The sequence below is a fragment of the Mus caroli genome, unplaced genomic scaffold (assembly GCF_978045245.1).
Source record: "Mus caroli unplaced genomic scaffold, Mus_caroli_1 scaffold_4, whole genome shotgun sequence".
NCBI lineage: Eukaryota > Metazoa > Chordata > Mammalia > Rodentia > Muridae > Mus > Mus caroli.
In genome coordinates, this window is record NW_028227259.1 from 147,732,376 (window position 1) to 147,786,320 (window position 53,945).

General features: G+C 47.1%; 3 protein-coding genes across 5 annotated transcripts; 1 reads left to right on the plus strand and 2 right to left on the minus strand.

Moving 5' to 3' along the window:
• Window positions 1–1,436: 1,436 nt before the first annotated feature.
• On the minus strand, window positions 1,437–12,364 carry Rbak (RB associated KRAB zinc finger). 3 transcript variants are annotated; one of them, XM_021161720.3, is made up of 5 exons: window positions 12,125–12,364; window positions 11,055–11,113; window positions 5,949–6,075; window positions 5,518–5,613; window positions 1,437–4,307 (listed from the first exon to the last, which is right to left on the minus strand). In XM_021161720.3, exons 2-5 carry the CDS (start codon window positions 11,067–11,069, stop codon window positions 2,410–2,412), a joined length of 2,136 nt encoding a protein of 711 aa, XP_021017379.1. In that variant the 5' UTR covers window positions 11,070–11,113; window positions 12,125–12,364; the 3' UTR covers window positions 1,437–2,409. The 3 variants fall into 3 exon arrangements, with proteins under 3 accessions (XP_021017379.1, XP_021017377.1, XP_029333685.1); XM_021161718.3 differs by having other exon boundaries at window positions 11,055–11,110; window positions 12,125–12,229; XM_029477825.2 differs by lacking the exon at window positions 11,055–11,113 and having other exon boundaries at window positions 12,125–12,229.
• A 180-nt stretch (window positions 12,365–12,544) lies between these two features.
• On the plus strand, window positions 12,545–32,084 carry LOC110293875 (speedy protein E4A-like). Its single transcript, XM_021161728.1, has 8 exons — window positions 12,545–13,128; window positions 22,211–22,283; window positions 24,815–25,033; window positions 25,647–25,705; window positions 26,291–26,376; window positions 29,626–29,794; window positions 29,955–30,057; window positions 31,683–32,084. The coding sequence occupies exons 2-7, from the start codon at window positions 22,223–22,225 to the stop codon at window positions 30,012–30,014; spliced, it is 654 nt and encodes a 217-aa protein (XP_021017387.1). The 5' UTR covers window positions 12,545–13,128; window positions 22,211–22,222; the 3' UTR covers window positions 30,015–30,057; window positions 31,683–32,084.
• Window positions 32,085–42,018: 9,934 nt separating this feature from the next.
• LOC110293874 (speedy protein E4A) lies at window positions 42,019–50,116 on the minus strand. The gene is made up of 7 exons (XM_021161724.2): window positions 49,870–50,116; window positions 49,215–49,433; window positions 46,524–46,582; window positions 45,863–45,948; window positions 43,479–43,647; window positions 43,181–43,283; window positions 42,019–42,417 (listed from the first exon to the last, which is right to left on the minus strand). Exons 1-6 carry the CDS (start codon window positions 50,081–50,083, stop codon window positions 43,224–43,226), a joined length of 807 nt encoding a protein of 268 aa, XP_021017383.1. The 5' UTR covers window positions 50,084–50,116; the 3' UTR covers window positions 42,019–42,417; window positions 43,181–43,223.
• Window positions 50,117–53,945: the final 3,829 nt, after the last annotated feature.

The window sequence follows — 53,945 nt, forward strand, 5'->3', positions numbered from 1 at the left end:
AATAATTTATGCTTTTTATTTTCTTGAAACCTTCAGTGTTATAAAAATGGCCTTGTATGCAAGGCCCTTGTTCAGCTTCCTCATTATTTCTAACTGTGATCTGAATATCCCCTGGACTGGCCAGGGCTTCCTGTCCAGCGTCACGTAAGAGCACTGGTGGTAGGCCATGTTTTAGTAAGTGTCAATATTACACTGTTCTGGCGCCCAGAGTAGCTTGGTTAGACCTTTTGTCTAACCAAGGGGGTTCTTCTCCATGCTCTGCTAAGTTTTCCACATGGATTTTCTTCCTGACTGTTAAGATATTCAGCTCTCTCTGTATTCCTGGAGTAGGTTGGGTCTGGTCGACCACTATTTACGGAACAAGCATCTGCATCTGGTTCATCTGGGGTCGGCCCCATAACCTCTATAATCAAGTTATGGTAGGGTCTCCTCCTAACCTCAAGCCTGACTTTCTGTAGTCTTAGTTATCTGTGGGACGGGCTGCTAATCACAGTGCAAACATACTAAGCGGACACGGATTAACAATACCTGGGGAGAGGAGTATTGGAAATTAAACACGGCCTCATGCATGCCATCTGGGCAAGGGCCTTCCCACGGAACCTATCCTCAGCCCTCAACTCCTGAGGTGTCAGTCGACATCTATGAAATCTCACCCGAGTGTCAGGAATTCCACATTGCATTCACGACTTGTCCACCGCTAAGCAGCCGTCTCAGCGACAACCTTAAAGTGCTGCAGAACCATGGTACTCATGGTTTGGGACTATTTCGCTTCAGGTATTGAACAGGGGGTCCTGGGACGCATCTACTGTGGGCAATGAGAGGCGACTGGACTGGCAATCAGAAGAGGATCGTGATTATTGATTTAAACTCCTTGCTCGGGATTCTCACATGGAGAAACGGTAGGTAGCCAAACTCTTTTTAGCAAGGGATTATGCCAAAAAGTATCAACCAGAAAATGTCTGGTAGATGAATACTGTGTTCTAAAGCCCTGGAAATAGGAGGCAAGAAACAGAAATGACGACATATTTATAGTAATACACTCTTCTAGTGAAATGGCCACAAGCAACCCCGAGTTATGTATGCATGTGTGGTTTGGGTAGGGATGGCCACCATAGGCTCATAGATTTGGACCTTGGGTCATTAGGAAGTGGCACCAGGTATGACCTTGCTGGAATAGGTGTTGCCTTGCTAGAGGAAGTGTGTCACTAGGGGGTAGGTTTGGGTTTTCAAACACTCAAGTCAGGCCCAGTCTCTCTCTCCCTGCTGCCTGTGGATCCAGATGTGGCACTCGGCTACCTCTCCAGCATCGTGTCTGCCTGCATGCCGCCATGATGCTCCCCACCATCACAGTGCAGCCCCAATGAAATGTTTTCCTTTCCAAGAATTCCCATGGCCATAGGGCCTCTTCACAGCAACACAACACTGGACAGCATGGCTTATCAAAATAGTATTTTAAAAATTTTTTTTGCTCAATTCCAGTTGAAAATATTTTACAAAAACCACTCTACTGGTAAGCACCGACGTAGAAAGCTATGAACCCCGCTCTCGGCTAGCACATCCCACCCACGTACCCACTGTAACAGCCATTTTAATCCTTCTCACCAACGAGTCAAAGCCGAGAGTGGCAAACATTGCATAGAGACTGCTCAGTGGCGTGTCCAGAGCAGCAGAAGTGCCGCGTTTCCAGTCGCCCTCATGCTCAACTGCTGGCTTCATGACTTCACTTTATAAGTTTATTCGGAACTCATAGCTTCTTGCATCTTTTCCACAAACACCCGTTGTAACATCAGAAATATGGCTTTTAGTGTGCGTTTCCAAGGCGAGTTAGACTCAGGAGCTGACAGCTCACAGCAGAACTCCCTGATATGTAAATACGATTTAAATAAAAATAAATATTAAATACTTTCAAAGGTTCACTCCTGTAAAGGGGACCTAGCGTCCCATGAATCATACGGTCACGGGTGGTTTCTTTACAGATTCCTCTCTGAAAACTCATGTTAAAATGGACTTTGTTTTAGGACTCCGCACTCCAGAGCGTGGATGTTCAGCTCGTGAATGGCTGCCATACAGCTCAGTGCAGAATGTCTATAGCATGCAAAAGGCCCATAATCCCAGCACCACATATATTGAAAACTGGGAGGGGGGGGACTGGGGAGTGTCCACCCTTGACTACCTATTGGACTTCCAATGTTCACTATAACCAAATGCTTTTCTTAAGAATTGAGATGTCACTGGGCAGTGGTGGCGCACACCTTTAATCCCAGCGCTTGGGAGGCAGAGGCAGGCGGATTTTTGAGTTTGAGGCCAGCCTGGTCTACAGAATGAGTTCTAGGACAGCCAGGGCTACACAGAGAAACCCTGTCTCAAAAAAACCAAAACCAAAACCAAAACCAAAAAATCCTTGGCATGTCAGAGCTTTTCTACATTGAGTACATTTACAGTGCCTCTTTTATGAATTCTCTGATGGCTATTGAAGGCTGATCTGTGGTGGAATTTTTTCCCACATTCGTTACATTCATAAGGTTTCTCTCCTGAATGAGTCCGGTAATGCACGGTGAGGTACGACTTCTGAGAAAAGACTTTCCCACACTCGTTGCACTCATACGGCTTCTCTCCTGAATGGCTTCGGTAGTGTACGGTGAGGTTCGACATCCGCGAGAACACTTTCCCACACTTGCTGCACTCATAGGGCTTCTCTCCCGAATGGATCCGGTGATGGATAGTGAGATACGACTTCTGAGAGAAGAACTTTCCACATTCGTAACACTCGTAGGGCTTCTCGCCCGTGTGGACCCTTTGATGTCTAAAGAGGGATGAGTTATGAGAGAAGGTTTTCCCACATTCGCTGCAGCCGAAGGGCTTCTCTTCGGAATGCCCTCTGTAGTGCACAGTGTAGCATGACAAATCCGAGAAGGACCTCCCGCATATATTACACTCATAAGTTTTCTCCCCTTCGGGGACGGACTGGTGCCTATGGAAGGCCGAGCTGTCAAGGAAGGTCTTTCCACACTCATTACACTTGTAGCGCTTCTCTCCTAGGTCGCCTGTGTGATCAGGGGCACACTGCAGCAGGGATGGCTTCCCACACTCGCCACACTCCTGGACTCTCTCTTCTGCATGGACCTTCCGGTGCCTAATGAAAGCAGAGTTTAGATTGAAGGTTTTCCCACATTCTGTACACTCGTAAGGTTTCTCTTCTAAGTGGCTCCGATAGTGTATGGTGAGGTACGACACCCGAGAGAAGAACTTCCCACACTCACTACACTGATAGGGCTTCTCCCCTGTGTGTGTCCTCTGGTGTGTAATGAGGGTGGACTTCCGGTAGTAGGACTTCCCACACTCGTTACACTTATAGAGCTTCTCTCCTGTGTGTGTCCTCTGATGGTCATTGAGGGCAGACTTCCGGGAGAAGGATTTCCCACATTCATGACATGGGTAGGGCCTCTCGCCCGAGTGGTTCCTCTGGTGGAGAGTGAGGTGCGTCTTCTGGCAGAAGGACTTCCCGCACTCGCTACATTCATAGGGCTTCTCTCCTGAGTGAGTTCTCTGGTGCTGTGTGAGGTGTAACTTCTGACAGAAGGACTTCCCACACTCATCACACTTATAGGGCTTCTCCTCCAAGTGTGATCTCCGATGGACAGTGAGCGTTCCCTTCTGACTGAAGGACTTCCCACACACACTGCAAGCGTACGGCTTCTCTCCTGTGTGAGCTCTCTGATGGATGATGAATTTGGACTTCTTACAGAAGGACTTCCCACACTCTGTACATTCGAAGGGCTTCAGTTCCATTTGTGATCTCGGATATGTACTGAAGTCCGACATCTGGATGAAGTCTGGTCCAGAGTCACCCCAGTCATAGGGCTTCTCCCCCATGTAAGCTCTCTCAGGAGCCATGAAAACACTTTCACTGTCTAAGGCTTCCATGCACTCATAAGCAAAGGGTTTCTCCAAAATGGTGACTTTCTGCAAAATATTTTCATCGTGTTGAGAGGAGTTACCCTCATCTTGGTTAAAGTCTTCAAGGCTTTCTCCGAATGCTTTCCCACACTCAAAACACATGCTGGCCTTCTCCAGTGCATAGCGTCCGTCACTGCTAATTAGTTCTGAAACCGACTCCAGGGTCTCCCCACAGGACACACAGCTATGAGCACCTGAGCTGGGGGAAATGAGGGCTGGTTCGAGGGTGTAGGCTTCATCAAAAGCAGCCCCCTTCTCAGCTCTCCAGCAGTGCGGGTCATCACCGCACTGCAGATGTTTCTCGCCAATTTCCTCAATTCCTTCTCTGGGGTCATAAACTTTACTGATTTCTGAAAAGGAGTGAGATGGAACAAATGCTGTCAGCATGAGTATACAAGCTACCTAAACGTCGGATTTTCTGACAATCTGTGAGTAAAAGCAATTAGGAATGCACAGGTCTCCCTCTCCTTTCATTTATAATCTGTAATCTGTGTGTGTATATGCAGGGTGGGTAAGAAATGGGAAGAGAATCAATTTACAATGGAAACAAGCACCTTACGTTACAAATATTATCTTTACAACTTTGACCTAAGAAATGCCTGAGCAGGAAGCACAGTTTCTGAGAGGGCACCAGACAGACAGACAGACACAGGAGTACGCACGGCGGGAGGACTCGCAGCAAAGGGGAGCAGGGGAAATAGTTATTGGGCATATGAAAAGGAAATGCTTTAGTAGGGCCTGTGTTTGGGAGGCCCAGACTGCTATTTCTATCAAACAGTAACACATCACTTGGGAGATTACACAGGCCCAGACTGCTATTTCTATCAAACAGTAACACATCACTTGGGAGATTACACCTTAGCCACTTCTGCACTTACAACAATGGGCCTACGTCTCATGGGAGACCACACCTTAGTCATTTCTGAAATCTTCGCTTTTGTTTTTGTTTGAAACAGTGTGGTTTTTTTTTTTTTTTTTTTTTTGGTTTTTCGAGACAGGGTTTCTCTGTGTAGTCCTGGCTGTCCTGGAGCTCACTTTGTAGACCAGGCTGGCCTCGGACTCAGAAATCCGCCTGCCTCTGCCTCCCGAGTGCTGGGATTAAAAGCGTGCGCCACCACGCCCGGCTGAAACAGTGTGTTTTTATTTAGCCCAGGTTGGCCTTAAACTGTCAGCAATCTGCCTGCCTTACCGGGAGTTTTGGAACTACAGACCTGAGCCACCACATTCAGTGAAACCTTTGCCTTTTGACCCCACGCATCAGTATAAACATTATGAAAGTTTCTTGCCCCTCCACCGTGGCTTAGACATTTGTGATATAAAGTGAATGCTCACTACAGTCAGTCTTTAATCTCCTTTCTGTCCACTCTTTCTGTTGGAAAGACTTACATTCCCTAACCTACTGTCTTCTTCCCTCATAGGTGTTTTCCTTAATTCTAAATACAAATAAACCCGCGTGCTTCTGATCTCCTTGGCTGTAAAGCACTAGGTTCAGCAGCTTCCCCTTCCCCTGCAAGATTAATGTAAAAAGGAAGACTTTAAAATTTCACTCTATTCACTCACCCAAATGCCTCTGAGCATGGCGGTCGCCTTCCACTGTCCAGGGCTCTTCTCCCTGCTCCAACTTAATAATCATGTTTGGCTTGGTAACGTCATACCCTGTTAGCAGGAAAAGGAGAAGGGTTTGGACTCACTGGCTGCAGAACCGCTGTGGTATAGGGAGCTGCACCACAAGTTACATAGCACCTTGCCTGTGTTTACCAAGTAAAACCAGAGCCTTTTGTGTATCGGGCCGTAGCTAACACCGCTCACATGCAGGAGGCTCTGGGTTCTATCTCCAGTACCACAAGGGGGAAAGATGTGGGGTCTTTCAGTGGAGCAGTAAAGATACACCTGATAGCTGCCCGAAAGGACGGAGGGTCAGCACTTGTTCCTTCAAACTCCAAGACAAACCATTTTAAATTCACAGTGTTTAGGAAGCAAGTGGTCCTCACCCAAGGAGACGAGGTTGCTGTAGGTCTCCAGCATCACATCCCTGTATGTCGTCCTCTCCTCAGGGTCCAGCTGCTGCCACTCCTCCTGGGAGAAGGCCACGGCCACATCCTTGAATGACAGTGGGCCCTGCAACGACACGATCAGAATCAGATAGATCACACAGAGCGGGCACCCGAGCTCGCTGGTCCAGTTAACCGTGAACACTGCATGCCTTACTTTATGTTACAGAGCCTGGAAGGGAAACAAACCGCATTGTTGCAGTAAATCTCAGCATCGTATTGTAAACACGTTGTCTTGGCAAACAAAAGCAAAAGCAAAGCTCTGATGTGACAGGTAACTGTCAACTTGACATAACCTAGGGTCATCTGGGAACGGGGGGGCGCAATCGGGACTGTCTAACCAGGTTAGCCTGTGGCACAGTGTTTCTTATGCTAACTGAGGTGGGAAGACCCACCCACTGTGGGTGGCATCATTCCCTGGACAGAGGTCCTGCATTCTGTAAGAGTAGAGAAAGCAAGCTGAGCGCTACCAAGCACACATTAGTTCAGTGCCCTTTGCTCTTCACCGTGGCTGTAACATGAGAAGCTGCTTAATATCTTTGCTGACTTGACATCCAGAGTTGGGGATCATAACCTGGAACTGTGCGCTAAGCAAACCCTTCTCCCTCAGGTTGCCTCTCAGGATATTTTATCACAGCTACATGAAATGAAACGGAGTTGAGTTCCCAGTTTTCAACTGGACTTTGGAAGTTGGAAGGGTTGTAAGATATGCAAAACAGCATTTCTGCTCTCAAGAGCCTGAGAGCCCGAGGAGGAGACACGCACACACGTAACAGACACATGCATCTGTTGCACTGTCACCGTCTTTTGTCCCCTTTGTGGCAGTCCTTCTGGGTCCCTTTATGGTGGAACACTCCCAACTCAGGCCTTGCTTCTTTTCCTGCCACTGTCACACTGTTTTTGCCCTGTTTTGGATTTTAGGAAATTTATTTTAGCAAGTTGTGGCACCAAATGTGGGGCTCAGAGGAAAACTGGCAGGCGGTTCGGTTCTCTCATTCCACCGTGTGGGTTTAGGGGATTAAACTCAAGTTGTCAGGTGTGGTGGCAGTGGGCCTTTACTCGCTGAGTCATCTGCTGGCCCAGATTTCAGCTCCTTGAGCTCTGCATATTTCGTCTGAAAGCCAACTGCATTTGTAGACTTTATTTCAGCTTTCAATGCAAACATGTAATAACATGTAACATTAAAAAAAGAGAATAGAATCAAGCCCAAAGGTGTTACTAGAGTAAGACACACAAGGAAAGGTAGGGGCTCAGAAAAGGGACAGACTGACAAGCACCAGGACGTAGAGGTCAGGCAGAAAGGGAGGTGGAAAGACACCAAGGCGGCACTTTCCTGCAGGCAGCTTCTGACAGTGACAGGGAGGGCCAACTTTAAATTAGGAGTTACTAACTACACATGATTATCTTCCCAATTCAAAAACCAAAGTCCTGGGGTTAGCATGATGGCTCACCCATGTTAGAGTGCTTCTTGCTCTTGCAGAGGACCTGAGTTCGGTTCCCAGCCTGGGCCCATGTTTGGCAGCTTACAACTGCCTGGTAACTCCAGTTATAGAGCTCTGGCGCCCTCTTCTGGCCTCTGTGAGCTCCTACATGCACACGGGGCACAGAAACTCAAAAAGGCACACAAATTATCAACACAAAAATAATAAATACATATTTAAAAAAAGAAGCAGAAAACCCCATTCCATTCTTCTAAGAGCAGTGGAAGGCAGATTCCAGTCATAGGAATTTCTCAGTGCTACCTTTTAGGTACAGAGGAGAGTTACGGAGAAGAGAAACCACAGCCTTGAATCATATAACTTTATAGAGGGGATACTGGTCTGCAGCCAAAACAAACAGCAGACTCTCCAGCAGAGTCCTTGCAGAGCTATCTCATGGGGCTCATGGTTAAAGCACAGGACTCCCTGGACAGCTGTGTGATAAGATCACAGATGCACTGTTTAAAAGAAAATCTCTGTATGAGATAAAAGACCATCTACATGGAATTATTAGGAATATAGATCCAATCCAAGACTGCATCAGACAAACCAGGACATCCATTCAACGCTATCCACACTGGACAGGCTTTTTGTTTCCCTAAGTTGAGCAAACTACTCTCCTCTGTGGACTCACCACCTCTACTGATGGTTCATCTCAGTGGTCAATACGATGAGACCCTGAATTGCTGGAGAAATAGACCAAGGGCTAGTCATTCTTGTGGGGGAGTCTCTTGATGAGGTAAACTGGGGCAGGACAGCCTGCCCACCATGTGCGGCTTCATTCCCTTGGCTTAGATCTTGGACCATACAAAGACAAGGTGGGCTGAGCACTCACTGTATGAAACCCTGTGATTTGTTTATGCATAAGACTATGATTCTATGTATGAGACTTTATAATTGTATGTATGACTCCATAGTTCTATGGACCTGTATGGAGGGAGAGAACGGACTCCCACAAGTTGTGCTCTGACCTTCATGTGCATACTGGACCACACACATGCACACATGTAGGCACATACAAAACAAATTTTTTAAAAACTGTTTAAAAAAATGCAACTTTAGAGCAAACGGAACGAAAGATTTCTTTGTATAATTCTTTTGTTTCTCTGTAACTTTTCTATGAATCTATGTTCCAGAGTACTGTCCATCATGGTGGGCATGCCTTCCTCTTTCCTTCCTGACTTCAGAAAATATATAAATTTTCAGCTTCCTCAAAGTAAGCGTGTGCTGCCCTTCCCACCATGGTGGACTGCACCTTGCCGCTGTGAGCAGAAGAAACCCTTTCTCCTTCAAGCTGCTCTCGTCAAGGTCAGTTTTCAAAACGCAAACTGGAAAGCAGCTAAGGCGACAGCAGCAGCCTTGCCGAAGATACGGACAAGCCAGGTACGGTGGTGTGCGCCTGTGATCCCAGCACTGAAGACGCAGAGGCAGCAGGAGCTCATCAGAATGGAGACCATCCTTAGGCTACGAAAGCATTCTGGAGGCCAGCCTAAGCTGCATGAGGTCCAGTCTCAAAAAACCACCACAAAAATGAACGGACACAATCTAATTAATCTTTCTGTAAAAACCACCAATTTCACAAAGCATGCAAGGAGTTCTAAAAACTACTTCAAAGATAAAACAAGGGGGACAGACTCCAAACTTTGAAACAACGAATAAACAGCCCAGTTTCTAAAAGTAAAAAAAAGAAAGAAAGAAAGGAAGGAAGAGAGAAAGAAAGAAAAAGCAGGAAAAAAAAAAAACCCAAACAAACAAACCATAGGAGGCATACCAGGGGACCCTGCCAGGAGCTAAAAGCTCTCAGGTCGCCTTCCTGGGACAGTTCCCCCGTGCAGTACAATCTATGATGGATTTGCTCCTTTAGGCAACACCAAGGAGAAATTCATCTTAGGAGAGATTCCTGATATTAATATGCTTTTCCTGTTATTATTAAACATATATAACTATCAGTAGGTATTGGCCCACACTTCTGAGCAGATTTCTGCAGAACAACAAAGATGTACTATCTTATAATGATGCCAGACAGTCAAATAGATGTTTCCCTAATTCTTCATGATGATCCTATAAGAATTCCTAAAATTATATTAGTAATTACTAAGCTCCTTTATAATAGGACTGCTGTTAAGTCCTTTCTGGTGTCAAAACTGCAATGGAAACTCTGCCAGTCTTCAAGTGTCGCCAGTTAACTGCTTCTGAGATAGCAAGCAGGCATCTACAACTTAAGAGCACATTTCAAGAGGTGGCAAAACAATTAACCAAAGGTCATGGAAAGGGAACTGAGGATAGACTATAGTGCAAGGACAGAAGATAAAATGTTGACTGCGGTTATCTATACAAAACTTCAATGATAACTTAGTTATGGTCTCCAAATCTCCACGAACCTGTAGAACTGTTGATAGATGACCAATGTTTAGCCATCTTAATGTATATGCATGTAAACATTCTCTGTTGTAAACTTCTTATTCAATTTATGATTTGAATTCATGTTTGAACTTCTGTGAACTTTTTTTTTTTTTTAAGGATACTTGGAAAAACCATGTATCTATTCTCCTAGGAAAAGTACAAATGATTGGGAAAGATTACACTGCGGATGTAACACTGGAGAGAAAGCTTTGGGAGAGAGGCATGGAGAACAAGAGCATTGTGACATTAGAGCAGGAGGACAGAGCAAGATTAGAAGGAGAATGCAGAGTGGAATACTTTAGAAATTATAAGGTAACATAAAAAATTAAGAGAGCAATACACAGAATGCAGAAGTAAAGAGTTCTGCAGAGAGGCAGAAGGGGCAGGCAGGCTTCTCCTTACCAGGGGGCAGAACAGGCCTTTTCTTAACGGCAAGGCAGGCTTAGTCTTTCTAAAAAGAACAAAGCTTTCTCCTTACAGACTTGGGTTTAATTTATTTAGCAATAAACAGGTAGAAGCTTTTTCTTTCTCTATGCAATCAAGATTGAAGCTTTTTTTCATCCAGAATGAGTGAGTTTTTTCTGCACTGGTCATACATATTTATGTGTGTCTAAGTATGTAATTATGAGATAGTATGTAAGCTGGGTCCAACTGGTTCAAATAGAGAATTATGAATATGTGTGCATGAATCTGTATATGAATTTATGTGCGTTTAATCCATATTTGCTTGTGTAAAAGTTTTTCTTTCTGCACGCATGAGTCTCTTCTTCTAGTTAGATAGAAGTTTATTGCTCCAAGCATCCTTCTAGCCTGAGAAGCAAGAGGCATCTGGACAAGAGGGAGGAGGCTGTAGCAACTAGTCTTTTACTGAGTCCCCTGCTGTTTTACAATGAGGTGCTAAGTGCCAGAGACTACAGGATCTGACCCAAGAGGAACTCAAAGGACAGGCCAGCTACAGAAGCAAAGGACTTAAGATTTAAGATATATGTATGGATGCTCTGCTGCAAGTACACCTGCATGCCAGAAGAGGGCGTCAGATCCCTTTAGAGAGGGTCGTGAACCGCCACTCCACTACCAGTCAAGAACAGACCTTCCTGTAAGTCTCCCAAAATATATTACAAAGGAGCCAGAAAAAAAAAAAAATTTACAAACGGGAAAAACTTACCTTTGATCTGCTCATGTTCTCCTCCTCTTGAGGAACTGTAGACACTGCTGACTGACCTGCTGGAGGAAAAGCTCACTGAAATCGGAGGTTAACTGGTCTACACAGGGACATGTCTCTCGCCTGGGAACCACCAAGCGAAATCGCAGCTTACACACACTGCAGAGGTGATAGGAAGGAAATCACAAACCTAACTCCAACAGGTGGCATTGGGGGTGGGGGCGGGCGGGTACAGTTCTATGATGAACACTACCGCTGCCTTCTTTTTATCCACGGGCATTTGGTGTAAAGGTAGAGGGGGGGCGGGCGGAAAGGGTTACTTATTTCCTATTCAAACTGTTGCAAAATGTCACAGTGAATGAGGATTCTGGGCACTATATATCTGGGATCCATGTTCCATGAGGTGACATACATGCTGCCATCCCAACTCTCTGGAGGCGGAGACGGGGGGGGGGGGGGGCGGGGAGGAGAGATCACCCACTACCAGAACAATATGTGCCACACGGAATCCACGCCTCAAAAAAATTAAAACACAAAAAGGAAAAATGGTCCAGATGGACAGACGTTCGACAAACAGGGATATAAAGCCTGGTTTGTTTTCAAACTATCCAACTAAACTTGGTTACTGCTGCATATCTTAAAAAGGGACTAAGGGAAGAAACTAGAAGACAATGGCACTCATTTCAACACAACCTTGATTAAGTCTCACACCTGTCGCAGACTCAGTCTTCCTTCATGAGCAAAAAGAAGTAAAAGCAGATTTTGAGCACTAGACCATTACGACGCCTCAAGGGCAGACTCGGGGGGACCCACAGACAGAGCAAGGGTGCTGATGGACGCTGAGTGACACCGTGGGAATCTGGAGCCCTTGAGTTCTTCAGTGCCTGCACACTGTCCTCGGGACTGACCATGCAGCCCAAAGCGATGCAGCTGCCCGCTGCAAGCCCGATCACCTCGACCCTCCCAGGCGCCGCAAGCTGGGGACAGCGGGGTGCCCGGGTGAACTGACTGGGCACCATCTGTGCCCAGCATCCCTCCCGCAGCCCCGATCGCTCTGCGCCTTCGGGCCTCACCGAGCAGGCGTCCCCGCTGCCCCTGTCGGCCTCCGCGCCGAGCTCCCGCTAGGCCTCCCCGGCCCGCACAGCCGAGTGTGTTCGCTGCCGCCCCGGAAGCTCCAGCCTCGGCACCGCAGGCTCGACGACTCCAGCTTAGCGAACGCAAAGGCTGCGGGAGGGAAGGTAGCCTCGACACACCAGACCTGCAGGAAGTCACCACGGCGCAGTGGCCCAGCGCAAGCGCGGGCACGCGCACAGGCCGCGACGCGCATGTGCAGCATCTTCCCGGAAGTCCGAGTTCCAAGGTTCTCCTTTCTCCCCAAGAATTGCACAGAAACTCTGTGTCCCAGACGCCTTCGCGTGCCACTGCATCTAGGGATCCTCGCGCAAGAACTTACCTCCTCCCAGCAGTTTGGGGGAGGTGCTCTGAGAGCAATGGCTGCCTCCAGCCATGCTCTTACCTTCTTGTTTGTCCTCACTCCCTTTGAGCCTGGAGAAACCGCCTGCTGCGTGAAGTCCCAAGTCTTGTCCCTGGCCAGGGACTCCTAAAATAAGAGGAAGATTGTGTTAGAAGGAAAGGAAACTGAGTGTCATTCTCGATTAACCAAACTTCCTTGAAGTACTAGATACAAGAAATAACCAGCTGTGCTTTACAAAGAAGGAGGCACAAACACTTAATGGTGGGTTTCTAGAACATACGCCTAATGCCCAGAAACTCTAAAAACAGAACCAGAAAGAGAACACAGAAAGAAGAAAACACCTACCTGTAATGTAATCTCTGAAAGGTGATATTTAGGGCCAGGCGACAATGACAGTTTTCAACGATGGTTACATTATGATGAACGGCTCATCGAATTCTTACTGAATTAATGCAACGATGTTCTTGGCCTAGCTCTTCATAAAGACGTTGGCGTCAAAATTATTAACAAAGCCTGTCAATCGAAAAAGTTCTCTGCGCTGATGCAGAGAGTAACGTTTTCATCCTAGAAGAAGCACCAAGCACCTTGGAGCGCCAACCCTAGGTAAACTGCTGAGCAACCAGCAGGAGACAGAAACATCACAAATCCCTCTCAGATGCTGCAGGGCACACTTGATCTCAGGAGAAAGGGTGAGCCCTCCTCCTCGGAAGGCCTGTACTGCCATGGGGCACCTTATCCCAGGTTCTCACCTCACCTGGTAACTGAGGTGCCCACCTGAGCTGGAATCTCATGAACCAAAAGCTCCCCTTCCCCGTGGCAAGCAGGGAATTACATCTCTGAATGAGGGGCCTGGGCTAAACTCCCCAGCTGATAGGGAGATAGGAACACTTTTCTCAAAGTTTACATTGCACAGATGGGACTCAGGCCTTTCAGAAAAGGAATTCCTTGTTTGCAGTGAGGACATTCAAGCTCATATAATTTTTGTATTGAGAGAAGATATCAGTTTGTACAAACATTCAGAACAAGGGTTTGCCAGTCAACAGACTGAGATCCTTCTGCTCTGTGCAGATAGGAGATGCTCAACCTGTGTGGGCCATCCTAGGTCTACTGGCTGGACCAGCAGGCCTAGAGGCTTTCAGCTCCAAGTCCTGACCTAGGGCTCTATTGCCTCGGGCTTTAGAAACTAGACACTTAATGTCCTCGCCTTTAACCCACCAGTGACCCTGGCACCTGGCAGTTGTTGTAATATATGGCCTCCAGCAGAAGCAGCAGGCAGCAAGTGTCCCTGCTAGTGATATTGATCCTAGATGGACATCAGGTATAGTGACCTCTCGACTACGACGGACAGGAGTGGTACAGCTCTTGAGTCCAAGGTAGATTCATAAGTTCCCCAGGTGACAGGGTTGTTCTCTTCCTTGAGGTTTGCAATGCATAGGAGGGGCTCTTGGGTCTTTCAGAAAAAAGTTCTTGCTTGAAACAAGGGCAGAAAGCATATGTAACTAAAAAGGAGAGAGAGAGAGAGAGAGAGAGAGAGAGAGAGAGAGAGAGAGAGAGAGAGGTCAAAGAGACAATACAAATCTCTACTGTGAATGTTCTCAAGCAAACACTCTTTAAAGTGAGAAGGGTAGAACAGAGAAGCTGTCTTTACAAGCAAAATTTAATCTTTTATTTATACCTCCTTGCCTGAGGATGGAACTTAGGCCCTTCTGTAAGCTAGGCAGGGGCTCTACCACTGAGCCACACCCCAGCCCCTCACTGGGGAATTTCAGGCAGGGGCTCTACCACTGAGCCACGCCCCCAGCCCCTCACTGGGGGATTCTAGGCAGGGGCTCTACTATTGAACTGCATTCCTCAAACCAATCTTTTCTCAAACCATATAATGCAAACACAATATCCAAGAAGATGATAGAAATACTGAGTTAGAAGTAGTAATGTTGAAGGACTAATGGTCATAATATACTTACTGTAAGTATGTATTCTTGAGGCTGAAGCAATGGCTCGGTGGTTAAGAGCACTGGCTGCTCACCCAGGAAAACCCAAATTGGTTTGCCAGCACCCACATAGAGGCTCACAACTGACTGTGACTCCAGTCCTAGGGGATCTGGCACCCCCTTCTGGCATCCATGAGCACTGTATGCTCATGTTGCACAGTCAAACATGCAGACAAAATTTCAATATATATAATATGTTTTAAAAGATTTATTTATTTTCTTTATATGAGTACTCTGTAGCTGTCTTCACACACACCAGTAGAGGGCATCGGATCAGATCCCATTGCAGATGGTTGTGAGCCACCGTGTGGTTGCTGGGACTTGAACTCAGGACCTCCAGGAGAGCATCAGTGCTCTAAACCCGAGCCATCTCTCCAGCCCCCACATAATATGTTTTAAATGGGAAAAGAAACAATGTACTCTTGCAAGAGTACATGGATTATAAATACTATTATATAAACATTTCACACCAATTTTAAAGGAAAATTATGAAATTAAATAAAATACGAATCACCTCAGGTGCTCTTAAAGATACGGTCAACATCAAACTCCTCTTAGGCTAACAGCACGGTTTCCATGAAGATAGATGTAAAATTAAGCACGTATATTCTGAAAGCATGGGTGATGTTGGGCAAGTTAGATAAACTTTCTGCATGTCAGTTCCCTTGCTTGATATTAAAGGGTCATAATTCACCATCCTCTTTTTAGGTGGGTCAGACATCTGACCCCACTCCAGGGCCTCCCTGAGACAATAGAACATTCCATAGCTCTCCTACCCCAGGAATTCAGTATGAGCAGACTTTCATGTTGCTTGCTGCATAAACATACGATGTTGTCCAGAAACTGGCAAAAGAACCTGAATGGAATAATGAGCCATGAACCAAGACAGCATCACAGACCAGAAGCTGGAACTCAGAATGAAGGGTTCCAGGGTGTACCCTCACCTTGGAGGGAGTGGAGGAAGGAGGCTGCTTAGAAGGGATGCTTCCTAGCCAGTGACACGGTGGTGCATCAGGAGAGCCAGGTTTCAGCTGCAGCCGCCAATTATTACAGTGTGTTTGGGGCCATATTCTGGTGTTTAGTTTCTTTAACTAAAGGAGGGGCTCAGGGAGTAATTAGTCCCCTTGTCTCACACAGCAACTCCTCCTTACAAGGACTGACATTGCCATGACTGTAAAATGTGATTTAAAACAATCAACTCTATGGCCATGAAGCAAGCCAAGAGGGTGCACTTTGAGCTCTGTGTGTGCACCTGATGTGCGTATATAACGTATATATCAACATTTCATTCATTTTAGATTGTTCTCATTTGTGTATGAGTGTGCAGGCACATGCCATGATGCCCGTGTGGTCAAGAGAACAACCTTTGAGTAGTAGTAATGGAGTAGTTTCCCTTGCTCCACTTGTGTCTGAGGTGTGTCTTGTATTGTTCCAGTGCTGGGGCGCTCTGGGCTAGCTGGCCTGCATGCTTCCTGAAGGCAGACTCTTGGCCCACAAGCTTCTGGCAGCCTCTCCTCCTCCAGTCTTGCTGTAGGATGGCCAGGATTCCAGATAAGCCACCACATCTGGTTTGGGTTTTTTGTTTTGTTATGGGTTTCGTTTGTTTGTTTTGTTTTTACTTCAGTTCTGGGGATGTGACTCTCTCAGGCAATCTGGCTTTCATTGTAAAAGCTTTTATCCACAGAGCCACCTCCCTGGCCCTTCAGCTCATCTTAAAATTCAGTAATTGCGTGGATAAATCACATTTCGCTTATGCACGAATATGCTGGCAGACACTCCCTGATCTCCTGATAGACACTCCAAGTGTTCTCAACTTTTGCCTATAGTGAACAAGGTTATGGACATCCATGTCCAAGTTCCCGGGTACGTTCCTCTGTAGCGATCTACTGGGTGCTATCCAGGAGCAAAATGGCTGGTAATCCTGTGTTCCACTTTTTAAGGAGCCACCAACTCATTTTCCACAGTGGCTGTACAATTCCACAGTCCCAACCGCAATACAGTGTGCTCACCACACACTTGCCAACACTTGTTATTCTCCAATTTATTTATTTCAGCCATCCACGTTGGGTGTGAACCGGTATCTCCTGGTGATTTTCATAGGCATCCTACTTGTGAAGAACATGTCCTCTGGGGGATGGAGAGATGGGTCAATGATTAGGAGCACTGGCTGCTCTTCCAGAGGTCCAGGGTTCAGTTTCCAGCAACCACATGGTATCTCATAAATAGATAACTGTAGTCCCATGGTATCTGATAACCTCTTCTGGTGTGCAGATAAGACACCCATATACATAAACAAACAAACAAACAAACAAACAAACAAACAAACAAACAAACAAACATATCCATTTCACAACTGCCTATCAATTTATTACAAACTTTTCCTCATTTTTATCTATGTGTATGTGTGCCATGAACATGTTTTTGCATGTGCATGGATGCATGTGTGTTTACTCATGCTCATTCACATGTGTGTGCTTGCTTATGCATATGGAGGCCCATGTCAGAAATCACCCTAAATCATTCTTCTATCTCAGTGGTTCTCAACCTACGAGTATGTAGTGGCTATTCCTGGTTGTCAGCTTGACTATATTTGGAATGAACTACAATCCAGAATTGGAAGGCCCACCAGTGACCCTTATCTGGAGGCTGGGAGATAGAAGTTTCTGATCTGGATCTTGGTGTGGAGATCTTGAGCCATAGTGGCTATGGATTCCAGAAGATTAAATCTCTGACTTCAAGGTCATCTGGGATTAAATGTGTGGTGGAACACACCTTTAATCTGGGATACACCTTTCATCTGGGATTAAAGATGTGGTGGAACACACCTTTAATCCGGGCTACACCTCCTGCTGGTGACAATATAAGGAAGGACATTGGAAGAAGGCAGTCTTGCTCTTGCTCTTCGCCTGCTTGCTGTGTGAAACTGAGTAACTGCTAGATCCTTGGACTTCCATTCACAGCTGCGACTGAACCATTGTTGGGAATTGGACTGCAGATAGTAAGTCATCAATAAATTCCTTTACTATATAGAGACTATCCATAAGTCCTGTGACTCTAGAGAAACCTGACTAATACAGAAGTTGGTACCAGAAGTGGGGTGCTCAATTAGATGAATTAAATTCACTGGGTTTAGTCGGATTCCGAGGTAACAAGGGCCAGGTGGCAGCATTGAATCCCTGGAGACAAGGTGATCCTAGTTATTATAATGGACAGCATAGACAAAACAGTGTTTATAATAACATACCCAGTAATGGTCAGCACAGGAGAGGTGAGATTTATAATGGCATGACTCACTTGGACCTTTGGTACTGGCTAAACAATCGTGGTGTTTCCAGGAATGAAATACATAGGAAGCCTACTGCATATTTGTTTGATCTGTATAAGCAGAAAAATTCTCAAACAAATGAAAGAAAGGCTACATTAGATCGTGATAAACCGCAATCTCGGCCAGTGAATCAATTTCCAGATTTGAGCCAGTTTGCAGATCCGGAACCCCTTGAATGAAGGGGTGGCCAGGTTCCACTGAGGAAGGATCTTGATAAGACACCCAAAGGCTTTGCTGTTACCCTTTCTCCAGTTCTTCCCCAGAGGGACCTACAGCCTTTTACAAGGGTAACTGTGCAATGGGGAAAAGGAAATAATCAGACTTTTCGGGGTCTGCTGGATACTGGTTCTGAGTTGACACTGATCCCAGGAGATCCCAAGAAACATTGCGGCCCTCCAGTTAAAGTAGAGGCTTATGGAGGGCAGGTGATTAATGGAGTTTTGACTGATGTCCAACTCACAGTAGGTCCAGTAGGTCCCCGGACACATCCTGTGGTCATTTCCACAGTTTCAGAATGTATAATTGGGATAGATATACTCAGAAATTGGCAAAATTCTCATATTGGTTCCCTGAACTGTAGAGTGAGGGCTATTATGGTTGGAAAGGCTAAACAGAAGCCTTTAGAGTTGCCTCTGCCAAAGAAAATAGTGAATTAAAAACCGTATCATATTCCTGGAGGCATTGCAGAAATAACTGCCACTATCAAGGACTTGAAAGATGCAGGGGTGGTGGTTCCCACCACATCTCCCTTTAACTCTCCTATCTGGCCAGTGCAGAAGACAGATGGATCATGGAGAATGACAGTTGATTATCGAAAACTAAATCAGGTAGTAACTCCAATTGCAGCTGCTGTACCAGATGTAGTTTCGTTGCTTGAGCAAATTAACACATCTCCTGGCACCTGGTATGCGGCTATTGATCTGGCAAATGCCTTCTTCTCAGTACCTGTCCAAAAGGACCACCAGAAGCAATTTGCTTTCAGTTGGCAAGGCCAACAGTATACCTTCACAGTTTTGCCTCAAGGATATATTAACTCTCCTGCTCCGTGTCATAATTTAGTTAGAAGGGATCTTGATCGTTTGGCTCTTCCACAAGATATCACATTGGTGCACTATATTGATGACACTATGCTGATTGGACCAAGTGAGCAGGAAGTAGCAACCACTTTGGACTCATTGGTAACACATATGCGTATCAGAGGATGGGAAATAAATCCAACCAAAATTCAAGGACCATCTACCTCAGTGAAATTCTTAGGAGTCCAGTGGTGTGGGGCATGCAGAGATATTCCTTCTAAGGTGAAAGATAAGTTATTGCACCTGGCCCCTCCTACAACCAAGAAAGAAGCACAACATTTAGTGGGTCTATTTGGATTCTGGAGACAGCACATCCCTCACTTGGGTGTGTTACTCAGGCCTATTTACCAAGTGACTCGGAAAGCTGCTAGCTTTGTGCCTGGAACAGGAGAAGGCCCTTCAACAGGTCCAGGCTGCTGTGCAGGCTGCTCTACCACTTGGACCATATGACCCAGCAGACCCGATGGTACTTGAGGTGTCTGTGGCTGATAGAGATGCTGTTTGGAGCCTCTGGCAGGTCCCTGTAGGTGGATTACAGAAAAGACCTTTGGGATTTTGGAGCAAAGCTCTACTACCATCATCTGCAGACAACTATTCTCCCTTTGAAAAACAGCTCTTGGCCTGCTATTGGGCCTTAGTGGAAACTGAAGGCTGGGGCAGAGTTCTCCAGAAGGCAGTATATGCTTTGAATCAGCGTTCGATATATGGTACAGTTTCGCCCATAGCCAGGATTCATGGGTCCAGGAATCAAGGGGTGGAAAAGGGAATCGTTCCACTTACTATCACTCCTGGTGGCCCTCTAGGAAAAATTTTGCTTCCTGTCCCCATAACTCTAGGCTCTGCTGGCCTAGAAGTTTTGGCTCCAGAGGGGGGAGTGCTCCTACCAGGAGCTACAACAAACATTCCATTGAGCTGGAAGCTCAGACTTCCCCCTGGTCATTTTGGGCTTTTAATGCCCTAAACCAACAGGCTAAAAAAGGAATAACCCTGTTAGGAGGGGTGATAGATCCAGATTACCATGGGGAAATTGGATTACCTCTTCACAATTGAGGTAAACAAGATTATGTCTGGAATGTAGGAGATCCTTTAGGGTGTCTCTTAGTACTACCATGTCCTGTGATTAAAGTCAATGGGAAACTACAACAGCCTAATCCAAGCAGGATGACAAAGTACTCAGACCCATCAGGAATGAAGGTATGGGTCAATCCTCCAGGAAAAGAGCCAAGACCTGCTGAGGTGCTGGCTGAAGGTGAAGGGAATACAGAATGGGTAGTAGAGGAAGGTAGTTATAAATACCAATTAAGGCCACGTAACCAGTTGCAGAAATGAGGATTATAAAGTAATATGAATGCCCCTGTCTTACTTTGCTAACAAATATATTTGTCTTTCTTCCAATTTCTTTAACATCAATTTGTATTTAAGTTGAGACACTAAAAGGATGTTCCCAAGGGATATTGCCCCATTGTAAATTTACAAATGCGTTTGCGATTGTATGAGGGATAATTATATCATGTTAGGTGTATTCACAACCTTGTTATTGTTTCATGTGAACATGAGATATTATTTGTGTCAAGTTGACAAGGGGTGGATTGTAGTGGCTATTCCTGGTTGTCAACTTGACTATATTTGGAATGAACTACAATCCAGAATTGGGAGGTTCACCAGTGACCCTTATCTGGAGGCTGGGAGATAGAAGTTTCTGATCTGGATCTTGGTATGGAGATCTTGAGGCATAGTGGCTATGGATTCAAGAAGATTAAATCTCTGACTTCAAGGTCATCTGGGATTAAATGTGTGGTGGAACACACCTTTAATCCGGGCTACACCTCCTGCTGGTGACAATATAAGGAAGGACATTGAAAAGAAGGGAGTCTTGCTCTTGCTCCTTTGCCTGCTTGCTGTGTGAGACTGCTAGATCCTTGGACTTCCATTCACAGCTACTACTGAACCATTGTTGGGAACTGGGCTGCAGACTGTAAGTCATCAATAAATTCCTTTACTATATAGAGACTATCCATAAGTTCTGTGACTCTAGAGAACCCTGACTAATACAGAGTACAAACCCCTTTGAGGGCTGAGTGTCCATTTCACAGAGGTAGCCTAAGGCCATCTGCATATTTACATTACAATTCATAACAGTAACAAAATTATAGTTATGAAGTAGCAACGAAAATAATTTTATGGCTGAGGGTCCCCACAGTGTGAAGAACTGTATGGCCGCAGCATAGGGAAGGTTGAGAACTGCTGCTCCATCTTACTCAGTGACACTCAGTCTCTCCATCACGGTTTCTCAAATCAAGACCATGTCAGCGTGCGCAGTCTCACTCCACTTTGCTCTGGAGATCCCTTGTCTCTGCTGTCAGGGGCTGCAATTAGAGATGGGCCACCACACCCACCCAGATCCAAGCCACACCTGCTCATTGGTGATCTTAACTCTGGTCTTCACGCTTGCTTGTGCAGCACTTTAACTTCATGGTGGTCTCTCCAGCCTCTCATTTTACATCCATTCTCTCTCTCTCTCTCTCTCTCTCTCTCTCTCTCTCTCTCTCTCTCTCTCTGTGTGTGTGTGTGTGTAGACCAGAGGTCAATGTTATATGTCTTTCTCAATTACTCTCCATCTATTTTTGTTTTGTTTTGTTTTTCCAGACAGCAGGGTTTCTTTGTGTAGCCCTGGCTGTTCTGGAACTCACTCTGTAGACCAGGTTGTCCTTGAACTCTGAGATTCACCTGCCTTTGCCTCCTGAGTGCTGAGATTAAAGGCCTGCGCCACCACTTCCCTGCTCCATCTAAATTTTAAATAAAGGGCCTCTCATTGAACCTGGAGCTTGCTGATTCTGCTAGACTTGCCAGCCGGTGAGCCCCAGGAATCTTCCTGCCTCTGCCTCCCCAGCACAGGACTGTGGGTTAATGTAGTATACCTACTTGCCTTTTTCATTTTATAATGTGGGTGTTGAAGTCTGAACTCAGGTTCAGTGCAGCAAACACTTTAGCAACTAAGCAATCCATCTAGCGCCCCATACGTTTGTTTGTTTTTGAAACAGGCCTGAGCACTTAGCACAGGCTACCCTGGAGTCTGGAGTAATTCTCCTGTTTCAGTCTCTCCAATGTTGGGATTACAGGTGGATTCTCAGGTGGCTTGCTTAGGTTGGGCATGTGGGGACTTCTCTCCTACATTAGCAGGCCTGCGTGGAAAGGTCTTCATATCAGTCCCTGCCCTAGCTCTACCAGCCCCCCCTCACTGCTCTACTCTAGAGTAACAACTAGGACAGGAACTAATGGTTAACCCTTTGCAGGTAAGCTCGTGGATGGTCATGCCCTGGAGCTCGCCTCTGTGCACCATGCCGTCTAAATCTGCTTTCTTCAGTCGTAAGTACTGGGTCTTTCCACTTGTGAGAGTACAACCTCTCCACTCCCCTCCCCAGCCCCCTCAATCTCTCTGCTGTGGGAATTCATCCTGCTCATAACGGGAGCTTCTCTCTGTGGCTTCTGGGACGTGCCTGCTCCTGTATTTTTCCAGTTGAGGAAAAATTACAGCCAGGGGCTCTGAAGACAGTGCCATGATTCCAGGCTCCATGGGAGACCGGGCCTCAAAAAATGCAAGGTAGAGGGAAGACTGATGAAATTGCTCAATGGGTAAAAGCACCTGTTGCCAAACCTGACCATTTCAGATTGATCCTTGTGGCCCACGTGATCCAATGGGAGAGACGAGTCCTGCAGGCTGTCCTATGACTTCCATACCTGCTAACCCTACCCCCCCCAATAAAATTAAAATGTTTAATAAGATGGAGAGTGCCTGAGGAAGACCAGAAGTTTATCTCTGAATGCACATACATGCATATCCACACACACATGAATGCACACACATGCAAAGCAAAATATAATTTATTTGTGTATGTGTGTGTGTGCGCGCGCGCGCATGTGTGTTGCCTGCATGCCTGACTGCACACCACATGTGTGCAGTACCATTGCAGACCAGAAGAAGGCATCAGATCCTTGTGGTACTACAGTTACAGATGCTTGAGAACCACTGCATGGATGCTGGTAACCCCAGGCCCTCGGGAGGAGCAGTCAGTGCTCTCTCCTCCACTGAGCCATCTTTCCATCCCCATTAGTTTAAGTGGCAATGAGAAGAAACACAACCATGTCTCCATGACAACCTGTGTATGGAAGTGAGGAGGGAAGCCAGGCCCTGGCCATTTCCTTACTGGACATGGAATGTTCTCACTGAAGGGCTTTGTGTCCAGTGCATACTGTTCCTCCCTAATCTGGCCCATAGCATCTAGTTGCTGAGACCCAACTCAGTGACTTCCACTTAACAGCACTACTGGCTTCTCTAGACTGAGCCTTGTCTCTTCTTGTTTAGTGAATTGTAACGTCTGGATCTGGACTGTGAACTAGGACTTTCCAGGCTTGTGTGTGTGTGTGTGTCTGTGTGTGTCTGTGTGTCTCTGTGTCTGTATGTATGTATCTCTTTCTCTCAGGGTCTGATTTCCTAAAAACGTTATTTCCTAAATTTAAGAAAAAAATTTAAATATTAGCATGTGTGTGTGGTATGCATCCATGTCTATGCATGTGTGTGTGTGTGTAAGAATGCACACACACACACATGTATGAGTCAATGCATATGGAGACCAGAGGTTGACATCAGATGCCTGCCTTACTTACCCACCACATTTTCAGAGTCCCCTGAAATCAGAGCTCACCTGCTGGCCTAGCTAGCCAGATTGCCTGTAGGATTTCCCTGTCTCCATTTCTGAGCACTGGTATCACAGCAGGCAGCCATACCCACTGGCTTTCTGTGCAGGTGCTGGGGGTTTCAACTCCAGTCCTCATGCCCATGTGACAAGTGCTATCTGTGATGAGCCACACTGCAGTTTCTTGCATCTACCCCATTTGGTGAATGTGATGATCTGGGACAGAAAACCCAGACCCTGAAATTCCATCATGGGCAGACGGCCAGTTGTGCATTCCCTGCCCACCGTGCTCCAAGGGTGTCTCTAGGTAACAGCGGCACAAAAGGATGTGCTTCCCAGAGTAGTCAAAGGCAGCTGCTTACCACAGAGCAAGGGGTATAGACCCGACACGGAAAAAATGAGGGTGGGATACCCCAGCTGAGCCTCCCTCTGAAAAGCTGATGATACCACAGGCTTCTGCCGCACCATGAATGATGCGCCACTCTCCATGGGACAAGGCAGCCCAGTGGAACATGGTGTATTCACAGAGCTCCACTCTTGAGATCTCCTCAGACTTGGGCAAGGGACGCCAGGCGTGGATTCAGCCAGAGTCCAGGAGGAGGGCGGGAGAGATCAGAGTCCGGGATTTGTGGAAGAGGGAATACAGGTTGGGAGAATCGTGACTGCTGGCCAACTGTCATTGTGTTCTGAGGAACAGAGCCCTCAGCCTGGCATCACCAGGCCCTCACCTGGGGTGGTGGTGGATGGGGAGAGCTCAGGACTGGCAGGTGAGGGGACAGATGGAGAAGAGATGGGAGAGGGAGACAGTAGGGAGGAGGACAAAGAAGGAAGGAAGGGAAGAGGGTCTAGGATGAAGGCAGGGAGGACAGGGTGGTAGACTCAGGTGTCACATGGACTAAGACTCTGTAGAATGAGAAAAGAGGTTAGGCACTAAGAGACAAAGACAGGACAGAGAAGAGGAGACCCAAAAGGAGACTTCCTTTTTATGGGACAGTATCTCTCTAATGAGGAAGAATCTTGAGGGACATGGAGTGGGGACAGTGATAAAGTGAGGGAGTAGGTGGCTATCCACCCAGGGGGGAACTGCACAGTGGTTTGGGGGAAAGGCAGCAGCTGAAGAGGTTTGGAGTGTTTGGAGTACAGTGGGCAGGGTGGAGATCTTCAAAGCCTGAGCTTCACACTGGGCGGGCTTTCTTCACATAGAACCAAGGGTGGAAGCCACCCTCCAGCCTCCATCCAGCATCCAAAAGAGGAAGAGGGACGAGTCATCAGATTCTGAGGATGACCTGGCAGAGCTATTTGAACCTGATCCCCAGCCGGCGTGGTCAGTGGAGACGCCGTGCGTGCTTAGGATGATGCTGCAGAGGCGACGTGTGTCTACAGTGCGTCCTGAACACCACAAGGTCTTCACCAAATTGCTCGGTAAGAGACACCTTCACAGCTTGCCCCTTAAGCAAACGAGGGTCCTTGTAGTCAACACTCTTCCCTGTGGGAAAGCTGCCCTCACAGCCCCACGCTCTGTCAGTCCGAATAACTCGATGCTCAATCGATTCTCAGGGTCACACAGGTGAACTGGGCTTAGGCTAGCATTGGCACAGATCCACACGAGGACGAGAAGGTTGGTGCTCGCTGCCCCTGCTGTAACTTAGCTCTGACATTACTGAGCTGGGATGTTTCACCCACACAAGCACAACACACCCAGGATCATAATCTCATAGGACATCAGTTGGGAAGATCAGCTGTTGAGACATCTTGGTCCTTGGCTCTGGATGTAGCTCAGTGGCGGAGTCTTTTCCAGCATATGCCAGACCTTGGAATGATCCCAGAACTACATATATATGAAAGGCCTCTAAGCATATATACATACCACTGTATTCCAAGCCTCCTACCAAGAGGCTCCTTGCCATACCTATCTGCTCTATCCTTTGCTCCTATGTCTAGTCTGACCTGAACCCTCCCCCAGGGAGGTGGTTCTCCTGGCTCCAGCTCCCAGCCTGTTCCTGTTCACACTATAACAAGTGTGCTTCCTTCACAGAGGATCCCGTGGTGAAAAAATTCCTGACCTGGGACAAGATGCTGAGGGTGTCAGACAAGGTGAGGAGTCCTGCTCTGAGCTTGGCCTCCTGCTCCTGTCCTGAGCTGGCCGCCTACTCCTGTTCTGCATGGGGAGGGACCCCGCTGACCCACACTCCTCTGCCCCTCAGTGGTTTCATCTGAAGCCACACGGTCCTGGCCCTTGATCTCCTGCCAGTGTCTCTCTGCCAGGACTTGCAGCATCTTACAGAGTGGACAGGGGGCTCCTGCCTCACTGGAATCCTTGAGATCTGAGCCCAAGACCACCATCTTACCTTGGGAACTGCTTCTTCTCTCCCCACAGCTCTCTGGGTCCTTTGCTCCAGCTGGACAAGCTTCTTCTTGTTCCTGCTGGCCTAAACCCTCCCTCAGAACTGACCTAGAGCCAGCCATGCTCATACAGGCTGCAGCAAGCCATGCAGCCATGCAGCAGCAGCAGCAGGGGCACCTGCTCGTGCCCTTCCACCCTCCCCTGCCCACACTGCAGGCACCCAAACTCTAGGCTCCTCTCTGAACCTCAGGCCTGCCTCAGCCACCCTTCCTCTGTCCCCACATTCCTCATCTCCAGGGTGTAACCACTCTTCTCTTGTCTCCTCTCTCCATCAGTACCTCCTGTCTATGGTCATAGCTTATTTCAGCCGCGCTGGGCTCTTCTCCTGGCAGTACAGGCCAATCCACTTCTTCCTGGCTCTGTGAGTATTTTGCCTCCTCCCGCTGGTCAGTGTTTCCTGTCTTAGGTATAGGGTCTGGGGAAGTGAGGCTCTGACCCTTTATCTCTCATCCACACGGTTTTGTGGCTTTATGAGGAAAACCATGCGAATGTGCATTTTAAACCCGAGCAAGGTCCTGGAGAGATGGCTCGCATGGTGAAGCACTTGCTGCACATTCTCAAGGACCTGAGTTCAGATCCTCGGGACCCAAATGAAAAGGGATGGGTAGTCCCATGGGCTTGTCATCTGAAGGCTGGTGAAGAGACAGCAGGATCCCTGGGACTCACTCAGCAGCCAGCCTGACTCATTGGCAAGGCATGTGGCCTAGGGCAGATCCTATTTCAAAAAACAAGGTAGAGGGCTCTAGAGGATCAATACCTGATTTCACTTCTGGCCTCCGCACATACATGCTTGCACAAGCTACACTCACATATGCACACACACACACACACACCCCTCACTGAACAAGAGGCTGGACAGAGGTGGCTCAGCAGTTAAGAGGGCTTTTCCAGAGGGCTTGGATTTGATTCCAAGCATTCCCGGGGTGGCTCACAATTGTATGTAAACCTGGTTCCAAGGGCTCTGAGACCCTCTTCTGGCCTCCTTGGACACCAGGCGTGCACATGGTGCACTGACATACTTGCAGGGATGTGGTGGTTGGAATATGCTTGGCCCAGGGAGTAGCATTATTAGGAGATGTGGCCTTATTGGAGTAGGTGTGGCCTTGTTGGAGGACGTGTGTCACCGTGGGGGTGGGCTTTGAGACCCTCCTCCTAGTTGCCTGGAAGCCAGTCCTCTCTTGATTGCCTTCAGAACAAAATGTAGAACTCTCAGCTCCTCCAGGTCCATGTCTGCTTGGATACTATGATCATAGTGGTGAACCTGTAAGTCAGCCCCAGTTAAATATAGTCCTTTATAAAAGGTGGTCTGGCCACAGTGTCTGTTCACAGCAATAGAAACACAAAGACAAGGGAAAACACTCATGCACAAAAAAAGTAATAAAGTAAAATAAAATAAAATGATGAGAGGAGACGTTGTGAAAGGTCTGGGATTTGGGGTTCAAGAGAGACATTGAGGCAGATTTTCTCTTTTGAGTAAAAAATTTGTTAGAAGATCTATTGAATCCATGAGGAGGCTGATAGCTGTGGTGCCAGAATGGGGGTGGGGGTTCTGAGGATTTCAGGATCTGGAAGTGGCAATGGCTTCTCAGTGGTTGTTTTTTGTTGTTGTTGTTTTTGTTTTTGTTTTTGTTTTTGTTTTTGTTGTTGTTGTTGTTGTTGTACTTCTTCTCTTCCTCCTCCTCCTCCTTCTTCCTCTTCTCTTCCTTCTCCTTTTTCTTATTCTTCCCCTTCCTCCTCTTCCTCTCCTTTTTGTTCTTTTTCCTCTTCCCCTTCTTCTTCTTCTTCTTGTTCCTTGTCTTCTTCCCCATCTTCCTCTTCTTGTTCCCTGTTTTCTTCCTCCTTTTTCTCCTCCTTATTCTTGTCATTGTTTATGTTCGTCCTCCTTTTCTCCTGTTTTCCTCCCTCCAGGCCCCCCCAATCCTCCCTCCAGGCCCCCCATCCTCCCTCCAGGCCCCCCCATTCTCCCTCCAGCCCCCCCCCAATCCTCCATCTAGGCTGTTTCTGATTCCACAGTGAGAAGCGTGGAGGCGGAGCAGATGGAGGAAGAGAGGCATATTCGCCAGTGGTGGTGGTTGTGGGGTCTCTAAACTTGGAGAACTAAGAAACCTGGGTCCTTGAAAGCTAGAGCTTCAAGACAGGTTCTCAGAGGGCTGCTTGCTGGTGTTTTGTGTGAGTGGGAAGAGAGTGCATGGCTCTACGTGGCTGCATTCTGACACATAGGGCTGTCCCGATAGGAGAAGATGGAATTAACAACCCCATCCCCAAGTGCTGAGGTGCAGTGCTGGACACACACATGTCAGCCCATCTTCTCCCCTGGGTCCCATGACAAGTGTCCATCTCAGACCTCCTGACCCAGCACCAATCCCAGATAGAATGTTCCCTCCTGGTTTGCTTTGCTAGCCTGTCCCCAGTCCAGTGAGTCTGCTTTGTATGAAAACACAGGCAACTCACCCAGAGGCTTCCAAAGGACTGAATTAGGAATCCCTCTCCATCCCACACTGGAGGGCCCTGTGTGAACTCTACCCTCAGTCCTGGTGTTCTCCAGCCTGGTTCACCTAATGCCCTGACACTCTCCCTTCCTTCCTGGCTCCTTCCCAATGCCCTGTCCTCGATTTTATCTTGTGTTTTCTGTGCACGTGTCTCACACTTGTGTGCCTAAAGACCGTCATCTCCCTAAAAGTCAGCCCAAACAACCAGCAGGAGATGGTGCCTCCTGCAGCCTGTCAGTCACTCAGGAGGCTGCTGTTGAGAGATCTCGAGCTTAGGTATATGGGGAAGCTTGGGTAACATAGTGGGACATTTCAAATCAGACAAGCAAAAATGGGCAAATGCCCTCAGTTGCCTTCTTTGCTCTGGCTTTGCTCCAGCAGTAGTGCAATGGATCTCCCAGTATGGTATGATACATAGGACTGTAGTCTCTGCTCTGACCTCCCTTTCCTGAGTTCTATCACAGTGCACACAGTGAAGGCGAGGTCTTGGCATATATCCAATCATTCTGGGGACACCTTCATTCTGTTTATTTTGGGAATGTTTAGGCTGTGATCCTCAGTCAATGAAGGCATTTTGCCTTATCTATCACTTTCTTTCATTCATTCACTCACTCACTCATTCATTCGTTCACTCATTCATTCATTTGTTCATTCAGTCATCTGTTCACCAATTCATCCCACAAACCCCACAAAGTGCATTGTGCTTAACAGAACTCAGAAATGTTGGTTGAATTGATGTCCCATACTAACCAAGACCCCTATCAGCCACTGAAAGGAGAGGGTGACCAGGAAAGGAAACCAGGGTCGACCTGTTTTTAGGTGCTGAGCCTGACCTGACACCCACGTGTGCACACAACATGAGCCCAGGGAAGAGGGAAAGGATGGAGAAGGGAACCCGTGGATCATCTCGTGTTGAATGGGACAAGGACAGCGTTGCGATTTGAAGGCACTTTGTCTTCATCAGCTCCATGTGACAGGTGCCTTCAGATGGCCTCTATCCTCAATGGGGTGATCCATCATGCTGGAAAGGATTGATGGCATCCCATGATGAAATGCCCCCCCCCCCCAGCATCTTCTGTCTCCTCCTACATTGAGCCTTTTGTAACTGATTCCTTCCACAGCTACCTGGCCAATGACATGGAGGAGGACAACCAGGCCCCCAAGCAAGACATTTTTTACTTCCTCTATGGGAAGAGCTATGCCCAGCGCCCCATGTTCCACAAACTGCGCTTCCAGTTCATTCGGTCCATGGGCTGGAGGATCTGGGTGTCCCAGGAGGAGTGTGAAGAGGTGTGGGGAGTGAAGGGAAATGTGGGTGCAGGGAGAGAGGAATGGGGTTGAATGCGGGATGTGGGACTGGGGAATGGAAGAACTGGAAGGTGGGTCCAGGGGATGTAGGGTCTTCCAGGAGGGCCAGCATCTATTCTTCAAATTGTTCTGTTTGCTCCAGATCCAGGCTTATGACCCAGAGCTCTGGGTATGGACACGAGATCGTACTAAACTGACCTAGAACCCTAGGGTCATGGATACTCGAGGCCATCAGCCTGCCATAGGTATGTTCTTGCCTTGTTTAAAGCACGAGGACCTGATGCTCAGAACCCATGTCAAAAAACAGCCTGGCACTGTGGTGTGTACCTGTGGTCCCAGCCCTGGAGAGAAGGAGGTGGGCAGATCCCTGGGCCTGGCTGGATAACCAACCAAGATGAATTGGTGAGGACCAGGACAGTGAGAAGCAGTCTCAAAAAATCAGGCTGGGGCTGGAGAGATGAGAACTGTTCTTCCAGAGAACACAGGTTTGACTCCCAACACACACATGATGGCTCACAACCACCATGTAACTCCAGTTCTAGGGGACCTGACACCCCTTTATGGTCTCCAAGGGCATTGCAGGCACATGGTGCCTAGACATACACACACTCACACACAGACTCACACACTCACACCAGACACACACACACTCATATACACACTCACACAATACATATTCACACACTTACACACACACATTCACACACTCACATACACACACACTCACACAAGACACACACACTCATACACACACACTCATATATACACACTCACACACTTACATACACACACTAACACACATACCCACACACTCATACACACAGACTCCCACAGACTCATGCACCCTCACACACACATACACAAACTAAATTAAGGGGCAACGGGACAGCTCAGCAGGCAAAGGCACATGCTGAAATGTAAGTTTCAGCCCTGGGACCCTATGTTGGAGGGAAAGAACCAATTCCCACAGATTAGCCTCTGACCTCCACATCTGCCCCCTCCTAAGTAAATGGCAATAAAAATCTAAAACAAGCGACTGAAATTGGCCAAGTGTGGGTTGGTTCAAAGCCACAATCTGAGGTTCAACTCCACACCACAAGCAGAGGTTCCTTTGGTCCTTGCTGCCAAGCGGGTGCTGGGCCCACATGAGGCAGCCTAGGTGATTCTGGGGCTCTAGGTTAACTAGTCTGGAAACCGTACTTGTAACCAGGTTTAGAGGTAAAGAACCAAAGATCTGCTAGGCATGGTTTTGAAAGCCGCGAGTCCAGTACTCAAGAGGTAGAGGCCCACTAAATGTTCATGGTCCATCTGCATGGAATACTGCATCTTAGACCAGCCAGGGCTACATATAAGTCCCTGACTTAAAACAACAGGGGTCAGAGAGAACTCTGCTGGTAAGAGCTCTAGCTGTGCTTGCCAAAGACCCAATGGCTCGCTCACAATGGCTCCAGCTCCAGGAAGCTGATGCCTTCTTCTGACCCCCCCCCCACCGACATCTGTCTGTGTGTCTGTTTCTCTGTCTCTCTCATGTGTGTGTGCATGAACATGCGTGCGCGCGCGCGCACACACACACACACACACACACACACACACACACATTTTTAAAAATCTCACAGTGACAACAACCAAGAATGAAGAAGGGTCACAAGCCAAGGGTAGCTCTGTGGTATATATCACTTGTCTGCCACACAGGAGCCTGAGGATCTGAGCCCAGCACCACAGAACAAATAGACAAAAGAAAGAAGGATTAGAGATAAGGTCACACTTGCCAAGTGTTCCAGCCTCTAGTTAGGACTAACTACGGACATAATCATTCCTGCTTAGAGAATCACATGTACAAAGTCTGACATGGCTGCCCTCTACCTTCCAGATCCCTGTGCCCGAAGGAGATGCTCTATGCCAACATTAGGACTGCTGAGGGAAAGGAGAGAGGACTGACTATCTTCCATGGGAAACCTAGAAGAACCCAGACTCTTCCAGAAGGAGTGGGATGGAATCACCTCACTGCGCTCCTGGGAGCTGGGACCCCTGTAGGAGTCCCTGGAGGGGCCATGAGAAACCAGGATTCCTCCAGGCTCCATGCTTTCCAGAGGCACCATCTAAATGTTATCCCGAATGTCCTCGGTCCCCACCTCCCAACCGTAGCAGCTGAAGGCCCGTGGTTTCCTGTAATTGGTCTCCACTGCTCAGGCCATTTGAAGGAGGCACCTCAGGGCTCAGATGTGGAGGGAACTACCTTCAAAGTATAGCATTTGAGCTATATGTTTGTAATAGAAAGATTTAATATATTTCATAAAGTTTATTGTAGACTTCGAAAGTTTCCCATAGAATTATTTATTATGAACAGTTTTGAAATATTGTGGATTTGAAAACAGGCAGTTCTCCTGATTTTGTGATGGATAACATTCATATATGTAAATATTTTCACTGGAGGAGAAGATTTGGGGTTTTTAATCCTTTTGTTTGGGGATTTTGTTTGTTTGTTTTTGTTTTGGGGCAGAGCCTCACTATGAAGCCCAGATTGGCCCCGAACTTACAGAGATTCACCTTCCTCTGACTCCTCAGTGCTGGGATTAAGGGTGGTGTGTGCCCCTATGCCTTGTGAGTTTTTAAAAAAAATCTATTATAATTGAACATAGATTCTACTTAAAGATATATGCTTCATGTAAGTGAGAATTGTTTAAAGTTTATTCTTTATTATTGAGATGTGAAGAAGCAACACTTGTATCCGTTGATTTAAAGGTGAGATGTATTTTGAAAGAGCACATGTTTTAATAAATACTTTGTCAACACCTATTCTCTCATCTTTGCCTCTTATTTATTTGCTTATTTTCTTTTGTTTATTTTTTTTTCTGTTTTATGCGTATGGCTGTTTTGCCTGCATGGATGCTTGTGCAGCAGATGCATGCAGTGCCCACATAGGCCAGAAGAAGGCACTGGATCCTCTGGGACCAGAGTTACAGACAGTTGTGAGCCACGAAGTAAATGCTGGGAATTGAACCCAGGTCCTCTGGAAGAGCAGCCAGTGCTATGACCTGTGCCAAGCCATCTCTCCAGCCCCTTGTTTATTTATTTTAACCATATCTTCTTCACTGCCTCCTCATATTGTATGTTTTTAATTTTTACACATATGCATGTGCACATGTGCCATGTGTGAAGGTCAGAGGACAATTGGGGTCTCAGGAGTTGGTTTCCTCCCCCTGTATGAGGCCTGCGGACGAACTCAGGACATCAGGCTTGGTGGACAGTGCTCTGGCCCATTGAGTCTTTCCATGTTATATTTTTTTTAAAAAAGAACCCAGGCAGCATTTCCTGCAGGTGAATATGGTAAAGGTGGCCTGCACCCTGCTCTTGAGCCTCTGATCCTGGCAATCTTAACTGTTTGTTGCTCAGTGTTGTTTAACAGAATTCTGCTCATCTGACCAAATTTTTAACTCCTAAGAATCCTGATGTCATTTACATATGTGTTTCTCTCTGTTTTTGTTTTGTTTTGTTTGAGATGGGGCCTCATCTATATCCTCAGCTGGCCTCAAATGAGACATGTAACTGAGAAGGACCTTGAACTTCCAATGCCTCTGCCTCTGCCCCTGGTGCCCTGATCTTGCAGGTATACATCTTCACTCTCAGTATCTGCTCGGCTGGGGGGTGACACCCTGGTGACCCTGGTGTGGTGGTTTGAATAAGGACGGCCCCCATGTATTTGAATAGTTGGCCCATAGCGAGTGACACTATTAGGAGGGTGGCCTTGTTGGAGGAGGTGTGTCACTGTGGGGGTGGGGTTTGAGGTCCTATGCTCAAGCTCATCAAGAAGATGAGAGTCTTCTTCTGGGTGCCTTCATAGCAAGGTGTAGAGCTCTCGGCTCCTCCAATATCCTGCCTGCTTGGATGCTGCCGTGCTTCTTGCCATGATGATAATGGACCAAACCTCTGAACCTGTAAGCCAGCCCCAATTAACTGTTGTCCTTTATAAGAGTTGTCTTGGTTACGGTGTCTCTTCACAGCAATGGAAACCATAAGACACAGGGGCTTCCTGCATACAAGGAAAACACTCTACCAACGAAGCCACATCCCCAGCCCCTGAGTTAGAATTATTTTTCATGGACAAACGTACTGGTTGGGCGGAGGTGGCACATGCCTTTAATCCCAGCACTTGGGAGGCAGAGGCAGTTGGATTTCTGAGTTCGAGGCCAGCCTGGTCTACAAAGTGAGTTCCAGGGCAGCCAGGACTACACAGAGAAACCCTCTCTCGAAAAACCAAAAATAAAAGAAAGAAAAAGGTACTGAAAAAAGGCGAGTAGTACTCTTCCTACGAGGACTGAGTTCAAGTACTAACACCCCACAGAAGGAAGGGTGTGGTCATGCATGCCTTGTAACTTCAGTGCAGAGCGGCAGGGAGGGTGTGGAGACAGGAGACAAACTTCAGGTTCACTGGGGGAACCTGTCTCATGGGAATAAGGCAGATATCAAGGGAAAACACTAGTGCCATCCTCGGTACATGGCTGTACATACACCCACACACGTGAGTGCATGCTTACACACACACATTCACAAATCCTATATGTATGCACATATATGCAAATGCCATAAAGGCAAGTGTCACATGCACAAGCATACACACATGCACACACACACAAACACAAATAATAAATTTTTAAAAGATTTATTTTTTTAATGTTTATTTATTTTATGTATGTGAGTACACTGTATCTGTACAGATGGTTGTGAGCCTTCCTGTGGTTGTTGGAAACTGAATTTTTAGGACCTCTGCTCCCTCAGTCTCTGCTTGCTCCAGCCCGAAGCTTTATTTACATAAATACATATCTAAGTCTACTGTAGCTGACTTCAGAGGCACCAGAAGAGGGCGTCAAATCTTATTAGGGGTGGTTGTGAGCCACCATGTGGTTGCTGGGATTTGAACTCAGGACCTACAGAAGAGCAGTCAGTGCTCTTACCCGCTGAGCCATCTCTCCAGCCCCAGTCATTTTTAAAAAGAAGAAAAATCGGAGAGGTTCTGCAAAAGACTGTAGTCTGAACCCGAACATAACGAGACGTGATTGAGGGAGGAGATTCAGGGATGCAAAAACAAAGCCAAGCACAGAGTGGGCATTAAATACTGAGAGGAAAGAAAAGAAAGAACAGGAAGAAGAAAAGAAATCCATCGGTTCCTGGAAAATAATCCTACTTCCTACACAAAGGGAAATGGGAGGCTGGAGAGATGGCTCAGTGGGTAAGAGCTCTGGATGCCCTTGTAGAGGACCTAGATTCTATTCCTAGTATGCACATGGCAGCTCACAACTGTCTGTAGCTTCAGGTCAGGTGATCTAATGTCCTCTTCTGGAATTCAAGGGTACCTGCACTCACAGGCAGGTACACACGCGCACACGCGCGCGCGCGCACACACACACACATACACACACACACATACACACGCGCGCGCACACATGCACACGCATACACACAGGCACATGTGCATGCGCGCGCGCGCGCACACACACACACACTTTAATGAATAAAATACGAAGATTTTAAGAGGAAAAGTGAGTCATCAGAGGGACCTCCCTGGAAATACCTCTGGGTAACTGCCAACATCTCCTATCAGTCATCAGAGCCTCTCATCCTAGCTTTATTTGCAGAAGGTTGCTGGAAGTTGTAGTGTTGTTTTTGTTTGTTTGTTTGTTTGTTTCATTGGTTGGTTTGTTTTGTTTTTCTGAAACAGGGTTCAGGTTCAATCTATAGTGAAGGCTGGCCTAAAAGTCCACATGTCGCTTAGGATAGTATAGAACTCACAATGCTCTTGTCTCTACCACCTAAGCTATGGGGTCCAGGCACAAGAAACTATACTTGCCTTCCTTCCAAGCATATAGGAAAAGCTAGAGGCCACAATGAAATTGAAACTATCGAAAGTAACAGAGGCCAGAGCAGTTTTTGAGGCAATGAGTTAGAATGAGCCAACATATTACATAGATGAGCAAGTAAAGGGAATTATTAATAGTGGGGATGCTGGACAACTAGGGAAAAGCATCTTGGAGGTGGGCGTGTCAGAGAACACAGGAGCCAGCAGAGAAGGGAGCAGCTGGGAGCATTATGTCAGTCATAAGCAAACAAAACTAAAGAGACGCAGTGAGATGCTCATCAGGGAAACTGAGGTGAAAAGACCCACCTACTGTGGGCGGCACCATTCCCCATGCTGGGAGCCTGCCCACTGTGGGTGGTACCATTCTCTAGATCGGGACCCGGGACTGTGTAAAAAGGAGAAAAGGAGCCAAGCAATAGCCTTCACCCATCATTCTCTGCTTCCAGGCTGTGGATGTGATGTGACCAGCTGCTTGAAGCTCCTGCTGCCTTGACTTTCCTACCGTGATGGACCACACATCTGAGCTGTGAGCCAGAAGAAGCCCTCCCTTCCTTTTAAGTTCTTTTTGTCAGGTCATAACTAAAACATATAAACAAAAAGTTGTATACATATACAATTATAAAAGGGATTTTTTTCTACACTGGCTAACACAGTTGGAGGATGCACAGTCCAGCACTGATCATCTGCATGCTGGAGAGTCAGAAAACCTACTAACAGCTCAGTAGAAAAGTTTGGAAACCTCAGGGCAAAAAGAATCCATGATGTAGCCCAGTGTAAGGCTGCAGACCTGGGGATTCACTGGAGAGTTGTGAGACAGCCTTGAAAGCTTGAAAAGATTGGCATCTCTGTCTGGAGAGATGGCTCAGTGTGTAAAAGCATTTCTCATCTAAGCATGAATCTCCAGAAACCATGCAAAAGCCATACATGTAACTCAAGCAAATGTGATCCAAACACTCCTAAAAAGCAATGGAAAGCTGACACACACGCGCACACACACATACACGTGCACGCACATGCACACACTTGCGCGCGCACACAGACACACGCACGCACACACACACACACACACGAACACAGGGTGGGGGAGACAAAGGCAGAGATAGACAGAGATAGAGACACAGGCAGAGACAGAAAGTATATCAGGAGTCTCATGACCATAGATGCTGACACTATTGATAGATGACTTGCTCAAGAAGGAGCTCTCTGGCACCTCATCCCACTTTTAGACTGTCTGATCCTTCAGTTTATCGCATGGTGCCTCCCACATTCAGGCTGTATCTTTTACCATTAGACATCTCCCAAGCTTCCCTGGAAACATACCCACAGGCACTTTGGGTACAAAGCCAGTCTCAGTGCAATCACATTACCAGTCAAGATCAGCCTTTTTAAAAAAAATAAAGTTTTTGGTTTTTAAAAAAGATTTATTTATTATTATATCTAAGTATACTGTAGCTGTCATCAGACGCGGTAGAAGAGGGCATCAGATCTCATTACAGATGGTTGTAAGCCACCATGTGGTTGCTGGGATTTGAACTCAGGACCTTTGAAAGAGCAGTCAGTGCTCTTAACCGCTGAGCCATCTCTCCAGCCCCAGCCTTCTTTTAAAATATAATTTATTGTATTCATTTTATATCCTGATCATAGCCCCTCCCTCCTCTCCTCCTACAACCACTTGGGAAATAAATCTGGCAAGTTCTCAGAAAATTGGGATTAGTTCTACCTCAAGACTCAGCTATAGCCCTCCTGGGCATATACCGAAAAGATGCTCCACCATACCATAAGGACACTAACTCAGCTATGTTCACAGCAACATGGTTTTATTTGTAATAGTCAGAAACTGAAAACAACCTAGAAGTCCCTCAACTGAAGAGTGGATAAATAAAATGTGACACATCTGTACAATGGAATATCACTCAGATACTGAAAACAAAGACAACATGGATTTGCAGGCAAGTGGATGGAACTAAAAAATATCATCCCGAGTGGAGTTACCCAGACCCAGAAAGACACACGTGGTATGTACTCACTTGTAAGTGGGTATTAGCCCTAAAGTACAACACAACCATGCATTCTGCACATTGCTCTCTTCATCTCTAAGTTCCCTTTTAATTTCTAAGTTGCTCTACTCTGCTGTCTTTCTCCTTCATCCTCCTAATCTTGCTCTCTCTTCCTGATCTGAGGTAATAATGCCATGCAATGTAATTGTTCTAAGTGTTTTGTACTTTTTCTAGGGTTTTCCCACATATCTTTTTTTTTTTTAACAAAAGTTCACAGAAGTTCAAACATAAATTAAAAGTATAAATTGAATAACAAGTTTACAATGGAGATGTTTACACGTGTTTTCACTAAGAGCAATTATCTGGCTAAATATTAATTTTCTGTCACTGGCTCCACAGGTTCATGGAGAGTTAAAATACCATAGTATTTGTAACTAAGTTATCACTGACGTTCTGTATAGATAAACCCAGTCAATATTTTATCTTCTGTCCTTACCCCTGTAATAACTTGTTAGTTCCCTTTTATGACCTTTGGTTAATGGTTTTACAACCTCTGAGTTGTAGATGCCTGCTTTCCATCTCAGAAGTAATTAACTGGTGACAGAGCAAGCAATTAACAAGCCAGGCCAGACAAGGCAGCTCACCTAGGGAAAGGGGATCCAAAGGCAGGAAACTGAGTCAGAGACGGCCCCCCGACTCCAATTGTTAGGGGTCCCACATGAAAACCAAGCTGCACATCTGCTACAAGTGTGTGGATACATTAGCTTGTAACTTGAAGACTGGCAGAATTCTTGTTGCAGTTTTGACATCGGAGAGGACTTAATATCAGCCCTATTATAAAAGTTCTTAATTACTAATATAATTTTAGAAATTCTTATAGGATCATCATGAAGAATTAAGAAATCATCTATTTGTCTATATAGCATCACTACAAGACAGTACATCTTCACTGATCTTCAGAAATCTGACCAAAAGGGTGGGCTACTACCTAGTGATTGTCATACCTTTTTTTTTTTTTTTTTTTTGGTTTTTCGAGACAGGGTTTCTCTGTGTAGCCCTGGCTGTCCTGGAACTCACTCTGTAGACCAGGCTGGCCTCAAACTCAGAAATCAGCCTGCCTCTGCCTCCCAAGTGCTGGGATTAAAGGCGTGCACCACCACACTGTATGGCTGTTATATATATTTAATAACAACAGAAAAAGCATATGAATAGCAGGAATCTTTTTCCTTAAATGTAGTCCGTTTGGTCTTGCCTAGACAGGTACATCCATTATGGCTTTACAGTCCACAGTGAAACCATCTCAGGAAGATCACCTGTTAGAGTTTACCCTATCCTAGATGGCTCCTGGCAATCCAGAAGTGGATGGAAGCAGATGAAGAGACCCACAGCCAAACATTAAGTGGAGCTAGGGAAGACTTCTAGAATTAAGGAGGGGGAATTGAGGAAGCTTGAGGGGTTAAGGGCACCACAAGAAGACCTAAAGGATAAACTAACCTGGGCCCATGGGGGCTCACAGAGCCTGAACCACCAACCAAAGAGCATGCAGGGACTGGGCCTAGGCCCCTTACACACTTGTTTTATATATATATTTTTTTATTAGGTATTTTCTCATTTACATTTCCAATGCTATCCCAAAAGTCCCCCATACCCTTCCCTCCACTCCCCTACCCACCCACTCCCACTTTTTGGCCCTGGCGTTTCCCTGTACTGGGGCATATAAAGTTTGCATGTCCAATGGGCCTCTCTTTCCAGTGATGGCCGACTAGGCCATCTTTCAATACATATGCAGCTAGAGTCAAGAGCTCCGGGGTAGTGGTTAGTTCATAATGTTGTTCCACCTATAGGGTTGCAGATCCCTTTAGCTCCTTGGGTACTTTCTCTAGCTCCTCCATTGGGGGCCCTGTGATCCATCCAATAGCTGACTGTGAGCATCCACTTATGTGTTTGGTAGGCCCCGGCATAGTCTCACAAGAGACAGCTATATCAGGGTCCCTTCAGCAAAATCTTGCTAGTGTATGCAATGGTGTCAGCGTTTGGAGGCTGATTATGGAATGGATCCCTGGATATGGCAGTCTCTAGATGGTCCATCCTTTTGTCTCAGCTCCAAACTTTGTCTCTGTAACTCCTTCCATGGGTGTTTTGTTCCCAATTCTAGAAGGGGCAAAGTGTCCACACTTTGGTCTTCGTTCTTCTTGAGTTTCATGTGTTTTGCAAATTGTAGCTTATATCTTGGGTATTCTAAGTTTCTGGGCTAATATCCACTTATCAGTGAGTACATATTGTGTGAGTTCCTTTGTGATTGGGTTACCTCACTCAGGATAATGCCCTCCAGGTCCAACCATTTGCCTAGGAATTTCATAAATTCATTCTTTTTAATAGCTGAGTAGTACTCCATTGTGTAAATGTACCACATTTTTTGTATCCATTCCTCTGTTGAGGGGCATCTGGGTTCTTTCCAGCTTCTGGCTATTATAAATAAGGCTGCTATGAACATAGTGGAGCATGTGTCTTTCTTACCGGTTGGAACATCTTCTGGATATATGCCCAGGAGAGGTATTGTGGGATCCTCCGGTAGTACTATGTCCAACCCTTACACACTTGTAACAAATGTGCAGTTTTGTCTTTATGTGGGTCCCCTAACAGTTGGAGTCCTAGCCTTTGGGTCCCCTTTCTGCATTTAATCCTGCTACAACTTGATGTGTCAGGGCAGGTTGGTATCCATGGGAGGGCTTCCCCTTCTCTGAGGAGAAGTGGAGGGAGAGACAAAGGGGAGGGTCATGTGAGCGTGGGTCTGGGAGGAGAGGAAGGAGTGGGGGCTGTAATCAGGATATAAAGTGAATTTTTAAAAAGTAATGTGTAGCTGGGCAGTGGTGGCACGTACCTTTAATCCCATCACTTGGGAGGCAGGGGCAGGCAGATTTCTGAGTTCAAGGCCAGCCTGGTCTACAGAACAAGTTTGAGGACAGCCTAGGGCTACACAGGGAAACCCTGTCTCAAAAATAACAAAACCACCACCAACACCAACAACAAAACAATAACAAAAGTGTAGAAAGATTGAAGAAAAGACATGATGCCAACTTCTGCCCTCTACATGAGCAAGCTCATGTGTACACATCTTCATGAACAACATACAAACTCCCCACGACAAACACACACACACACAGAGAGAGAGAGAGAGAGAGAGAGTGAGAGAGATAAGCTCTTTCCTTATCTGCTAAGTCTGTGTCTATAGGTAGGTAATTATGATTAGCAGTCTCTTGTGTCCGTTGTGCTCTCTGCCATTGTAGGAAATTTTAGTTGTTTTGCTTTTTCTTCATTGATTTCAGTGATGTGACACAATCACTTCAGACAAATGGTACACAAGAGAAAGGCACCTGCGAAATTCCAGTAGCAGAGATGGAGAGATAGCTCAATGGTTAAAGCTCTTGCCTTCTGAGCGGCAAGCTGGAAGACCTGGTTTGGATCCCTATACCCTGTAAATGCCAGGTGGGAATGGTAGCTCTGCTGTAATTCTGGCTCTCAGAAAGCAGAGATGGAGACACTGTGCATTCTCAGAGCAAGCTGCAGAGACTCCATATATTGGAGAGCTCTGGGTTTGGGGTGGGGGGACACTCCCTTGATGAATAAGTGAGCTATCAAGGAAGACATCAGAAGTCAATCTCAAACCTCTACTTCCCCTGAGACAAACATCCTCACATATACACAGATCTAAGCATATGTGACCATGACGGCATTCATGAGAACATCACACACACACACACACACACACACACACACACACACACACACACACACACACACAGACACACACACACACACACACACACACAGAGAAAGAAAGAAAACAAAGCCATCATGTAGCTTACATATAGAAAATGAAACACATTTCGTCTTTATTGTCTGTCCACGGCGCAAGGAGCTTGTAACATGGATTCTCTTTTAAACACAAACCCTCTTGAAAGTAATATGCAAACATGTTCAAGTGGTTGAAAGTTCCACAGCTCAATAGTCACATTCCATAATGGAGAGGAAATATCAAAGAAATAAAAACATATTCATAATGATCTAAGGTTATATTACCTAGATATAAGACAAATAGATACACGAGTATAATAGATAAAAAATAAGTATAATAGATAAAAAAATAAAAATCTCCTAGTGAGTGAAATATCTATGTATATATAAACACTATAAGAGGCATTATAAAATATAAAAACAGGGCATTCTCAAAACAGGAACTATCATTAAATATTTAATGTGCTAATTATTCTGTAGTCAACATATAATGATAAGGATTATTAATAATATAACATATACTAATATTTCAATAAAATTTGTGATGTGTTAAAGTTATTACAACTATATAAATCAAATACTGTATTTTGAAGGTAGTTCCCTCCACATCTGAGCCCTGAGGTGCCTCCTTCAAATGGCCTGAGCAGTGGAGACCAATTACAGGAAACCACGGGCCTTCAGCTGCTACGGTTGGGAGGTGGGGACCGAGGACATTCGGGATAACATTTAGATGGTGCCTCTGGAAAGCATGGAGCCTGGAGGAATCCTAGTTTCTCATGGCCCCTCCAGAGACTCCTACAAGTGTCCCAGCTCCCAGGAGCGCAGTGTGGTGATTCCATCCCACTCCTTCTGGAAGAGTCTGGGTTGTTCTAGGTTTCCCATGGAAGATAGTCAGTCCTCTCTCCTTTCCCCCAGCAGTCCTAATGTTGGCATAGAGCATCTCCTTCGGGCACAGGGATCTGGAAGGAAGAGGGCAGTCATGTCAGACTTTGTACATGTGATTCTCTAAGCAGGAATGATTATGTCCGTAGTTAGTCCTAACTAGAGGCTGGAGCACTTGGCAAGTGTGACCTTATCTCTAATCCTTGCTTCTTTCCTTCCTTCCTTCCTTCCTTCCTTCCTTCCTTCCTTCCTTCCTTTCTTCCTTCCTTTCTTTTTTTTTTTCTTTCTCCAGCCCCACTCACTCCGGGCATCAGAAATCATTTTAGATGCTTGTGAGCCACCATGTGGTTGCTGGGATTTGAACTCAGGACTTCCGGAAGAGCAGTCAGTGCTCTTAATCACTGAGCCATCTCACCAATCCTAATCCTTCATTCTTTTGTCTATTTGTTCTGTGGTGCTGGGCTCAGATGCTGGGGCTAACTGTAGGCTCTCCCACAGAACAACCCTGGCTCTTAACACTTTGTTAACACTTGATCCTTTAAAAAAAAAGTGTGGGGAGGGTTACGGGGGGGGGGTGACTGCAGAAGCCTCTATCACATAGCCAATCTCCCCAAGAGCCTGTCTTCAACCATACTCTATGTGTGTGTGTGTGTGTATGTGTGTGTGTGTGTGTGTGTGTGTGTGTGTGTGATGGGGTTAATACAGAGATGCTAATTGCTAATGGCTAGGCTGTTTCAAAGGCTGAAGGTGAGTGAGGGATGAGGGTGGTTTAAGTCATTAAGCTGACTTTCCTAATTAGACCACAGACAGGGGTCTACACCTCAGAGAACAGCAACATACCTTCCTCAGGCCGATGACCTCAGGCCTCCATAGTCTTAGGGTTCTAGGTTAGGTTGGTGCGATCTCGTGCCCACACCCAGAGGTCTGGATTGTAAGCCTGGATCTGGAGAAAGATAAACAGCTCCCTGAACAACGTGCGGCCTCACCCTCGGGACACTCTGTGTTCTCCCTGTTCATCCTCACGCTTTTCCATTCCCCAAATCCTGCCTCCCACCTTCAACCCCATTCCTCTCTCTGTCTGCCCAGCCTGTCCCTCCTCACCCCCCCCCCCGCTCCCTCTTCCCTCTCCCCCCCACACCTCTTCACACTCCTCCCGGGACACCCAGATCTTCCAGCCCATGGACCGAATGAACTGAAAGCGCAGTTTGTGGAACATGGGGCGCTGGGCATAGCTCTTCCCATAGAGGAAGTAAAAAATGTCTTGCTTAGGGGCCTGGTTGTCCTCCTCCATGTCATTGGCCAGGTAGCTGTGGAAGGAATCAGGGAGGACCGGGGAGCCATGTTAGCAGGTGATCACAGCCACTGAACAAGTGAGGAGAGACCATAGGCAGAGCCTAGTGCTATCTCTGCAGGCCTCACTGTCAGCTGATTTTACCTTTCCAGTCTCTACCTTCTCTGGATTTGAGCTGTGTGCACACACTGTATTCTGCCTCAGGATAAGCACCCCAGACTCCAGCCTGACCCTGCTTGCCTTCCCTACTGTGGTGGTTTGAATGAAAATGGCCCCCAGGGAGTGGCACTATTAGGAGATGTGGCCTTGCTGGAGGAAGTGTGTCACTTCGGGGGGTGGGGGTGGGGGATGTTGGTTTTTGAGGTCTCAGATCCTCAAGCCACGTCCAGTGTGTCTCTCTCTTCCTCTATCTGCCAATCCAGAGGTAGAAGACTCAGGTACCTCTCCAGCACCATGTCTGGCTGCATAGCACCATGTTTCCCAACCACGATGATACTGGACTAAACCTTTGAACCTGTAAGCCAGGCCCAGTTAAGTGTCTTCCTTTAGGAGGGTTATCTTGGTCATGGTGTCTCTTCACAGCAACGAAACCCTAACAAAGACAACCAATTGATTTTCTCCTTAAAGCTCAACTGACACTTCTGACCTCTCTCTCAGTTCCTTCATACTTTAACACTAAGGATGCGCCTCCTCAGATGTGCTGAACGAATCACTGGAGAAGCAGATGAAGGAGTGAATGTGGTAGATACAGCATTTGCAATACTGACGACTTCACTGACTGAGTACTGTGACAGAAACATCCCCCAAATAAAACCAAATTGAGGTGTCCCTAGAATGCCAATGGGTGTCCACTGTAATGAGATGAGACTGGGGAAAGGGAAGAGATCAGAGGTTAAAACCTATCTCATATTTTTTTTTATTTATGTATATTCTCTCTCTCTCTCTCTCTCTCTCCTCTCTCTCTCTGTGTGTGTGTCCATCCTTGGAGGCAAGAAGAGGGCATCAGACCCCCCCTTGAACTGGAGTCTGTTTTTCTAAAAGAACCGGGTACTTCCTTATCTCCTGAGCTGGCTTTCCAGTTCCTTAAATATGCCTCTTATTTAGAATTAGCTGTGTGTGCATATGAGGGTATGTGCATATGAGTACAGGTGCCCATAGGGGGTGCTGGACCCCTGCAGTGTTGTGAGCCGCCTTTTATGGATGTTGGAAACTGAACTCCAGTCCTTTGCCAGAGTCCTATGATCTCTTAGCCCCTGAGCCATCTCTCCACTCCCCAAGCATCCTATCTGGACAGAATCTCTACACAGTTCTTCTGGAGGCACAAGCTGGCGGGTCCAGCAGGGCAGACAAAAGGTTTTGTTAGTTTGAGGTGCCCTGTTATGTTACTATGGTACCCTTAAAAATCTTTGGCTCAAGAATCCTCCTGTCTCAGCTTCCTGAGTAGCTCAGCTAAACGGAGGCTCCACCTTGCCCTGAGTACAAACTAAGTTTAAGGAGAGGTGATTGTCCCTAGGCACACTGTGTGAAACACCTAGACAGAGCTAAAATGGAGGGTGTAACACTGGCAGGAGCCAAGAAGCAGGGGAGATGCCGGTTGGAGAGGAAGTCCCTAGGAAGATGGCTGAGTTCACACGGGGACTCCAGGTTTAATTGTCAACTTGCTGCTACCTAGAATTATGACGGAAGAAAGACTCAGGGAGATAGTCAAGGAAGGGACACAGGCGCTACCTTAGTGCTTGGGGACACGGTTAATTATCTACGAAGAACTGTGCGTTTCCTGGTTGTCTGCATTCTTGAACGCATGGATGAATGGGGGGCTGGGGGTGCAGCACAATTGAGCATTTAAACACAGCCAGAAGTCAATCTTAACTTTGATTCATGAGACAGAGTCTTGTACTGGGACCTCAGTCTCCCCAGTTAGGCTAGGGAGGCTGCTCTGAACCCCAAATAATCTTCCTTTACATGAACGCCTATCACTAGAATGGCTAACACTCAGCCTATGTACTATGGGCTAGAAATCTGAACACTAGTCTTTGTGTATGTATGGCAAACAACATTATCAACTGGGCCATCTTCCCAGCCCTTCTTAAATTTCTCACTGGTATAAGTTAGCTGTTTTCATTAGTAAAAAATAGTTTGTGGGCATTTATACTACAAGAATAGGTGAGAGGCCCACGTTTTGTGATCCAACACACAGGGCAGTGAGCAATGGGAGGAGGCAAAATACTCACAGAGCCAGGAAGAAGTGGATTGGCCTGTACTGCCAGGAGAAGAGCCCAGCGCGGCTGAAATAAGCTATGACCATAGACAGGAGGTACTGATGGAGAAAGGAGACAAGAGAGGAGCGGTCACACCCTGGAGACAAGGAATGTAGAGACAGAGGAAGGGTGGCTGAGGCAGGCCTGAGGTTCAGAGAGGAGCCTAGAGTTTGGGTGCCTGCAGTGTGGGCAGGGGGTAGGGGATGGAAGGGCACGAGCAGGTGCCCTTGTTGCAGCTGCATGGCTCCCTGAAGCCTGTATGAGCATGGCTGGCTCTGGGTCAGTTCTGAGGGAGGGTTTAGGCCATCAGGGACAAGGAGAAGCTTGTCCAGCTGGAGCAAAGGACCCAGAGAGCTGTGGGGAGAGAAGCAATTCCCAAGGTAAGATGGTGGTCTTGGGCTCAGATCTCAAGGATTCCAGTGAGGCAGGAGCCCCCTGTCCACTCTGTAAGATGCTGCAAGTCCTTGCAGAGAGACACTGGCAGGAGATCAAGGGCCAGGACCGTGTGGCTTCAGATGAAACCACTGAGGGGCAGAGGAGTGTGGATCAGCGGGGTCCCTCCCCATGCAGAACAGGAGCAGGCGGCCAGCTCAGGACAGGAGCAGGAGGCCAAGCTCAGAGCAGGACTCCTCACCTTGTCTGACACCCTCAGCATCTTGTCCCAGGTCAGGAATTTTTTCACCACGGGATCCTCTGTGAAGGAACCACACTTGTTATAGTGTGAACAGGAACAGGCTGGGAGCTGGAGCCAGGAGAACCACCTCCCTGGGGGAGGGTTCAGGTCAGGACCAGTGTGAGACCTGACGTTGTTTGACTAGCCACACCATATCATGTGCGCCAATCTAACAAATATCATGTGCTCTGTGCCATGTGCTGTGTGTGTGTGTGTGTGTGTGTAAATGTCATTCTATCATTTATGTTTCTGTAGGTACCCTTGATTAATGTCAGAAGTGGTGTTGCTGAGATGGGCTTGCCAGGTTGTTTAAGGCAAGGATTTGGAATTTGGGGCTGGAAAAACCATTTAGTGTTCAGTGCTCAATGGGCTCTTTTGTGGGAGCTTGTCTAACAGGGATACTGAGAGAAGTGCAGACCTTGGAGGCCTGGCTTGTGAAACTCCAGGCTCTTTCTTCATGTGAAAATTTTTTGGTTTTTTGGTTTTTAAGAGTCTCTGGTTGCTGGTTATCTAGGGCGGGAGAATTGGCTTTGATTAATAAAAGAGCAACATCACTGTGTTGTAATCTTGTGGGAAGCGTGTTCCTAGGCAGGGACACAGAAGCCATGGTCCAGGAGAAGAGAGGCTGCTGTATCACAAGCTGGTAGCAGAGAGAATCCCCCACGTGGTGGAGGGGCCAAGAACACCAGGAGACCAAGGCCCACAGAATGAACTCACCATGGCTCATGGGTGGTCACAGAGACTGAAGCGGCAACCATGGGTCTTTACTAGGTCTTCTGCAGACCTGTTATAGCTGGTAGCCTGATGTTTTGTGAGATTCTTAACAGTGGGCGTGGAGCCGGGTGGTGGTGGCACATGCCTTTAATCCCAGCAGGCAGATTTCTGAGTTCAAGGACAGCCTGGTCTACAGAGAGAGTTCCAGGACAGCCAGGGCTACAGAGAGAAACCCTGTCTCGAAAAAACCAACCAACCAACCAACCAAAACAAAACAACAACAACAACAACAGTGGGAGTGGAGCTGTCTCTGACTCTTTTGCCTGCATTATGTACCCTTTTCCTCCTACTGGGTTGCCCTGTCCTAGGAAAGTGGGGGGGGGGGGGGAGAGAGGTGGGTCTGGGGAGAAGGGAGGTGGGGGGAGTACCTGAGGAGTGGAAGGAGGGGAAACTGAGATGAGGATGTATTGTATAAGAGAAGAAAGGAAAAGACTATCCCAAGTGGTACTGGTTTTGATGATGTGGAAGCTGCAGGACTGAAGGGATTTGGGGGAGATGATGCTGAGTCTGGCACCCTGCAGCAGGGCCAGAGTCCTGACAAGTGACCAGGAGTGGTCACTGGTCAAGCTTCAGACCCAGTTGCAGTAGGGAGCGCCAGGATATTGGAGATGCTAGGACCAGCTGATGACCAATAAAGACTGTAACAGGTGTGGACCTACTAAGTCTATGAGACAAGCAGTGTGCGATGCAGGGGATGGAGCTGAAGGAGTAGGACTTGCTCACGCCCTTTAGAGCAATAAGATTATGAATGATCCCAGATTCCCATAGTTAAACGACTTTGGCTGTTTCCAAGTCATTTTAAAGAGTTAGAATTTTTCAAAAACAGTGAGTCTTTTAAAGGGGACAAAGAGGAAAGGAAAGGTTATGCCTTAAGGTGATATGTTTATGTATCTATCATGTTGACAGAAATCTAGTTAGCTTTTGCTCTCATCTTAACACAGTCCAGGATTACCTGGGGAGTCTCAGTTTGGAGATTATTTCAATCAGTTTGACCCGTGGCCATGTTTTGGAGAAATTTTATGATTGCTAATTTACATAGTGGGCCACTGCCCACTGTGGGCGGTACCATCCCTGAGTAGGTGGTCTTGCTAGCTGGACAGAAGCCAGGAACAAGCCGATAGGCAACATTCTTCTATGGTGTCTGCTTCAGTTCCTGCTTGAAGTCCAGCTCACCCCAGTGATGGATTTTGACATGGAAGCATAAACCAAAATAAACCCCTTCCTCCTTGAGATCCATCTTGTCATGGTGTTTAAAGCAAAGGAAACTAATGGGGAACCTACGGCTAGTTGTAGGAGAGTAAACAGAAGAGGAAGGGACAATGGTCTCATCTGAGACTCCAAAGAGGAGGCACCGAGCAAAGCTTAGAGTATCAGTGGCATGCATATCATATCACACATCAGATATAGTTAATGTGCATGTGGTTCAGGGATCAACCCAGGATCTCGAATGTGCTAAGCAAGATACTTGCAACCAAGCTACCCCTGCATTCTAGGAACAAGATGCTGCAATAGACTGTGACATCCCCTCATTGTACCACATGCACCACTCCATAGGCCAGAAGCACTTATGCTGACAGTCCCATCTGATGTCATATGAGGGTTGGAACATGACTGTGTTGGTGTTTGGGTGAAGATGTCTCAACCCAGCAAAGTAAGAGAGAGCAAAGTGACAGAGGCCTGGTGAGCACCAACCTTCTCGTCTCCTTGTGTCAATTCTAGTTAAGTCCCTGGCACCTGTGTGACCCTAAGAATCGATTAAACATAAGTCACCCAAGCTGACCAAGTGTGGGGCTGTGAGGGCAGCTTTCCCACAGGGAAGAGTGTTGACTAGAAGGTCCCTCATTTGCTTAAGGAGGGAGCTGTGTAGGCGTCTCTTACCGAGCAGCTTGGTGAAGACCTTGTGGTGTTCAGGACGCACTGTAGACACACGTCGCCTCTTCAGCCTCATCCTAAGTCCGCACAGCGTCTCCACTGACCACACCGGCTGGGGATCAGGTTCAAATAGCTCTGCTAGGTCATCTTCAGAATCTGATGACTCGTCCCTCTTCCTCTTTTGGATGCTGGATGGAGGCTGGAGGGTGGCTTCCACCCTTGGTTCTATGTGAAGAAAGCCCGCCCAGTATGAAGCTCAGGCTTTGATGATCTCCACCCTGCCCACTGTACTCCAAACACCCCAAACCTCTTCAGCTGCTGCCTTTCCCTCAAACCACTGTGCAGTTCCCCCCTGGGTGGATAGCCACCTACTCCCTCACCTTATCACTGTCCCCACTCCATATCCCTCAAGATTCTTCCTCATTAGAGAGATACTGTCCCATAAAAAGGAAGTCTCTTTTTGGGTCTCCTCTTCTCTGTCCTGTCTTTGTCTCTTAGTGCCTAACCTCTTTTCTCATTCTACAGAGTCTTAGTCCATGTGACACCTGAGTCTACCACCCTGTCCTCCCTGCCTTCATCCTAGACCCTCTTCCCTTCCTTCCTTCTGTGTCCTCCTCCCTACTGTCTCCCTCTCCCATCTCTTCTCCATCTGTCCCCTCACCTGCCAGTCCTGAGCTCTCCCCATCCACCACCACCCCAGATGAGGGCCTGGTGATGCCAGGCTGAGGGCTCTGTTCCTCAGAACACAATGACAGTTGGCCAGCAGTCACGATTCTCCCAACCTGTATTCCCCCTTCCACAAATCCCAGACTCTGATCTCTCCCACCCTCCTCCTGGACTCTGGCTGAATCCACGCCTGGCGTCCCTTCCCCCATCTAGGGAGAAGTCAAGAGTGGAGGAAAACTCCAAGAAGATGCTGTTGTCCACCGAGCTGCCTGCCACCATGGAGTGTCTCTCCTCCAATCAGGAGGAGCAGATGCCTATGATGTCATCGACCTTCCAATCTAGCAACCAGTTTGAAATGAAACACGTGTAACTGACAGACTGATGTTTCTGCTTGTTCTGAGGATTAGGGGTCACCCTGTCTCTTACACTCATCCCTTTTCCAAGACCATTCTCCTTGTTTGTCCTCTCTGCAATATATATACTGTTTTCTCTTCACTGATCCCTGAAACGTGGTAGATTCTCCGTTCCTCTGTCTATCCCCATTTGCAACCTCAGTCTCTTCCCCATTATACATCATTTCTCCATTTGGATAAAACTTTTTTCCTTTTTAAAAACTTAATTATTGGGATAGCATTTGAAATGTAAATGAAGAAAATACCTAATATAAATAAATAAGTAAATAAATAGTAACAAAAAACTTCATTAAATATACTCTTTTTCTTTGTGTTTTTTGTTTTGTTTAAGACAGGGTTTCTCTGTATATCTCTGTTTGTCCTGGGACTTGCTCTATAGACCAGGCTGGCCTCAAACTCAGAAATCTGTCTCCTGAGGAAAACATCTTTTCATAATCCTTCATCCCCCTTCATGCTCTGTAAGTTTTCACTCTATGTGGCATCCACATGCCTGCCACTTGCCTGCCCTCTCCTTCTCCTGGCATCCAGAGCCCTGAGATCCTCACTCCTATGACCTTCCTCCTTCCTGCCACCCACTCACATCTCTTCTCACCCTGGTAACTTCACCTGATAATCCTGGGATACCGTCATCCATCACTGGTGAGGCCATCGTGGTGCTCAGCTGGGGACACTGTTCCCCAGACTGTGAGGAAATTTCACTGGCATCCATAGCTCTCTTCCCTCCTTTCTATGAATCCTAGACTCGTGTCTCCCCTGCCTTCCTCCTGGACTCTGGCTGAATCCACTCCTGGGTCTTCCTGTCGTCTAGGGAGAAGTCGGTTGTGAGGAGAGCCCTGAGAAGGTGTTTGTCCACCTTGCTGCCTAGCTCCACAGAGTTTGGCTCTTCCAATCAGGAGGGGCGGAAGCCCGTGAGGTCATCGGCCTTCCAACCTGGCAACTGGTTTGAAAGACAAAATGTGTTAACTGATGATCTGATAGGTTCCGAGGATGAATGTGCAGGTTTGGAAATCTAGAGTTGGAGAATGCAGTGGGGGTTCTAAAGAAAGCAAGAACACTAGAGATGAACAGAGCAGGGTAGGGTATGTGAGGGGCTTGTGAGGGACATGATGGAGATCTGACATGGCAGGGTGGTATCAGGCAGGAAGTTCTTCTCTGATGGCACCTTTGAACCATGCTCCTGGCTGGCGAGTGCTACCCACGGTTGTTGTGCCCATATGAGCATGAGGACCTCAGAGGAAAGTTGAGCCTGGCCTTCTCCCCCTGGCATTTCTGTGCCTTGCTGGGCCTGCTCCTCTAAAGTTTCCATTTGTCCCTTGGTGCATAATGCTCTTTAACCCATGAGGAAGTCTTCCAATTCTGTAACTCCTAAAATCTAGTGGGGCCCTTGGGTGTAGAAGATGGCAGCTAATGGTGGATTTTTTTTTTTCTGCCTGTGCAAACAATGAAGCCTCAGGATTCAAACTGACTCTTCCGGCTGATCAAGTTTACAAAGAGAGGAAATATATACAATAACAATCTCTGGATTTAGATCTTTGGGAAAGAGGCCAGTCCTGAGGCTCGCTGGTAAATGGAGTGTTTCCAGCCATGGAGGAGGGGGTGATCCTGAGCAGAAGGGTGGCATCCTTTAGCAGAAAGAGCTGATGTTCAGTGCCTATTCTATTTCTATTTCTGTTCTGTGATTACATATTCTGATTAAAAAGCAACCAAGTGAAGAAAGGGGTTTACTTCAGCTGCTAAATCCAGGTTACTGCCCATCATTGTGAAGTCAAGGCAGTGTCAAATGGCAAGGCACATCACGTCTGCAGAGAGACACAAAGGCACATATGCTCACACATTTTTTTGTGCTCAGCTTGGCTCCTTTATTCTTAAACCGTTCTGAATCCCCTTCCCAGGGAATAGTACTACCCATAGTGGGCTGGTCCTTCTCACATCAATCAATGTAATTGAGGGGCTCCTCAACAGACTTGTCCAAAGGACAATCCACTCCTTTCCCAGCTGATCCTAGATTGTGTCAAGTGGACAATTAAATCTAACCATTATAGTATCCAAGGAGGCAACCCAAGATAGGGCACAGGACAGAGGACCAGAAAGAATCAAGGTGCCAAGGGTACTCACTGTCTCAGTTAGGGTTTTACTGCTGTGAACAGACACCATGACCAAGGCAAGTCTTATAAAGAACAACATTTAATTGGGGTTGGCTTACAGGTTCAGAGGTTCAGTCCATTGTCAACAAGGTGGAAGCATGGCCACATCCTGGTTGGCATGGTGCAGGAGGAGCTGAGGATTCTACACCTTCATCCCAAGGAAGCCAGAAACAGACTGAGCATCCTCAGGCAGCTAGGAGGAAAGTCTCCAAGCCCACCCCCACAGTGACACGCTTCCTCCAACAAGGCCACATGTTCTAATAGTGCCACTCCCTAGGCCAAGCATATATAAACCATCACAGGCACTCAGTCACAGATCAAGTATAGTCATCATACAGTGGAAGGTGCAACTAGTAGCCAGGGGTCCAGTTGATGCCACCTTCTCTGTCCTTACTAGTGGCTTACAAGCATCCATCCTCTGCCTGCTGTGGTAACATGCAAGGATACATGTCTGTTGACATTTGGAGGCGTGGTCACAGTCATGACATTCCTGCTTCTGCTGCATGCTGAGAACTTAAGAACAGGACACGCTGAGCGGTGGCAGGTACTGGGTGGGATGTCCCCAGCCACAGAACTGCTTCTCACAACCCACCTCTGCTTTAGCCTCAATTTAACATGCTTTTCTGACCAACCCACAAACATCTTCCCAAGTCTTTCTGCTCTGTTTTTACGCCTAATGTTTAACTTTTAAACCTGACTAAAAGCAGCCTATGGTAACCATGCCACAGTCTGAATACTATGCTGTCCCTAAAATTCCTTTACAGCATTAGTTAATACATTATTATCTTGTTTGTTTGTTTGTTTGCTGTTGTTTCTTTGTCTGTTGCTATGGTCAATGCTTCAAGGAAAGCAACTCAAGGGAGAAAGGATGATTCTGACTTGGCTCAGGGTATGGTCTATCATGGCAGCCGATTCCAGCTGCAACAGCTTGAAGTAAGTATCTGGTCACACTGCATCCACAGTCAGGAAGCAGAGAGTGGATGGCACATGATGGTTTTTAAGCCCCCCTTTTCCACCTTAGATAGCCTAGTATCCCCTGTCTAGAGAATAGACCTGCCCACAATTAAGATGAGTTGTCTGACACCAGTTAATGCAAGATAATTCTAGAGTGGTGGTAACTCTGACTATCACAGTCCCAGAGCCTCAGAGCAACTGGGCATGGTGGCTCATGTCTATGACCCTAGCTCTGGGCAGGGGCAGGGGCAGGGGCAGGGGCAGGGGCAGGGGCAGGGGCAGGGGCAGGGGCAGGGGCGTGGGGGCAGGGAGGCGGGGAGGCAGGGGCAGGGAGGCAGGGAGGCAGGGAGGCAGAGGCAGGGAGGCAGGGGTAGGGAGCAGGGGCAGGGAGGCAGGGGCAGGGAGGCAGGGGCAGGGAGGGGAAGCAGGGGCAGAGAGGGGAGGCAGGGGCAGGGAGGGGAGGCAGGGGCAGAGAGGGGAGGCAGGGACAGAGAGGGGAGGCAGGGACAGAGAGGGGAGGCAGGGGCAGAGAGGGGAGGCAGGGGCAGAGAGGGGAGGCA

Bases quoted from the DNA above. Each gene is read 5' to 3' on its own strand.
- Rbak (XM_021161720.3), bottom strand. The intron at 5,614-5,948 runs GTGAGGACCACT...TCCTGCTAACAG, and splicing joins CAGCAACCTCGTCTCCTTGG to GGTATGACGTTACCAAGCCA. The intron at 4,308-5,517 runs GTGAGTGAATAG...ACTCCTTTTCAG, and splicing joins CCATGCTCAGAGGCATTTGG to AAATCAGTAAAGTTTATGAC.
- LOC110293875 (XM_021161728.1), top strand. From the start codon at position 22,223: ATGGTCATGCCCTGGAGCTCGCCTCTGTGCACCATGCCGTCTAAATCT. The intron at 22,284-24,814 runs GTAAGTACTGGG...TTCTTCACATAG, and splicing joins TAAATCTGCTTTCTTCAGTC to AACCAAGGGTGGAAGCCACC. The intron at 25,034-25,646 runs GTAAGAGACACC...CTTCCTTCACAG, and splicing joins GGTCTTCACCAAATTGCTCG to AGGATCCCGTGGTGAAAAAA.
- LOC110293874 (XM_021161724.2), bottom strand. From the start codon at position 50,083: ATGGGGGAAGGGACGCCAGGCGTGGATTCAGCCAGAGTCCAGGAGGAG. The intron at 46,583-49,214 runs GTAAGAGACGCC...GTTCCTTCACAG, and splicing joins GGTCTTCACCAAGCTGCTCG to AGGATCCCGTGGTGAAAAAA. The intron at 43,648-45,862 runs GTGAGTATTTTG...TTCCTTCCACAG, and splicing joins ATCCACTTCTTCCTGGCTCT to CTACCTGGCCAATGACATGG.